This window comes from Vitis vinifera, chromosome 1 (assembly GCF_030704535.1).
Source record: "Vitis vinifera cultivar Pinot Noir 40024 chromosome 1, ASM3070453v1".
Taxonomy (NCBI): Eukaryota; Viridiplantae; Streptophyta; class Magnoliopsida; order Vitales; family Vitaceae; genus Vitis; species Vitis vinifera.
In genome coordinates this window covers 13285015-13357103 of record NC_081805.1, presented here as the reverse complement: position 1 = coordinate 13357103, position 72089 = coordinate 13285015, and the positions used below count along the sequence as shown (strand labels likewise).

The 72089-nt window shown below is 35.5% G+C and overlaps 1 protein-coding gene and 1 long non-coding RNA gene across 3 annotated transcripts; both read left to right on the top strand.

The window, feature by feature from the left end:
• The first annotated feature begins 38875 nt into the window (after window positions 1-38875).
• Window positions 38876-46847, top strand: LOC109123039 (uncharacterized). 2 transcript variants are annotated; one of them, XR_002030700.2, is made up of 6 exons: window positions 38876-39135; window positions 39268-39311; window positions 45300-45447; window positions 45934-46137; window positions 46297-46398; window positions 46684-46847. It is a non-coding gene; the product is annotated as an uncharacterized LOC109123039 (long non-coding RNA). The 2 variants fall into 2 exon arrangements; XR_002030701.2 differs by lacking the exon at window positions 46297-46398.
• A 4348-nt stretch (window positions 46848-51195) lies between these two features.
• LOC100255708 (phosphate transporter PHO1 homolog 3) lies at window positions 51196-56496 on the top strand. The gene is made up of 13 exons (XM_059740813.1): window positions 51196-51948; window positions 52137-52503; window positions 52599-52647; window positions 52922-52993; window positions 53678-53807; window positions 53924-54053; window positions 54316-54574; window positions 54661-54765; window positions 54865-54909; window positions 55003-55152; window positions 55515-55793; window positions 55879-56015; window positions 56175-56496. The coding sequence occupies exons 1-13, from the start codon at window positions 51366-51368 to the stop codon at window positions 56275-56277; spliced, it is 2409 nt and encodes an 802-aa protein (XP_059596796.1). The 5' UTR covers window positions 51196-51365; the 3' UTR covers window positions 56278-56496.
• Window positions 56497-72089: the final 15593 nt, after the last annotated feature.

Here is a 72089-nt window from a genome sequence, read left to right as displayed (position 1 = left end):
CCCTCAGAGCAGATACCATACGAGGAGAGCATCTACCACGTCTGTGGCCCCTCCACAAATTCCACCTCGGAGTCCTCCTACAAAGAAAGCCAAGACTTCAGAGTCAGGAGAGTCCTCCAGAGCACCTCGGAATTCACAGTCTCAACTTTCTTCCGCCAGGCGCCCTAGACCCAGCTTGCCCATTGAGGGCAACTCCGATTGCCGATCGAGAAACTTTCATGTCGAGGCATATTTCGATCACTCTCTTATGCGACAGCAGCCTGAGTTGCGGGATTCATACCGCCTACTTGAGAGGTACCATCTTATACCCTTTATGACTCTGCCCTAGTTCTTTTATCCTCGAGTAGCTTTAGACTTTTACCAGTCTATGACTACTCGTGGCATCCCGGTACCAGCCTCGATCCTTTTTACCATTGATGGACGCCAGGGTATTTTGGGGGCTAGACAGATTGTCGATGCCTTCCATATCCCTTTTGCACCAGCAGATCCAACTACATTTAGACGCTGGGCCCCACTTTCTGAGTGGGACATGGTTCGTATCCTATCTCGAGGGACATCTTCCTAGAGGACCATTTTAAGGAGAGAGCTTTCCCCAGAGATGCTCCTAGTTGATGTGGTGCTTCGCGCCAATCTTTTTCCTCTTCAGCATAAAGTGCAGAGACGAGGGGCCATTATGGAGGCATTATTCCGTATCTCTGAGGGCTACTATTTTGGCCCCCATCATTTGATTATGGCCACTCTCCTCCATTTTGAGGAGAAAGTGCATACGCGGCGTCTTGCGAGGGCAGACTCCATGCCTTTACTTTTCCCTCGGCTGCTATGCCATGTTTTGGCGCATATGGGTTTTCCTGCAAACCCTCGTTCAGAGCCCCGCCGCCATTGTCGAGAGAGCTTCTCTCTTGACCAATGGACTCAGATATGGCTCCATCGCCAGTCCCCAGAACTTCCCGAGCCAAGGGAAGTCCCTCCTGCTCCGTCCACTTCAGACCCTCCACAGCCAGTATCGGAGGCAGCATCATCTGATACCCCACCTGTTGTTCCTCCTACATTAGAGCCGCCCATTACTATCCCTGATCCAGAGTATCGTGCCTTGCTCGCTTCTTTTTAGACTTTGTCCACTACTCAAACGGCCATTATGGAGCGGATGGACCACTTCCAGCTTCAGCAGGACCAGCAAACTCTCATTCTCCGTGAGATTCAGCACCACCTCGGTCTTTCACCACCAGCTCCACCTGTAGCGGTTCCTTCCACAGTTGCAGCGGAGGACCCCTCCTATTCACCAGAGGAGCCTACTACTTGATCATACGATCACTCCTCTCCCTTTTTTGTATCTATATGCTACGTTTTTGGATGTCTTATATATTTTGGACCACTTTTATACTAGGATTGGATGTATTTCATGTTTATCTTGTATATTGTACTCTCTCAGTTTATATAGACATCTTTTTTTTTGTGTATTTTAGCTATTCCATTTTATTTCCTCTATTCATCAATCTTATGATTTTTATTTTCTTATGCAACATGTGGTTTCTCCTGTTCATTCAGACTCCCTTACTATCAGGAGGTATCACTTCCTCCCTTTTATTATCTCTTGCTTTTGGAACATTGGGGACAATGTTCATCCTAGTTGGGGAGAGAGTTGAGGAAGTAATTTGTTGAATTTTTGGTTAAGTTATTTTGCTAACAAATTTTTTTTTTTTTTTGCAAACTTTCTTTGTTTTCTCAAAGATAAATTCTCAAAAGTAAATGGGAGAAATTAAATTCTTATCTTATTGACATAGTCTTAGAGTTTGTATTATGCTTATTAAAGTTGATAAATTGTTGAAGATCCTTTTGATTTCAATCTTAAATCTTCCACTCTAATCTTTTCACATACTGAACACATTAGATTCCAGTTATAAGATGGAAAACTTTCTCACCCCCCTAAACTTAGGAAATTTTCGACTTGGTGCCATTGACTTCATTCTATTAGTGTTGGGACACCTTATAAAAGGCCAATGTGTCTTATGAATAATTTTTGCTTCACTTGCTTTGAAACCCGAGCAAGGTCCGAGGGGTATATGGTGAAAATCTTTAAAGCCTAGTGTCCTAAGCCTTTACTGGTTGGGAGTCACCGACCTCACTGCTCGTTACATGGGTGGATGGGTGGAGTCCCTTTAAAAAAAACAAAAAAAACAAAAAAAAAAATGGTGCGTTCTTAGCCTTTTATATATGAGTTAGTGTTGCTAAAGTTAGAGAAAAACCTTAGTTGGGGGGGAGAATATAGTTTGACATACTATAACTGGAAACTAAGCACCTTAACACTTAGATTTTTGTGGAAGATTAAGAATTGATCCGTTGGGAGTGGAAATTATTTTGATACTCAAATTTGCATAATGCCCGCTCTTAGCAAGTTGTGATAGGTAAGTTATTTGATAACTCTTGTTGATGATTGAGTTTTATATCCTTGACTTGCCATGTGAGAGTTTGATCCAATCATGCCACTTGATTATTTTTTGGAGTGATCAGCATGATTTTGTAAATTATTTTATTATCTATTTTTCTTTCTTTTTCTCTCCTTCATTACTCAGGGACTAGCAATGTGTCAGTTGGGGGGAGTGATTACTACCCAAAAAGTGTTATTTTACACCTTTAAGTCATTATGTTTTAAGCACTTTTGTGTAGTAATTCTTCATCTTTATTCCAATTGGCATGTTAAGGACCTAGCAATGACTCCTAATCATATTTGTGTCTAGTTTTAGTGTTTTTGACATCTTTTTAGATCATTAAGACAAGCCATCCAAAGGAGAAAAGCAAAGAAAACCAAAGAGAAGCAAAGAGAAGCAAGGAGGAAAATAGAGGACAGCAGCTGCAGTCTTCTTTGGCACTTTTGGAGCACTTCCCGAAGTCTATTTTTTACATGCTATATACCATTTCAAAACTCAGGAAGTCAAGAATCCAACGCTTCAAACCGTGTACGATTTGGAGCTGAAACGAGGAAGATATGGCCTTCGGAAGACAACTGCTCCAGGTGTGCGAATGGTGTGCGAAATTTGCACACCCCCTTAGCTGTGCGAATGGTGTGCGAAACTCGCACACCCCCCTCAAGTGTGCGAAACTCGCACACCCCCCTCAGGTGTGCGAAAATTCGCACACCCCATGTGTGGTGCGAATTTTCCTCTGTTTTTGCCGACTCCACTTTAGATATTTTCTTTTATATTTTTTGATGTAATTTCCTTTCTTCTCCTTGTAACAAGCCAATCACAAGCTTTGCTTTTGTAAAAACTATATAAGGGGTGGAAATCACCTCTTGGAGGTATCACGCGTGTTATGTTTTACACTTAGAAAAATATACAGAGCTATCTCGTTTTCCCTTTTCTCTTTACTATTTTCTTTTTCTTGGAAGCCAAACAACCTTTGAGGATGTTTTCTCAGAGGATGAGAGGCTAAACTTTTGGTTTCTTGGAGTGATGGAAGCTAGGTGAAAAGTCCAGATGCAAGGTGGAAAATGCTCGTGCCTTAAATACAGGTAGTTGAAGTTCATAAATGGCTTTTAAATCCAAAGTTTTGCTTTAAATCCCTTAGAATCACTTTGAATGGCCAATACATGGTAAGCTTCAGGTCTCTGTGGATGCTTATTGCTAGATCCATATCAGTCCATTAGTTATCATGTACGAGCCATTGGAAAGTGGTTCAAGGTGAAGACCCATAGTGTCTAAAGCCATTAATGGACCTTGACTACCATTTCTATTGATTTTTATGGATTAAATCTTCATTGTTAAACCTATACCGGTTCGGGAAATAACTATAGGTTAAATCCCCAATGCGAGGAGAAAAATCCGGAATTTTCCACTTTGCATTCTAAACTTGATCCTAGCAATCCTGAGCTCCGGGAGACTTTCTTTATTCCATTTTTAATTAGTTTATGTTAATTTAGTTTCAAACACTTTCAAAACAAATTTTATTTTCTTTTAAACTCTAAATTTTTGATAAAGGAAATCATTAAATTCAATTCCTAATCATGAGTATATCACTGGTAGAATGAAAACCCATCCCAGAGTTCGACCCTAGAGCCACTATACTATAGTAGCTTTGCTACACTAGTATGAGGTCATAGGTTGTATAAATGTTTTTTATTAAATGACCCGACTGGATTTACATACGCGAATCATTATGGGACCCCCATTTGAACATGGATGGTCCATGATTTCATTTTGGAACCCATAAGGATTTTTTTGGGGGCCGATCCCCACCTCGAAACGCACTTTGGAACCCTTGGTACATCCTTCACAAAATTTGGTACATCCTTCATTAAATTTGGTACATCCGATCTTATCGCTTTCGGGACCCCCATCTAAATATGGATGATCCATAATTTCATTTAGAAACCCATAAGGAAGTGTTTGGGAGCCGATCCCCACCTCAGAATGCACTTTGGAACCCTTGGTACATCCTTCACAAAATTTTGTACATCCTTCATTAAATTTGGTACATCCGACCTTATTGTTTCGGGGACCCCCATCCGAACATGGATGGTCCATGATTTCATTTTGGAACCCATAGGGAAGTGATTTGGGGTCGATCCCTACCTTGGAATGCTTGGTACATCCTTCACAAAATTTGGTACATCCTTCATCAAATTTTGTATATCCGATCCTATTGTTTTCAGGTCCCCCATCTGAGCATGGATGGTTCATGATTTCATTTTGGAACCCATAAAGAAGTGATTGGGGGTCGATCCCCACCTTGGAACACACTTTGGAACCCTTGGTGCATCTTTCACAAAATTTGGTATATTCTTTATTAAATTCTGTACATCCGATCCTATTGCTTTCGGGACCCCCATCTGAACATGGATGGTTAATGATTTCATTTTGGAACCCATAAGGAAGTGATTGGGGGCCGAGCCGCACCTCGAAATGCACTTTGGAACCCTTGGTACATCCTTCATTAAATTTGGAACATCCAATCCTATTGCTTCCGGGTTCCCCATTTGAACATGGGTGGTCCATGATTTCATTTTGAAACCCATAAGGAAGTGATTAGGGGCCGATCCCCACATTTGAACGCACTTTGGAACCCTTGGTACATCTTTCACAAAATTTGGTACATCCTTCATTAAATTTGGTACATCAGATCCTATTGTTTTCGGGACCCCCATCTGAACATGGATGGTCCATGATTTCATTTTGGAACCCATAAGGAAGTAATTGGGGGCCGATCCCCACCTCGGAACGAACTTGGGAATATTTGGTACATTCTTCATTAAATTTGGTACATCCGATCCTATTGTTTTCGGGTCCCCCATTTGAACATGGATGGTACATGATTTCTTTTTGGAACCCATAAGGAAGTGATTGGGGGCTGATCCCCACCTTGGAATGCACTTTGGAACCCTTGGTACATCATTAAAAAAATTTGGTACATCCTTCATAATGTACCAAATTTTTTAAAGGATGTACCAATGTTGCCAAAGCCTGTTATGAGGTGGGGAATGACCTTTAATAACTTCCTGAGGGTCTCCAAATGAAGAAATGGACTATGGAAATGAAGGTAAGTGTTGCGTTAGCTCAAGGATTGGATGTATCAAATTTTCTCAATGATGTACCTAGGGTTCCAAAGTCCATTTCGGAGTAGGGAACGATCTCCAATCACTTCCCAAAGATCCCTAAAGGAATAAATGGACCATGGGTAATAAGATAGAGGTTTCAATAGCCTAAGTACATAACAAACATTTTTAAGGATGTACCAAATTTTGGGATGTTCCAAGAGTGCCAAAGTTTGTTCCGATTTGGGGAATGACCTTCAATCACTACCTATGGGTCCTCAAAGGATAATATGTACCATGGGAATATAGATAGGAGTCTGAATAGCCCAAGGATTGGATGTACCAAAATTTCTTAACGATGCACCAAATTTCCTTAAGGATGTACCTAGGGTTCCAAAGTTCGTTTTGAAGTAGGGAACAACATTTGATTACTTCCCAAAGATCCTTAAAGAAATAAACGAACCACAGGTAATAATATGGATGTCCTAGTAGCTCATGGATTGGATGTACAAAATTGTTTTAAGGATGTGCCAAATTTTATGAAATATGTACCAAATTTTATAAATGATGTACAAAATTGTCTTTAGGATGTACCTTGGGTTCCAATGTCCGTTTTAGGGTGAGAAATAACCTCTAATTCTTTCTCAAGGGTCCCCAAAGGAATATATGAACCATGAAAATGAAAATAGGGGTCTTGGTTCCTCTAAGAATGGATATACCTAGGATCCCAAAGTTCTTTTTGGAGCAGGCAAAGACCTCCAATTACTTATCGATGGTCCCAATGGAATATATACACCATGATAAGTATGATAGTGTTTCCGGTTCTCTTAAGTATTAATTTACTTTTTTTTTTTTTAAGAATGTACCTATTTTTTATGAAATTAATTTAAAAGGTTAAATACAATTTTTTATGAAAAATATATTTTCTTTTATTTTTATTTTAATTAAAAATTAAAGATTTTAACTAAAAAAAAAGTTAGATCCACAATCAATTTAAAATCATAAGAAAAATGATAAAAACACCATCACTTATTATGATTTTGATATGATAAATTTAAAATGAAAATTAAAAGAAAAATAATGTAAATAATAAAATAGTATTTACAATGATATTTTTACTTGTACATGTGATAGAATTTACAAAATAAATAAATCTTTTGTTTAGTATTAATGTAAAAAATCTTATATCATAAACTTCTAAATAATAAAATGGAATTTTTAAATTTAAACCTTAATTTATAAAATGTATTATTATAATTAATATTTAAAATCATTATTATTTGTGGGATAATATTTTCATTTTTGTTCACTATATATATTTTTTATATTTAATTTTTTATATTAATTATTTATTATATATTATCATTTTAAGTTCAATATGTCAAAAAAATAATTAAAATCAATAAATATAGACAAATTAGAGAGTAAAAATAAATTAAAATTAAAGAAGTTTCATGAGAAAATACACGAGCATATTAAAAAGAATATAAAGGAAAAAAAAATAACAATAAAAACTATAATAGGTGACAATGGATTATGGTGGTAGGAAAGAAAAAGAAAAAAAGAAAAAAGTGGAAACGTGACAAGTGGTAAGGGAGATATATTGATGTGAGAAAAATAATAAAAATAAATGACATATGTACTTGTTAACAGGTGGTATTAAATTGGTGTTTACTTTGTCCTTTACTTTTGAGGGTAATTGTGGAACAAATTTGAAAACACTATTGGAGTACATGAATAGACCATATTTTTTCTCATTTTACACCAAAATTAAAAAAAAATAAAGTAAAGTTCCAAAATATCATATTTTTTGTAGTTGGTGTATGGTTAGATGATTTTCCCAAATTTTTATAGGTGCAAGATTTTATAAAATATCATGAAATTAGCAAAATGTTGCCAAAATTTTGATCAATTTACTAATTACATCTGTAAGAAGCAGAAATTGTTTATAAACAGATATTTTTACACTATAAAGATTGTTTATATATATATATATATATATATATATATATATAAGATGAAATTATTTAAATATGGATGCGTATAATTTTTAAAATTAATGAAAATTTTTGTTGTTCTAATTAGGTATATATTTATATTTTAAAATTTTAATTTCATATATTATTTGTTTTTACTATATGATGTTAATAATGGGAAGAAAACACTCATTTTACAAAACAATTCCAAACAAGTTTTTCTTTTTTGTTGTTTTATAAAACTGTTTTTATTGACTCAACCAAACATGTTTTCCTATTTTTAAAAATATAAAATTGTTACTTAGAATTCAGTTTCCAATGTAATTTTATTTATGAAAATAACATAAAATAGTTTTTAAAAACTCTTCTCAAAAATTGTTTTATAGGAATCATTTTTGAGACCATGCCCAAACATTCTCTTAGCATCTTGAAAGGACCTAGAAAAATCACAAGCTATTATGTCACTAAATATAGACATTGCCTATTTATGTATAAACATTTATAGATTAGACTAAATGCCTTGATTAATTTGGTTGTAGGTTTATATTTCCTATCATGTCTATTAGATTATGGATAATGGGTTCCAATTATGTCTATTAGAAGTGTAAAAGAGTAAATTTGGAGAATTCTTTAGCAAAGGCATGTAATGCTTATATGGGCACAACACTATGGACATATGCTCCAAATCCTATCTAGAGCTTGCAACTATCTTGAATCGAAGTTTCTAATTGTTGTCTACTACAATATGTTTACTTTAGGAAAGGTTCACTTTATATGAGATATAGTTAAAAAGCTTAGTTTTTATAAGAACATTCTCACTTTTTATCACCCTCACAAAGGGCTCTCTAGGGCTAAACCACCGCTTTCACCTATTTACAATAGTTTGATTATCTTGTTTTTACATTAAGATGGTGTGCAGTTTTTTCTCACATACTTGAGCTCATTAACTAGTAGAATTTAAAAGAAATTTCTTCAAAGTTGTCAAGCATACAATGTATATGATTTATTGTCTAAAAAATAAGTAGTTCTTGCGGTATATATTGACAACCAACCAACTCTTTAAATGAGAAAATCCACTAGAATTTTGGAGGATAATAAGTGGCAATGATGCCCTCTAATTATACGTTTAGGCAGTAGTATCTCATATTTTTAGGTATTTTCTAAATCATCATTCTCAATCATTCTATGATGTAAGTTAGATAAGGAGATCATATTAGTAAATGAGAAAATCCACTAGAATTTTGGAGGATAATAAGTGGCAATGATGCCCTCTAATTATACGTTTAGGCAGTAGTATCTCATCTTTTTGGGTATTTTCTAAATCATCATTCTCAATCATTCTATGATGTAAGTTAGTTAAGGAGATCATATTAGTAAAGATTAGTTAAGGAGATCATATTAGTAATACTCAAAACTTCAAATATGATATGAGGATCATAAGTGACACCAATACCTTCTTCATTGGAAACCCTCATTCTAACATATTATTTCAAACATTCATCACATGCTTCTTACAATTTTTAAATAATTAATAAAAATATTGACTAATACAAATAGAAATAAAAGCTATTAAATACACTCAAATAGAAGACCACTAGTAATTGAATACAATCATGTCAAACTATTGAAAAAATATATTATTAGGAAACTAAATAGAAGAATTTTAATGAGAGACTTCTATTAGTAGAAATTTCATACTTGATGTTTCTCTTTCAAATATTCAAAATGTCTACTACTTCCTTGATATGTCATAAATAAAATTCCTACATTCTCCATGCAATATAAATATAATTAAAACCATAATTAACCAGATGAAATGAACAACTAAAAGTATTGCATAAACAGTGAGCTCTAATGGCAATCTTCATCCATCTATTCAAGGCTCTAATATATGATAGGAAAATTTATATTCTTACATGACAACTCCAACAATATATAGAAAGACATCTCTAATATCATCTAAGAAAGAGTAAAAAGAAAGAACATATTATTCTAACCCTAGAAATAGAGTAGGACACCTAAAAATAAAAAATAAAAAATTGCTTTGGTGTTTTTGCCCCATAACATCAAACTAAAAATAGAGCTCAAAAGTAGCCATACCCATCAATATTGGATGAATCATATGTTGATATTTTTTAAATGATCTACTCTTCTTCTTGAGCATCATCTCAAAACCTCCCTTATCTATATTAGAATTAACATATTCTGTGATAATTTTTTTAAAACTGAACAAAAATCAAGTGGAAAATAAATTTGAATTAACTTGAATAATAATGAAAGTATCCCATTCCATGAGTTGCACTAAGAGTAAGAAAAAAAAAATGATCAACCCATTGCCAAACAATAATTATGGGGTGCAAAGTACATTCCATACACCATATAGGAGAACCATTGATCACATCAGCCCCCCACACCATCCCAAGAAAAATGGAAAGGAAAAAGAAACAAACTAACTTTCATCAAAAGAATTATCCACTTCTAAATAACCATTGGTGCACTACAAAAAAATAGGTTTTTAATGACGAATCTTTAGTCATGGCCACAAATATAGTGACCAAAGATATTATTTTGTCACGGCCAGGATAAAGTTGTGACTATATGTGTTAATGTGAAAAAAAAAAAAAACATGTTTAGTCACGGTGATTTTATCAACCGTCACCAAAAGGATTAATGAGATGGTATTTTAGTCACGGATTTATTTGAAACTGTGACTATTTGTAAATTTATGGAAGGAAATTTTGGCGCCAATAATTTTAGTCACATTAATTTTATCATCCATGACAAAAAGTGTAACGAAAGGATGTTTTAGTCACGGTTTTTTGTGAAACCGTGACCATATATATTTTGTGACTTTTAGTCACACCATTGATTGACCGTGACTGTACAGGAACCTATAGTCACGAATTTCTCATGACCATGACCAAATGCGTAGAGGTTTATTTTAAATATTTTGAACCTATGGTCACGGGGTTCACACAATCGTGACCAAAAGTCTATTATTTATTTTAAACCATTTTTTCAGTTACCTATTATAATTTTTTAGAAAATTATATATATATTTGTAGACCCCCAAATTGGGATATATCTAAAGCATTTTTTTGCAATTAGTTTTTGGCCAGGTGTCACGCTCTTAGGTAGCCACGTGTCACTCCCAGATTGGCTGTTGAAGATTCAGCTGGGCTTTTGAGGAACCAATAGAAGCTTGACAAAGGGAAAAGAAAATGGATGAAAAGACCGTGAGAAGAAAAACGGCTGGGGGGGGCTCTGAAGCTGCAGGGGAGGCAGAGCTTTGATAACCCGACTCTTGGTAGCTTGGCATGTAAGGGTATCAACAAAATTTATACCTAAGGTCCTTACACTAAAGTAGCAAAGCTACTATAGCATAGTGGCTCTAGGATCGAACACTGGGAAGGGTTTTTACTTTAACTGGTGAAGTTCGGAGGATGGAGTGAACTTTTCTTAATAAAAATTAGGTTAAGATGAAAACATAAAAAGATGAAGGTGTTGTAAACTAAACTAACATGAAAATAGGTTAAAAGATGGAAAAAGAAGTTTCTCAAAGCTTTGGATAGCCATGCTTAACTCACTGTGTAAAAATGGAGATTTTGGGACTTTTCACCTCGAGTTGGGGAAGCAACTAAGGTGATGCTTACTTCCCGAACGGGTATGAGTTTAACAACTGAGTTTTAGTCCTTGAAAACTTACAAAAAGGGTAGCTGAACCTCATAAATGCTCTTTTATTGGTATAGGTCATCTCCTCGACTTGCAATACAATGGCTCGTAGGAGATAACTAATGAACATCAGTGGATCTAACAATAAGAATCCACTGAGACCAAAAGGTTATCAAGTATTGGCCATTCAAAGCAAGTCAGAGGGATTAAAAGCTTTACTTTGAATGAAAACATTTATGACGCTTAGCTACTTACATTTATGGCTTGGAAATCTCCATCCTGACACGGGAGCTTCACATGGCATCCATTACTTCAAGAAACTAAAAGGTTTTAGCCTCTCATCCTTGGGGATTTCATCCTCTAAGGATGTTTGGCTACTAAGAAAATGAGAAAGAAAAGAGAAAAGAAGCCTATGAACAAAAGTGCTCTTATAACTTATAAAGTTACAGGTTACAAGATATCTTTGTCTGAGGCTCTTCACCTCTATTTAAAGACAATAAAAAGCTAAATTACAAGAGCTATTACAAAAGCAACCTATTCATTGGTTGATTACAAGGGTAAAATAGGTATTTACAAAGCTAAAAATCAAGCAAAATATCTTGGAGAACCGGCAGTGGAATGGAAAGATGAAGGATCCAAATTTCGCAAGGTGAAAAGCCACCTTGCGAAATTTCGCAAGGTGGTTCTTCATGGTGCGAAATGGCCAAATTTCGCACCATGAAGAAAATCTCCTTGCGAAATGGTGTTCCCATGGCTTGATGCAGTTGTCTTCCGAAGGCCATATCTTCCTTATTTTAGCTCCAAATCGTACACGGTTTGAAGTGTTGGATTCTTGACTTCCTGAGCTTTGAAATGGTATATAGCATGTAGAAAATGGACTTCAGTAAGTGCTCCAAAAGTGTGAAAGAAGACTGTAACTGCTGTCCTTTGTTTTCTTCACTCTGTTTTCCTCTTCTCCATTGTTCTTTCCTTGCAAAATGGTGTTCCCATGGCTTGTGCTCGTGTTTCCACTTGAAATTCAAGCCTGTAAATGTCCAAAATCCTTGCTTAACTCACCCAAGTAGCTCCTCCATCAATTGGCATGCTTGAATTGGTTCATAAGCTGATGAAAAACATGTAAACTTGCCACAAAATGGTTAAAACCAATTACTAAGGACCTTAATGAATTAATTGGGTTAAATGAATATGATTACTACTCAAAGGTGCTTAAAACCATTATAATTAGGTCTACAAAATAGCACTTTTTGGTATTAATCAAGCTTTCTGGGCTGGCGGCTAGAGAGAGATGATTCAGGAGGAGTAGACAGCTTTTTCTGCCATCAGGAAGAGTGAGCAAAGGGGAGGTGATTTGAGGAGGCTTCCTGGCTGTAAAGAAGGGGACATTTTTCAACTACAGAGGAGGTCTCTTTCTGAGGGGGGGAGGACTTTTTTGGGTAAGCTTGAGTGAGATATTTTCAGAGGAAGGGGCTTCCTAGCCAAAAGGAGGGAGTGGAAAGAGGAGGACGACATAGAACTGAGGGAGGGCATTTGGTGCATCTACAGGTATATTCGTATTCAACCATGCTTTCGGTTATTCTGGGTATCGCTCCCCAGGATGTCTTTGTTGATTTATTTGGTCTTTTCTACTTATGATGTTGGTGCCTTCTCCGTTGCATTAACTTGTCTTGAATAATGGATGAGGATCTTTATTATTTTCATCGTGAGACATCCAAATATTATGCATGGAGTTATTTATTCATTTGTTGTTTTGTTTTGAGTTTTGGAATCCATTTACGTATTTTCTCACCAGCATGGGCATTGAGAACCATGTGAATAAGGCTACATCATACCTATCCTCTACCTCATCACCTTACCACTCATGTCTCCCATCTACTTCCCCCCCATGCTCACTCTTTTCTCAACCACGTTTCTCTCCTTGGACGACCTCTACAAGCTCGCCATCATTCACAAGGTCTTCGGCGCCACTCAATAAACAGCTAGAGAGAGGGAGAGATGGGTCAGAGGCGGGGCTGTGGAATGAGTCACGAACATGGCTCGTTCGTGGTGATTCAGGTTGGGGGATCCCAATCTCTTGCACTAGGCTGCCACTTTCAACAGCCACTTGGCTCATCAAACAGCCGCTGTCGGTGGGAGCCTACCGCTTGTCAGCGTCGCCTTCCTTTCCATCAAGATCTCCGTCCAGCGACGGAGATGGCGGAGAGACCAGCAGCGCTAACCTTGGCAGCAGCGGCGCAAGCGCCAGCAGAAGCAGCAGCCCCATTTCCATTTCCCCGTTTCATTCCCGGCGTCGTCAACATGCTAGCCACAACCTTCACCGCCAGCCTGCTGCATTAGTCATCCCTCAGCTGTTTTAAAAATGAGGTGGCAGCCCCCCCCCCCCCCCCCCTTGGATCCTCATGGTAGACGTTTGGCTAGTGGGTTTTTGTTAGTGGGCTTCCAAAGCCCAAGTTGTAGGTTTAGTTTAGTTCTTATGGGCCTTAAGCCCCATCCTCCAAGTTTGGGCCAAGTATACGGCCCTCTCAAGTCCTTTTCTAATGTTACAAATATCTTTTTCCTATGAAGTTTTTCTTTTTTAAACTCAGCTACACAAAACATCATTTTCGAAATAACTTCCTAAAATTTAATTTTAAATTCGATTTGCAAAATTTTAATTCTTGAAAATTCAATCCCGAAATTTCCCCTATGTAACTATACTCGTTTAAATATTAGGATTGTTAATTATCATTATTTCATATGTATCGATTTATCATCTTTTAAAAATCTCATTCATTAAAGTCTAATCCTTCAAAAATTCCATGTTTTAATTTAAATTTTCAATTCTAAAAATTTCGTAATTCGTTTAAATCCCATTTTCATCAACTAGAATTATCCTCCTATATTTATCTATTTAAATTCTAATCCTAAAAAAAATTCCATGTTTTGATTTAATCTTTTAATCCAAAAAATTCTACAATTAATTTAAAACCTTATTTTCATCAATTGGAATTACCCTCCCATATTTACTTAGTTATTTAAGGTCTAATCTTTCAACAATCCCATGTTTTAATTTAATTCTTCAAATATTCGTTTAAATATCATTTTCATTAAATAGAATCAATATCCCATATTTATCTAGTCTAATATTTCAAAAATCCCATGTTTTAATTTAATTCTTCAAATATTCGTTTAAATATCATTTTCATTAAATAGAATCAATGTCCTATATTTATCTAGTCTAATCCTTCAAAAATCCCATGTCTTAATTTAATTATTCAAATATTCGTTTAAATCTTATCTCCATTAATTAGAATCATTATCCCGTATTCATTTAGCTATTCAAAGTCTAATCCTTCAAAAATCCCTTGTCCTAATTTAATCTCTCAATAATTCGTTTAAATTTTATTTTTATCAATTAGAATCATTCTCCCATGCTTATCTATTTGTTTACAGTCCACTTCTTCAAAAATCCAACGTCCTAATTTAATTTTCGATCTTAAAAATTCCATTATTCATTTTTTTTATCCATTAAAAATGTTATTTCCGTTAATTAGCGTTATCATTCCATATTTATTTGCTTATTCTAATCGTTAAAGTTTAATTCTTAAGAACCTAACGTTTAAAATCTCATTATTATCATTATTATTAATTCACACTTTCAACATCTATTTATTATTATTATTATCATCATTAATCCAAACTTTCAAAAATCTCATTATTATTATTATTATTATTACCTCAACTTTCAAAATCTATTTATTATTATTATTATTATTATTATTATTATTATCATTAATCCAAACTTTCAAAATCCTATTATTATTATTATTATTAACCCAACTCTCAAAATATTATTATTATTATTATCATTAATTCAACTTTTAAAATCTTATTATTATTATTACTATTATTATTATTATTATTATTAATACGATTCTCAAAATCTTATTATTATTATTATTAATTCACATTTTCAAAATATTATTATTATTATTATTATCATTATCATTAATTCAGACTTTCGAAATCTTATTATTATTATTATTATTATTATTATTAATTCAAACTCTCAAGACCTTATTATTATCATTATTATAAATTCAACTTTCAAAAGTTTATGGTCTTGCAGTTCAATTTCCTAAAGTTTGTTTCTCATTTTCTTTAACAAATTTCAATTTAATCACCGGAGCTCTAATCTTCAAAATTTAATTCCAAATACTCCAATTTTCAAATAAGCTCCAATAATTCTGTTTTCACTCGAGTAGTTTTTAATCACATTTCAGTTCCTAAATAATCTTCTGATCTTCTTGATTTTACATAAGCAATAGTGATTCCTTCATAATTCTAAAACATGGGATTTGTGGGATTAGCTCATGAACAATAAATCGGGCTTTGTTGGGGGCCCTATGTTTGACCCCTTTTTGACTGTCAATTATCATGCTTACTGTATTTTGCTTGAGCTTCATTTTGCACTCCGATATGTATGAGCTATGTTTTGTATTCATTAATTGTGCACTAATCCCGTTTCTTGATAGCGCATTGTGGCTCGTGGCCGAGGTACGCATCCACTCCCTTTCTAGTCAATCTCTATTGCGTGTTTTGATTCTCATATTGTGCATGATTTAGGTGAATATCCATTTACTTTCTCGTTGATTGCCACGTCAGTTTCATTGTATTAGTAGAGACCCGACTTTAGGGACTGAGAGGGGTGCTACGGTCTTTACCGTACCTTCCCGATGAGTAACCTGACCCCCGAACCCGATCCGGTTTTTCACAGACCACCTTTTCCAAAACAAGGAGTCACACTTAGGGCTTTTCTTTCTTATTTTGTTTACCCTTTAAAAATAAAACAAAAATAAGTGGCAACTCCAAGTCATTTTCAAATAATCAATAAAAAATCAATTTTTCAAATAAAAATCGAGCTCACCATCGAGTGGGAAACGCATTGAGCCAAAATGCGGGGTCCACAAAATGGTGACTCCGCTGGGGAATTTTTTTTAGAGGGTCAAGCTTGAACTTAGAGTGAAGCAAACGTGGCATTTGATTGGACGATCAGTGGATGCTCATCTTTTGATTGTACATTGAGGATTTCTTGATGCATGCTTAGATGTCGTGTTCATTTGAGATTTTGACATGCTGGATTATTGATGATTGATCTTATAGCATTGCTTAGCGTATTGATTCTGATTTTGGCATGATTGTTCTGATCACTTCACATGCATACAATCACCATTGTATATCGCTCGGCTTGACATGTTGATTCTCTGACTTGTATACTATTTTGATCGTCTTTGAGCATGATGTTTGTATCACTATTTGTCTTGATTGTCGTATTCTCGCTTATCTTGTGCGTACATGAGTGATATATCCTGCTCTGCTTGACTGTTTGATGCATGACTGCCCTCCCTCTGTATGATTGCATGTCACCTGTCTATGTGGGTCGCACTCCTATCCCCTTACTTCCAAATCTCTTGGTCTCGGTCATTCCTTTCATCTCGGTTCTCACTATTGCAAGTGTGAGACCTTCTGTGTGCTTGCTCTTTAACTGAGCCAGAGATTAGGAGTAGGGTCTAGCGACAGGCTATATCGATGCACGGGAGCATTCTGTAGGAGAGCGACACTTCGATGTCGATTGGAGTCCGATCATTGAAGACCTGTATAGCCCCGAGCTAGGTTTCATGGATAGTCGTGCGACCAGTGTGTTTCCTCTTCTGCTCTAGATTCTTAGGGTTTTAGGATGCACCCACACCATTCACTGTGTACTCTAGTTGACCATTGAGCGTTGAGAGTTTGAGAGGTTTCACCATAGGAAAACCTTGGGATGTCGAGGTAGTGCATGTGTGGAGGTGATGCCCACCTTGCATGGAAGCGCCCCGTCTCTTCGGAGGCGTGCAGAGGGTTGCGTACCACCGGAGGGTACGATCGCTTCTGTTAGGGATCTTTTAAAGTCCACCTATCTCATTTTAGAGCCATCTTGACCTTATAGTTTGAGCCTTAGACATTTCAATTAGAATTTTTCTTCCCGAACACGCGGGTGCATCCGTGGGCCTTCAGAGCCGGTTCAGTAGTGATAGGTTTAGTTACCTTCGCAGTAGTCTCTTATATATCTGCTCAGGATTGGATATCAGTTTGTTCGCTTCCGAACTACCTTTCGACACATTTGATAGACATGCTTTGTGAGGTTTCCCTTACCCTGTATCTTATCTAGTATTTCCACTGTTGTAGGAGTATCGATACGTTCAATCTGGGTTTGACTTCTTGGATCAGAGTTGAGGGTAGATTGATCAGGGTATCGGACCAGTCAGACCAGATATCAGATCAGAGAGATATGGATTCACAGATAGTTACCATCGATCAGTTTGCTGAGGTCATGGCTTCGATTCAGGAGGCTATAGCTAGCCTTGGTCGGAGGATAGATGGGCAGTAGGCCCAACAGGTCCCGCCCCCGGATGGTGCCCAGTATGACCATACAGTGCCACCACCCCCACCACCCAGTCAGTCAGCACCACAGGCCATGTCGTTCACCCTACATAGTCAGACCGAGGTTGCTCCGCCTCCCGTCACCGTGCCTACCCCGACTTCAGAGGACCCGCATGCTCGCATGGATAGGCTTGAGCAGGGGTTGAGGCAGTTGAGGACTTCAGACAGAGTCATTACTTGGGAGGATTTTGATGGAGCACCAGTGGCCAGTTTACCGGCCAAGTTCAGGATGCTAGAGATCGAGCGATACACGGGGATTGGGTGCCCCCGCATCCATTTGAGGCTTTACAGTACAATCATGAGGGCTCATGGATTGGACGGGGCTCAGATGATTATGCTTTTCCCCATGTCTCTAGGTGGCGCTACATAGCGTTGGTTTGCTTCTTTGGATGTATCACGTCGTCGGACTTGGGATGATCTGGCCCAGGAGTTCTTGAGACAGTATGCATTTAATACTGTCGCTGACGTATCGAGGAGAAAGCTAGAGGCTCTTAGGCAGAGATCGGACGAGTTAGTTTCTTCGTTCATTTCCCGCTGGCGCGGGAAGATTGCAGAGATTATTGACAGACCTTCAGAGCAAGATCAGATACAGATGGTCTTGAGGAGTTTACAGCCCAGGATCACCAGGCATGTGGTCGGGGTATCGTTCGCAGATTTTGGGTCATTGGTTATGGCTTTGTACGATGTCGAGGACGGCATCTCGAGAGGATTATGGACAGATTCTTCCCCTAGTGATATTAAGGGGAAGAAGCCCTTCGTAGGATCGAGGCCAGCAGATGTGAGCACTATCGGTTCTTCCAGTCAAAGGCTTCTCATGCGCCATCAGCCGATCCCACAATTTCCCGAGCCTCATTCGTCCTATGCATCTCATCAGTACAGGCCACAGGCACCTCGTCCAGCTTATGATCAGACATATACTCCGCAGACTTTGGCTTTGCCTTATTATGCCTCCCAGGGCATTGAGAGACCCTCGGTTTCCTACACGGCTACAGGACAGCCATGCTATGCTACTCAGTTCACTGCGAGACCCGCAGCGCCTTTTCCCCGACCCAAAGCTCAACAGACTTCTGCTCCCTTTGCTTTGAGGACACAGAGGCAATTCTCACAGATAGGCATGCCGTTGAGCCAGGCTCTTCGGAAGCTTACAGAGGCTGGGTTATTGACTACTCTCACCCCTCATCCACCGCCTCAGCCGATTCCACCCTAGTTCAGGATGGATCTACACTGTGCATACCATCAAGGGCCTGGACACGAGACCGATCGATGCACCGCTTTGAGGCATGTCGTTCAGGATTTGATCGACCAGGGTTTGGTACACTTGGGTCAGCCCAGTGTGACCACGAACCCGTTGCCTGCTCACACCACACATGCAGTCCCTCCACCAGCCGATGACATTCATTTCTTATAGTTTGATGAGATCGATGACCACATGCACATGTTGAGTGATGATGATTCAGACCCAGAGCCCATCATGCCAGGTGTGATTTACGAGATGAGTGGGGTGACTCTGGGTCCTCGGACGCCTGCTCCATTCCGATTAGTTCCCGAGGCGGCGTTAGTGCAGGCTGCCACTGTTGAGCCATTGATTTTTCTGCATTACAGTGTCCGGACGCCTTTCATCTTGATCCCGGATGTTGAGGAGGTTCAGGCTCCATGCGTTGATGATTCTCAGACTCTGGACATTCAGTATGTTCTCCGAGGGGGTAGAGTGATGCAACAGCCACCTCCTGCGGCAGTTAGGCCAGTTGAGGGTACGTCCGCTCCCGAGGATGTCAGAGCCGAGGACGATGAGATCTTGAGACAGTTGCGGAGCACTCAGGCTTGTATTTCAATTTGGAGCCTATTGGCGTCCTCGAGCACTCATCGTGATGCACTAATTTGGGCTTTGAGCCAGATCCGAGTTGAGACTACCACCTCCCCCGAGGGATTGATTCATATGATGACGGCCGGCCGAGCCACATGCATCGTATTCTCGGACGATGATTTGCCACCGGAGGGCTCAGATCACACGTGTCCACTCTACATATCTGTTGGTTGTTCAGGCCGCCGAGTCCCATCTGTCCTTCTGGACAATGGCTCGGCCCTAAACGTATGTCCTCTCGCCACTGCCATTGCCATCGGATACGCTCTTTCTGACTTCGGTCCCTCCACTCAGACTGTTCGCGCGTATGATAGCACTCGGAGGGAGGTCATGGGTACACTAGAGATTGAGCTACTGATTGGTCCAGCCACTTTTGTCGCCGTGTTTCAGGTTTTGAGGATTCCTACATCCTTTAACCTGCTTCTAGGCCAACCATGGATCCATAGAGCCGGAGCTATTCCTTCTTCCCTTCATCAGAAGGTGAAGTTTATTCATGATGGTCGGGTCATCGTGGTGTAGGCTGCGGGTGATAGGTTCATCTCTGCCGAGCCTGTACTCGAGATTAGTCACGCTAATGATGATATTTTTCTGACCGGATTTACCTTTGACGAGGTGCAGACTCTGGAGATGGAGGATTTCTGCCGAGACTTTGTAGCCATGTCCTTCGACCAGCACAGCAGCACGGTGGTGCTCGATATTATGCGGAGCATGTCTTATCTTCCCGGTATGGGCCTGGGGCGGCGTCAGCACGAGCTTAGTGAGTTCATGACCTTCCCGGACCGCGACGTACCATTCGGGCTCGAATTCATTCCCACTGAGGCCGACTATCGTCATATGGCGCGGCTGAGCAGGGAGAGGGTGAAGGCTCACTTGACTCATACGCCCTTTTATTATCCTGTCCGCCCATACACCATGAGCCTAGCCGATTACTTCGTGAGGGCATCAGAGCCACGTGCACCATCTGATGGGATCGTCGGAGGACTCAGCACCACCCAGGAGGTCGAGCTTCAGCACCTCGTCCAACAGTTACAATTGAGTGACGAAGCCCCTAGCCCTTCGACTTCTGTGTTGATTGCTCCTACCTCCCCAGATCGCACGAGCCTTATGACACTTTGCTTCCCAGATGAGATTGATGATCACGGGACTTTTGCCGAGATTGGAGACGTAGTGGATGGAGCCGTGCCACGTGACGAGTACGTTGATGAGATGCTCGCGATGAGCTTGAGCCAGACCGAGGAGATAGCCCCGCCGGAGCTCGCTTCACCATTTGATCTCTTCGGGGTGTCCGTCCTCGAGATCGCCGAGGAGATCCAGGTTGCCCCCACTCCAGAGGTCGTTGAGGATGTTATAGTTGCTGTTGATTTGTTTGATGGCCCTGTTGGCCTAGTTGAGGGAGCGTCCGACCTTGTGGACCCACCTCTCTCCTTTGATGCTTTATCGGGATTTGTCTCCCGTCATGACTATGTTTCTGACTTTTCATCTATGGATTTGAGCATGTTTAAGTATTTGCCTGCGTCTCGTGATATTGCTTTACTTATACCATCTTCACCCGCATCACAGATATTTGACATAGATGATGATATTGCACAACATGATTCAGATGATGACTCATCTCCCGATTCCGATTCAGACCCCGTTGATCAGAGAGTTTCACCTGCTGTAGGGGACACCGAGATTGTTGACTTTGGCACGGCAGATCAGCCTAGGGAGTTGAGGATCGGATCGAATTTGTTTGCAGATGAGAGAGATAGCCTCATCCAGCTGCTCAGATCCTACTTGGATGTTTTCGCATGGTCCTATGAGGACATGCCAGGCCTTGATCCATCTATCATCTAGCATCGTTTGCCACTTCTGCCCCATGCCAGACCGGTTAAGCAGAAGTTGAGACGATTGCACCCTCGTTGGAGCCTGCAGGTCAAGAAGGAGATTCAAAAGCAGCTCAGTGTAGGATTCTTATCAGTGGTCGAGTACCCGGAGTGGCTGGCCAATGTCGTCCCTGTTCCCAAAAAGGACGGCAAGGTGAGAGTCTGCGTTGATTTTCGAGATCTCAACAAGGCCAGTCCTAAGGATGATTTTCCTCTTCCACACATCGACATGCTAGTTGATAGTATGGCGGGTCATTCGATGTTGTCCTTTATGGACGGATTTTCCGGGTACAGTCAGATCTTGATGGCTCCAGAGGACATGGAGAAGATGTCCTTCATTACCGAGTGGGGTACTTATTGCTATAGAGTTATGCCATTCGGATTGAAGAACACAAGGGCCACATGTCAGAGAGCAGCGACCACACTCTTCCATGACATGATGCATCGGGATGTCGAGGTTTACGTAGACGACTTGATAGTGAAATCCCGAGATAGATCAGATCACTTGGCAGCTCTTGAGAGGTTCTTTGAGAGGATCAGACAGTTCATATTGAGACTGAATCCCGAGAAGTGCACTTTCGGAGTGACTTCTGGGAAACTCTTGGGATACATGGTCAGTGAGCGAGGCATAAAGGTAGATCCGAACAAGATTAGAGCCATTCTTGACATGCCTGCACCGAGGACAGAGAGAAAGGTCAGAGGCTTCTTGGGTAGACTTCAGTACATCAGTAGATTCATAGCCAGATTGACAGACATCTGCGAGCCCATATTTCGACTCTTGAGGAAGAGTCAACCTACTCTTTGGGATGACCAGTGCCAGCGTGCCTTCGAGAGGATCAGAGAGTACTTGTTGTCACCTCCTGTTCTGGCACCTCCTACACCAGGTCGTCCTCTACTCTTATACTTGTCCGTATCAGACGTGGCCTTGGGTTGCTGATTACTACCCAAAAAGTACTATTTTACACCTTTAATGCATTATGTTTTAAGCACTTTTGTGTAGTAGTTCTCCATCTTTAGTCCAATTGGCATGTTAAGGACCTAGCAATGTCTTTTAATCATATTTGTGGCTAGTTTTAATGTTTTGACAGCTTTTTGGATCGTTAAAACAAGTCAAGCAAAGGAGAAAACCAAAGAGAAGCAAAGTGAAGAAAAATCAAAATGTAGCAGCTGCAGTCTTCTTTTGCACTTTTTGAGCACTTCCCGAAGTCTAATTTTTACATGCTATATACCATTTTAAAGCTTTTGAAGTCAAAAATCCAACGCTTCAAACCATGCATGATTTGGAGCTAAAACGAGGAAGATATGGCCTTCGGAAGACAACTGCTCCAGGTGTGCGAGAATTTCGCACACCCCCCTTTAGCTGTGCGAATGGTGTGCGAAGTTCGCACACCTCCTTCAGGTGTGCGAAAATTTCGCACACCCCATGCGTGCTCTGTTTTTGCCGACTCCACTTTAGATATTTTCCTATGTAATTTTTGATGTAATTTCCTTTCCTATCCTTGTAACTAACCAATCACAAGCTTTTGCTTTTGTAAAGACTATATAAGGGGTGGAAATTACCTCTGATGAAATATACGTATTAGGTTTGACACTTAGAATATTTTTTTACAGAGCTCTCTCGTTTTCCATTTTCTCTTTACTATTTTCTTTTTCTTGGAAGCCAAACAACCTCTGAGGATGTTTTCTCAGAGGATGAGAGGCTAAACTTTCGGTTTCTTGGAGTAAAGGAAGCCAGGTGAAAAGTCCAGATGAAAAGGTGGAAAGCTCCCGTGCATTAAATTCAGGTAGTTGGAATTCATAAATGGCTTCTAAATCCAAAGTTTTGCTTTAAACCCCTTAGAATCACTTTGAATGACCAATACATGGTAAGCTTCAGGTCTTTATGGATGCTTATTGCTAGATTCATATTAGTCCATTAGTTATCATGTACGAGTCATTGGAAAGTGATTCAAGGTTGAGACCCATAGTGTCTTAAGCCATTAATGGACCTTGACTACCATTTCTATTGACCTATTATGGATTAAATCTTCATTGTTAAACCCATACCGGTTCGGGAAATAACTATAGGTTAAATCCCCAATGCGAGGAGAAAAATCCGGAACTTTCCACTTTCTATTCTGAACTTGATCCTAGCAACCCTTAGCTCCGAGAGACTTTCTTTCTTCCATTTTTAATTAGTTTATGTTAGTTTAGTTTCAAACACTTTCAAAACAAATTTTATTTTCTTTTAAACTTTAAGTTTTTTATTAAGGAAATCATTAAATACAATTTCTAATTTTGAATACATCACTGGTAGAATGAAAACCCATCCCAGAGTTCGACCCTAGAGCCACTATACTATAGTAGCTTTACTACATTAGTATGAGGTCATAGGTTTTATAAATGTTTTTGATTAAATGACCCATTTGGAGTTACACATGCGAATCAGTTGCATGTTAGCTCAGCTCGATGATTCGGGCAAGGATCGAGCCATTTACTATTTGAGTAAGAGGATGTTAGACTACGAGACGAGGTATGTCATGATTGAGCGTTATTGCTTGGCATTGGTTTGGGCCACTCGCCTATTGAGACATTACATGACCGAGTATTCCGTGCATTTGATATCTCGTTTGGATCCTCTGAGATATTTGTTTGACAGACCCGCTCTGGTTGGTCGCCTCATGAGATGGTTGGTACTTCTGACTGAGTTTGACATCCATTATGTCACTCAAAAGTCCATCAGAGGGAGCATCGTAGCAGACCACCTAGCCTCATTACCAGTTTCTGATGCCAGAGCTATTGACGATGATTTTCTAGACGAGGATGTTGCTGCTGCGACTAGTCTGTCGGGTTGGCGCATGTACTTTGATGGTGCAGCCAACCATTCCGGATACGAGATAGGCGTCCTATTGATATCCCCTCATGGTGATCACATTCCCAGATCTGTTCGTTTGGCATTCTCGGATCGACATCCTACCACGAACAACATTGTTGAGTATGAGGCTTGCATCTTGGGATTAAAGACAGCCCTCGAGCTCGGGATTAGACAGATGGAGGTGTTTGGTGACTCCAATCCAGTATTGAGACAGATTCAGGGCGAGTAGAAGACTAGAGATGTGAAGCTTAGGCCTTACCACGCGTATTTAGAGCTATTGGTCGGGAGATTCGATGATTTGAGATATACCCATCTGCCTAGAGCGCAGAACCAGTTTGCTGATGCCTTAGCTACTTTGGCTTCCATGATTGACATTCCTGTTGATGCCACTATTCGCCCATTGTTGATCGAGTCGAGGTCTGCTCCTGCATATTGTTGCCTGATTGATGATACAGAGATAGACGATGGTCTGCCCTGGTATCATGACATACATCACTTCTTGAGGCTTGGCGTGTATCCTAAGGCAGCCACGACCAAGGATAGGAGAGCATTGAGACAGTTAGCCGCCCGATTCGTGATTTGTGGTGAGACATTATATAGACGATCAGCTGATGGGATGCTATTATTGTGCTTGGACCGTGCCTCCGCCGATCGAGTGATGAGAGAGGTTCATGCGGGAGTTTGTGGACCACATATGGGAGGACATATGTTGGCCCGTAAGATCATGAGGACCAGTTACTTCTGGTTGACCATGGAGACGGATTGCTGCCAGTTTGTTCAAAGATGTCCCGAGTGTCAGATACATGGGGACCTCATTCACGTGCCACCTTCAGAGTTGCACGCACTGACTTCACCTTAGCCGTTTTCAGTATGGGGTATCGACATCATCAGGAAGATTTCGCCGAAATCTTTCAGTGGTCATAAGTTCATCTTGGTCGCCATCGACTACTTCACCAAGTGGGTGGAGGCCGCTTCGTATGCGAGATTGACATCGTCTGGAGTTGCTAGTTTCATCAGATCACACATTATTTGTCGCTACGAGTCCCTCATGAGCTGATTTCGGATAGAGGGGTACATTTCAGGGCAGAGGTTGACACCTTGGTACAGCAATATAGCATCCGACATCATAGGTCGTCTGCGTACAGGCCGGAGACGAACGGGGCAGTAGAAGCCGCGAATAAGAATATCAAGAGGATATTACGGAGGATGGTCGAGACTTCTCGGGATTGGTCAGAGAAGCTCCCATTTGCATTGTGGGCTTATCGGACCTCTTTTCGCACCTCTACAGGCGCTACACCCTACTCATTGGTATATGGCATGGAGGCGGTGCTACCCGTTGAGATTGAGATGGGTTCGTTGAGGGTAGCACTAGAGCAGCAGATTCCCGAGGCAGATTGGGCTCAGGCTCAATTTGATCATCTCAATCTCCTAGATGAGAGGAGATTGAGAGCAGTAGACCATGTTCGTGCATATCAGAGGAAGATGGCCCGCGCTTTCAAAAAGCAGGTCAGGCCCAGGTCATTACGGATAGGTGACTTGGTTCTGAAAGTCGTCAGGGGATTGATCAGAGATCCTAGAGGGAAGTTCAGACCCAACTGGAGCGGACCTTATTTCATCAGGGTGTTGACCCTAGAGGGCGCTGCATGGTTGGTGGATTTAGATGGAAACCGATTCTCAGAGCCAACCAATGTGGATCAGCTAAAGAGGTACTATGTTTGAGACCATGGTCGCAGGATGGGTGGCCATCATTTCGGTTAGCCATTACCTTGTTATTCCCTTTTGATACATAGTCCGTTGCTAGCCCATTGAGCCTCGCATGCGCATTGTAGCCTTTCTTTCTTATCGCCTTGCTCACATTTTCACACCGGGATAGGGGCCCTTTAATGTATGCATGCATTGTTTGGTAGTTTCATGAGCTTTGGACCTAGGGGCATGTTTTTCTCATTATCTTTTCCTATCACTGCACCTCTGCATTTTCATCTCATCTTATTGGTTATGTTATTCATCTCTTCTTCCTTATCCTATCTACTATTTGTTTGTTTCATATTTCTCTTCACCCTGGGGGGTGATCCTCCTCAGTTCATCACATGGAGGGTAGTCGCATCATTTCCACCATCTATCTCGTGGACACTGATTTAGAGATCCTTAGTTTGAGAAGGTCATCTTATCAGAGAGAGTTTGTTTGTTACCTTAGCACTTGGGGACGTGTCCATTTGTTATCGATATCATCTTTAGGGTTCATTTGTTCACGTTCAGGGTACGCGTATTTGTATATATGTAAAAAAAATAAAAATAAAAATAAAAAAATAAAATAAAATAAAATAAAATTATTATTATTATTATTATTATTAGCACATGTGTGTATGTGCATAGTGTTCTCGATCATTGGGTATGTATATTGATGTCTGGGGGTCATTTTTATCGAGTATGTTCGTTATTGGGAATTCGTATGTGAGCTCTCTGAGATTCCATGTTATTTGTATTGCTTCGTCATATCTATTTGTGAGAGAGATGAGTGACCTTCTCCTAAGGACTCCGAGTCATTGTCCTTTCCATCATTACATTCATTATTGATGTGACTTCACTTCATGTTTGATTTGAGTCGATCACCACCTTTCTTCACATATCCATTGTTTCGCTGTTGTTTTTATCGTTGCTTGTGATTCATCTCATTCCCTTCACATCTTATTCTCTTCTTACAGCGACCCATCTCGGGTTCGATACTTACTTCGCATCATCATTACACATATCACTATCAGTTCATGTTGCTTCATTTGTCTCCTTATCGACATCATATTCACGTTAGGCATCCTTAGGTCCATGGCTCATAGGGTTCACTATACATGTTGCATTTCATATATGAGGGCATAAGTTTTGATCATTGGGTATTTGAGCCTAGTTTTCTTTCGTTTCTATTACCCTATCACCTTGGCCTACGTTACGTCCCGTGTCTTAAGACCACCCTGAGGTCATGAGATCAGATGTCGTCTTCGGCAGCCTCTACTTGGACAGGTGATTGAGATCTGGTTGATATTTAGATATCGTCATGCTTCTTCTTCTGGGAGTCGCCTCTTTAATGTGTAGGTCTAATTCAGTTGTGTTCGGATTACCAGGATCGTGAGTTTGATGATGATTGATTTGGTGTCACCTGATTTTTGACCTATCATACCTCTGGTGCCACACTGCGGCATATCCCATTTCATTTGGAGGTTTATGGATCCTCACAGATTTGCACGATCATTATCACTTACTGGATGCTCATTGAGACGTGGACATGGTCGTTACCTTACGGAGCCCCCGAGATCCATCCAGCTAGTTCCTCACTTCTCGACGCTTGGATGTCATCATGTCTCTCCATCTGGGAGGTCATCTTGGATATATGTGCATGATTTAGTTATGGATTCGGATGACCAGTATTACAGGTTCGACGATAGATGACTTCATGTCGTGTTGTTCTTCGGGCCTGTCGACCACCCGATGCCATACTGGGGCATATTTTCCGTTTCAGATGAGACTTATAGATCCTCACTTATGTCGCATGATCGATGATAGATGATTTCATGTCGCTCGATTTTTGACCTGTCGTACATCCGATGCCCATACTGGGGCATATTTTCCGTTTCGGACGAGATTTACAAACTTTCATGGAGGTCACATGTGCGACGATGGATGATTTCATGACATTTGTTCTTCGGACCTGTCGCACACCTGATGCCATACTGGGGCATATTCCTTTTCGGAGGATCTTTATGGATCTTCGTAGAGGTCACATGTTCGAGGATAGATGATTCCATGCTATCTGATCTCCGACCTATCACACATTTCGATGCCATACAGGGGCATATTTCAGTTCGGATGAGATTTACAGATCACGAGGGAGTCGCGTGCTTATCCTTATTGGCGAGATGTATGCAGAGATGATATATTCACTATCATCACGATGATTCCTTAATGGAGCCTATCGAGAGCCATCTAGCCAGGTCCGCGCTTTTAGATGCTTGGATGTCGTCATGCTTCCTTCAGAGGGACGCCTCTTTGATATGTGGGTTTGACTCTGTTGCAGGAATGGATGACTTGAGCTCATCTGATTTTTCGACATGTTACATTCTCGATGCCACACTGGGGCATATTCCCCATCTTGATTGAGATTTGTAGATTCCCCACTGATTTGCATGACCACCCTCAGTTATGAGATACACGTCAGGTTGATGATTCGATTCCATTTTGTCCTGATACTCCGAGGAGCCTCTTTTGAGGCTTTCAGCCAAATCTTACTCTCTGATGTAGTCGTGGTTCTTGGACGGAGTTATGTCGAGTGCCTGGATTCCCACGTCACCATCTCAGTGGGGTACATATCAGATCTTTTACGCATCCCCATGGTGTTATTTAGTGGTTATCAGGACGGATCGGGTACATTTGATGCCATACTAAGGCATATTTCCCTCCTTTAGCCATGGAGGCGATCGTTCTCTCACATATCCGTTACAGTTTCCATCACCCGGCCGAGATGTATTGTATTCGCCTCATTGACCATTATTCCTGAGCTTTTCATCGATATGAGCTCTCAGCGGAGCGTCGTTCGAGACTCGTAGAGTCCCCTTCAGCCATTTCCAGCAGATTGAGATTTGCAGCGGCACGCCACACCGGGACATACCCCCATCTTTGAGTTTATCGGATGTTTTGCAGATCTTTCTCACTACTCAATCCATTTCTTGATCTTTGCGAGTCGTCATACTAGGGCATATCCCTTTTAGCGCTTTTCAACTGGGGCATACCCCCTCTCTTTGGGTTTACTGTGTCTTGTGCTGATTTCATGGTTTTCGGGCCCATTTGTCGATCTTTATGAGTTATCGCATGGGGCATCCCCCTATGGCTATTGTATTTTCGTTTGGGGCATCCCCCCACCGTCATTTATGTTTGGGGCATCCCCCCACTGTCATTTTCGTTTGGGGCATCCCCCCACTGTCATTTCGTTTGGGGCATCCCCCCACCGTCATTTATGTTTGGGGCATCCCCCCACTGTCATTTTCGTTTGGGGCATCTCCCACTGTCATTTCGTTTGGGGCATCCCTCCACTGTCATTTTTGTTGGGGCATCCCCCCACTGTCATTTCGTTTAGGGCATCCCCCAACCGTCATTTCGTTTGGGGCATCCCCCCACCGTCATTTATGTTTGGGGCATCCCCCCACCGTCATTTATGTTTGGGGCATCCCCCCACTGTCATTTCGTTTGGGGCATCCCCTCACTGTCATTTTCGTTTGGGGCATCCCCCCACTGTCATTTCGTTTGGGGTATCCCCCCACTGTCATTTTCGTTTGGGGCATCCCCCCACTGTCATTTTCATTTAGGGCATCCCCCATCGTCATTTACGTTTGGGGCATCCCCCCACCGTCATTTATGTTTGGGGCATCCCCCCACTGTCATTTTCGTTTGGGGCATTCCCCCACTGTCATTTACGTTTGGGACATCCCCCCACTGTCATGTTCGTTTGGGGCATCCCCCCACTATCATTTTCGTTTGGGGCATCCCCCCACTGTCATTTCGTTTAAGACATCCCCCTACTGTCATTTTCGTTTGGGGCATTCCCCCACTGTCATTTACTTTTGGGGCATCCCCCCACTGTCATGTTCGTTTGGGGCATCCCCCCACTGTCATTTTCATTTGGGGCATCCCCCCACTGTCATTTCGTTTAGGGCATCCCCCTACTGTCATTTCGTTTAGGGCATCCCCCTATTTTCAGTTCGTTTAGGGCATCCCCCTTTATTTCAGTTATTTCACCACCATGGATTTTCATCCTTGGGCTTTCGGGTTTTTCACCACCATAGATTTTCATCTATGGGCTTTGATAAGTTTTTTTCACCACCATAGATCAGACATCTATGGGCTTTGATCAGTTTTTCACCATCATAGATTTTCATCTATGAGCATTTATTTCAGTTGTTTCACCACCATAGATCAGACATCTATGGGCTTTGTTTCAGTTATATCACCACCATAGATCAAACATCTATGAGCTTTGATCAGTTTTTCACCATCATAGATTTTCATCTATGAGCATTTATTTCAGTTATTTCACCACCATGGATTTTCATCCTTGGGCTTTTGAGATTATCACCACTATGGATCAGCTATTTATGGGCAATTTAGTTATTTCACCACCAGGGATTTTCATCCTTGGGTTTTCGAGGTTATCACCACCATAGATTTTTATCTGTGGGCTTTTGAGAGTTTCACCACCATAGATTGGCATCTATGGGCATTTTTATTGTATCACCACCGTAGGTCTTCACCTATGGGCCTTCTAGTTTAGTGTTTAGGTTTAGTTTTTTTTGTTTGGCTTTCAGAGCCATTATTTTTCTTAGTTTAGTGTTTAGAGTCAGTCTTGTCACTCAGAGTCACAGCTCCTGGCGTTCATATTGATGCGACTCATGGTAGCTTAGCTTTAAAGGCGTATCAACAAAATTTATACCTTGAATACTATTACTAAAGTAGCCAAGCTACTATAGCATAGTGGTTCTAGGATCATTCACTGGGAAGGGTTTTCGCAAACACTAGTGATATTCGAATTAGGAAAATAGGTGATTTTCTTATGGATGTTAGCTTTAAAAGAAAATGCAAATGTTTTAGAAAGATTTAAACTAATCTAAGCTAACATTAAAGACTAAAATGAAAGGGTGTAAAAACAAGTTTCTCAAAGATAGGATAGCTATACTCTGGCTCTTATGCAAATTGGAAATCTCAGGATAGGCTCCTCGCGCTGGGGTTGCAACTATGGTGATGCTTGCTTCCCGAACCGGTATGGATTTAGCAAATCAAGTTTTAATCCTTTAAAATGGCAAAACAGATGGTAGTGAATTTCATCAATGGTTATTCACCTTAGACTTCCTTTGAATGGCTCATAAGAGATAACTAATGGTCTAAAGCCAAAAGCTTACCAAATATTGGCAACTCAAAGTCATTCCAGGTGATAAACTCACCTTTCAATGACCATTGAAATTGGTTCTAACGGATTAATGCAAAACTTGGAATTGAAAACCTCACCTTCCAATAGCTCGTAGGAGATAACTAATGGATAGAAATCCAAAAGCTTATCAAGTATTGGCCATTGGAAGTTGTCCAAAGGAAATAAAAACCAAACTTTGCATTAATGAACCTTTAATGAAAACGTCTACCTTACCTTCCGGGTGCGAGAAATTTCCATGGGATTGCATCCAAGCCATCACATAACATCCATACTTTGAGAAACTAAAAGTTTTAGCCAATCATCCTCTGAGGAAAAGCCCTCAGAGGCTGTTTGGCTTCCAAGAAAATAGAAATGGGGAAGAGAAAAGAGAAATGAGAGAGCTCCGTGTAAAACGTAACATTTTCTATATTCTATATCTTCCAAGAGGTGATTTCCACCCCTTATAAAGTCTTTTCAAAAGCAAAAGCTTGTGATTGGTTAGTTACAAGGATAAGAAAGGAAATTACATCACAAAATACAAAGGAAAATATCTAAAGTGGAGTAGGCAAAAACAGAGCAAAATTCGCAACACGCATAGGTTATGCGAATGTTATGCGAATGTTATGCGAATTTCGCATAACACCTTGTGGAATGCGAAATTTTCGCATAACCTGGAGCAGTTGGCTTCCAAAGGCCATATCTTCCTCATTTCAGCTCCAAATCGTGCATGGTTTAAAGCGTTGGATTCTTGACTTCTAGAGCTTTGAAATGGTATATAGTATGAAAAAAATGGACTTCGGGAAGTGCTCCAAAAGTGCGAAAGAAGACTGCAGCTGCTGTCCTCTTTGCTTCTCTTCACTTTGCTTGCTTTTCCTCTTTTCCATTGTTCTTTCCTTGCATACTTTGAACGACTTTGGCAAAGGGCTATGAAGCTCCAAAGCTTGGTTCTTCATGAATTTGAGCTTCCAAAAGCTTTGCCATAACTTGTCCAAGTAGCTCCTCCATCATTTGGCATGCTTGAATTGATTCATAAGCTGATAAAAACATGTAAACTTGCCACAAAATGGTTAAAACCAATTACTAAGGACCTTAATGAATTAATTGGGTTAAATGAATATGATTACTACTCAAAGGTGCTTAAAACCATTATAATTAGGTCTACAAAATAGCACTTTTTGGTAGTAATCACATATTCACTGGCATTGCACATCTTACCCTCATGGTTTTGCATTCGTCATCGGTTCTTTCTCGCTTTGTTACCCGGTGCTTATCGCATATTCATCTCGTAGTCCACATAGGACGGTCTCCTTTGGACGTGTTCTTGTCCGTGCTCCAGGGTGGTTTAACTGTTACTCACCTTTGGCATCGATTTTCGAGTCATTTTTGGAGACATCTTAGAGGGAGCCTAGATCCTCAGTGTGACTTCAGGGACATTTTGTGACATCCTTTTTCTTTTAGGGTTAGAGCTTCTATGTTTGTCTGTTAGTCTGAGTGAGTTCGTGTCTCACTGGTGTCCCTATGGGGGTCTCCTTGGTTCTTCGGTAGAGTTCATTTCATTACATTCACTATAAACACTTGCTTTTCACTCTAGTGTTCATGTTCTTTACACTCATGAACTCTACCGAAGAGGGGCATATTTGTAGACCCCCAAATTGGGATATATCTAAAGCATTTTTTTGCAATTAGTTTTTGGCCAGGTGTCGCGCTCTTAGGCAGCCACGTTTCACTCCCGGATTGGCTGTTGAAGATTCAGCTGGGCTTTTGAGGAACCAATAGAAGCTTGACAGAGGGAAAAGAAAAGGGATGAAAAGACCGTGAGAAGAAAAACGGCTGGGGGGGGGCTCTAAAGCTGTAGGGGAGGTAGAGCTTTCTAGGCTGGCGGCTAGAGAGAGATGATTCAGGAGAAGCAGAGAGCTTTTTCTGCAATCGGGAAGAGTGAGCAAAGGGGAGGTGATTTGAGGAGGCTTCCTGGCCGTAAAGAATGGGACATTTTTCAGTTGCAGAGGAGGTCTCTTTCTGAGGGGGGGAGGACTTTTTTGGGTAAGCTTGAGTGAGATATTTTCAGAGGAGGGGGCTTCCTGGCCAGGAGGAGGGAGTGGAAAGAGGAAGACGACATAGAGCTGAGGGAGGGCATCTGGTGCATCTACAGGTATATTCGTATTCAACCATGCTTTCGGTTATTCTGGGTATCACTCCCCAGGATGTCTTTGTTGATTTATTTGGTCTTTTCTACTTATGTTGTTGGTGCCTTCTCCGTTGCATTAACTTGTCTTGAATAATGGATGAGGATCTTTATTATTTTCATCGTGAGACATCCAGATATTATGCATGGAGTTATTTATTCATTTGTTGTTTTGTTTTGAGTTTTGGAATCCATTTACGTATTTTCTCACCAGCATGGGCATTGAGAACCATGTGAATAAGGTTGCATCATACCTATCCTCTACCTCATCACCTTACCACTCATGTCTCCCATCTACTTCCCCCCCATGCTCACTTTTTTCTCAACCACGTTTCTCTCCTTGGACGACCTCTACAAGCTCGCCATCGTTCACAAGGTCTTCGGCGCCACTCAATAAACAGCTAGAGAGAGGAAGAGATGGGTCAGAGGCGGGGCTGTGGAGTGAGTCACGAACATGGCTCGTTCGTGGTGATTCAGGTTGGGGGATCCCAATCTCTTGCACTAGGCTGCCACTTTCAACAGCCACTTGGCTCATCAAACAACCGCTGTCGGAGGGAGCCTGCCGCTTGTCAGGGTCGCCTTCCTTTCCATCAAGATCTCCGTCCAGCGACGGAGATGGCGGAGAGACCAGCAGCGCTGACCTTGGCAGCAGCGGCGCGAGTGCCAGCAGAAGCAGCAGCCCCATCTCCATTTCCCCGTTTCATCCCCGGCGTCATCAACATGCTAGCCATAACCTTCACTGCCAGCCTGCTGCATTAGTCATCCCTCAGCTGTTTTAAAAATGAGGTGGCAGCCCCCCCCTTGGATCCTCATGGTAGACGTTTGGCTAGTGGGTTTTTGTTAGTGGGCTTCCAAAGCCCAAGTTGTAGGTTTAGTTTAGTTCTTATGGGCCTTAAGCCCCATCCTCCAAGTTTGGGCCAAGTATACAGCCCTCTCAAGTCCTTTTCTAATGTTACAAATATCTTTTTCCTATGAAGTTTTTCTTTTTTAAAATCAGCTACACAAAACATCATTTTCGAAATAACTTCCTAAAATTTAATTTTAAATTCGATTTGCAAAATTTTAATTCTTGAAAATTCAATCCCGAAATTTCCCCTATGTAACTATACTCGTTTAAATACTAGGATTGTTAATTATCATTATTTCATATGTATCGATTTATCATCTTTTAAAAATCTCATTCATTAAAGTCTAATCCTTCAAAAATTCCATGTTTTAATTTAAATTTTCAATTCTAAAAATTCCGTAATTCGTTTAAATCCCATTTTCATCAACTAGAATTATCCTCCTATATTTATCTATTTAAATTCTAATCCTAAAAAAAAATTCCATGTTTTGATTTAATCTTTTAATCCAAAAAATTCTACAATTAATTTAAAACCTTATTTTCATCAATTGGAATTACCCTCCCATATTTACTTAGTTATTTAAGGTCTAATCTTTCAACAATCCCATGTTTTAATTTAATTCTTCAAATATTCGTTTAAATATCATTTTCATTAAATAGAATCAATATCCCATATTTATCTAGTCTAATATTTCAAAAATCCCATGTTTTAATTTAATTCTTCAAATATTCGTTTAAATATCATTTTCATTAAATAGAATCAATGTCCTATATTTATCTAGTCTAATCCTTCAAAAATCACATGTCTTAATTTAATTATTCAAATATTCGTTTAAATCTTATCTCCATTAATTAGAATCATTATCCCGTATTTATTTAGCTATTCAAAGTCTAATCCTTCAAAAATCCCTTGTCCTAATTTAATCTCTATAATTCGTTTAAATTTTATTTTTATCAATTAGAATCATTCTCCCATGCTTATCTATTTGTTTACAGTCCACTTCTTCAAAAATCCAACGTCCTAATTTAATTTTCGATCTTAAAAATTCCATTATTCATTTTTTTTTATCCGTTAAAAATGTTATTTCCGTTAATTAGCGTTATCATTCCATATTTATTTGCTTATTCTAATCGTTAAAGTTTAATTCTTAAGAACCCAACTTTTAAAATCTCATTATTATCATTATTATTAATTCACACTTTCAACATCTATTTATTATTATTATTATCATCATTAATCCAAACTTTCAAAAATCTCATTATTATTATTATTATTATTACCTCAACTTTCAAAATCTATTTATTATTATTATTATTATTATTATTATCATTAATTCAAACTTTCAAAATCCTATTATTATTATTATTAACCCAACTCTCAAAATATTATTATTATTATTATCATTAATTCAACTTTTAAAATCTTATTATTATTATTACTATTATTATTAATACGATTCTCAAAATCTTATTATTATTATTATTAATTCACATTTTTAAAATATTATTATTATTATTATTATCATTATCATTAATTCAGACTTTCGAAATCTTATTATTATTATTATTATTATTATTATTAATTCAAACTCTCAAGACCTTATTATTATCATTATTATAAATTCAACTTTCAAAAGTCTATGGTCTCGCAGTTCAATTTCCTAAAGTCCGTTTCTCATTTTCTTTAACAAATTTCAATTTAATCACCGGAACTCTAATCTTCAAAATTTAATTCCAAATACTCCAATTTTCAAATAAGCTCCAATAATTCTGTTTTCACTCGAATAGTTTTTAATCACATTTCAGTTCCTAAATAATCTTCTGATCTTCTTGATTTTACATAAGCAATAGTGATTCCTTCATAATTCTAAAACACGAGATTTGTGGGATTAGCTCATGAACAATAAATCGGGCTTTGTTGGGGGCCCTATGTTTGACCCCTTTTTGACTGTCAATTATCGTGCTTACTGTATTTTGCTTGAGCTTCGTTTTGCACTCCGATATGTATGAGCTATGTTTTGTATTCATTAATTGTGCATTAATCCCGTTTCTTGATAACGCATTGTGGCTCGTGGCCGAGGTACGCATCCACTCCCTTTCTAGTCAATCTCTATTGCGTGTTTTGATTCTCATATTGTGCATGATTTAGGTGAATATCCATTGACTTTCTCGTTGATTGCCACATCAGTTTCATTGTATTAGTAGAGACCCGACTTTAGGGACTTAGAGGGGTGCTACGGTCTTTACCGTACCTTCCCGATGAGTAACCTGACCCCCGAACCCGATTCGGTTTTTCACAGACCACCTTTTCCAAAACAAGGAGTCACACTTAGGGTTTTTCTTTCTTATTTTGTTTACCCTTTAAAAATAAAACAAAAATAAGTGGCGACTCCAAAGTCATTTTCAAATAATCAATAAAAAATCAATTTTTCAAATAAAAATCGAGCTCACCATCAAGTGGGAAACGCATTGAGCCAAAATGCGGGGTCCACAATATCATAAATAGAAATTATCATTAATAGTAATAATAATAGTTTTTATTAATTTTAAAAAGTTTAAAGTTATATTACTATTTTTTTTTTAAGTTAAGAAACAAATTAGTGTGTTACCTATTTTTCTTTAGTTAAAATTATTTAATTTCCTTGTTATGATTAATGTTTTAATAAGAAGCAAAATAAAGTTTAATATGTTAGTTTAAAAATATGATGGTTCAATTTGATATTATTTGATAAAAAGTTTAAATGCAAGTGAGTTAGCAAATTAAAAAACAATTTTGATTTTATATATGATAAATAATTCTTATTATATTTAAAGTATCAATAGTCGTGATAACTAAATTTTACTATGAACAATTACTAGCAAAATTGTTTATAGTTTTCTTTAATTTTCAATCATAAAATATTTTTTAATCTTTATGATTTTTGCAATACAGAAACAGTTTATAACTACAAAAATAACATTCTTTGTTTATGATTAAAAATAAAAGTTCTAAACTTTTATAATTCTTAAATTTGTAAAATTAACAAATTTATAAAGTTAAAATTCATGGAAAAATATTCTTAAACGCACCATTCTCTGTTTATGTTTATTATATTTACTACCAAATGGAAGTCTGAAATTCTGTTGTCCAAATATATGATGAAATTAAGCTACAAGCATATGGGATAAGGTAGAAATTAATATCATCAAATATGAAAAAATGATACCATATGATAAAATAATAATAGATTGGTATAAGATATAAAGGGACACGTGACTGAAAATAATGAAGACAGAGTAGGAGTAGGATGCACATATAATATTTCCTAGCACCTAAGGCCCACAGAAATACTAATAAATTATAGTTTTATTTGTGAAGTATTTTGACATTTTCATAAACAGTTATACAAAAATGGTTTTTTAAAACATTTTTAAAAATTTGTTTGCTGATGTATTTTAAAATAAAAGTCGATTTAGAAACCTATAATATTCTTAATATATTTTTTTATGTTTTTAAATATGTTTTAAAAATAACTTTTATATGTTATATTTTATTTTTAATTATTCTTTGTATTTATATAATTATTTTTGAAAATATCTTTTACTCTAATAAGTGAAAACAATTTAAGATAACTAAAAATATCTTATTTTTTGTTTTTAAGAACAAAAAATTGTTTCCCTTCTATGGTTTACTTATTTATTTATTTATTTATTATTAAGAATAAAAAACTCTTATAATTATAAGCTCGTTAGCAAACACTAGCTATACCTTTGAATTATTTTAGAAAAAGAACATTTTATATATGATAAATAATAGGTTTTATAATAAGATAAGTTATTATTAGAAGATTTTATTAAATTTTATCATCATTAATATTAACATCATTAAGACCAGTTATTTTTTTTAGTAAACTTAAATTTACTAAACATGTTTAACTATTAAAATTTTAAAATATAGAACTTGATAAATTTCTAATATAAAATTTTAAAATTTTAAAACTTGATAAGCATGATAAAACTTTGAAAATAACAATTTTAAAATATAAAACTTGATAATTTTCTCATATATAATTATAAAATTTAAAATTTTAAAACTTGATAAAAAATTTAAAATATAAAACTTGAAAATTTTCTAATATAAAATTTTTAAATTTTAAACTTGATAATTTTAAAACTTGAAAAACTTGATAAAACTTAATAAAAATTTTAAAACAACACTTTGAGTAAAACATTGAACTTTCAAAATTAATTTTAATTTTTAAAATAATTGTAAATTTTAAAAACTTGATAATTTTAAATCTTTAAAAACTTTTAACATTAATAGTTCTGAACACAAAACAATAACAGTAAAATTAAATAATTTTTTTTCCTTTTTGTGTGATTAAATATGCATGTGATAATTATAAAATATTCAATAGATAAATTGGATAAAATAAAAAGACAAAGCAAAAAAAATCAAGACATCAAATTTTTTTTTAAAAAAAAAAAAAAAAACTCTACTATGAAAAAAAGCCATTAGACTTAATCCGATTCAAATCTTTCACTATGAAAAATAATGAAATAATGAACCATGTGGATATATAGAAACTCTACCATGAAAAAAAGCCATGAGATTTGATAATAACCCATGACCAACATTTTAACCATATATAAAGGCATGAATATAAAGCCTCACATCACTTTCCAATATAAAGTACACAGCCAACATTTTAACCCACAAAACCCTTCTCCTGCAATCATTTCCAATATAAAGCCTTTCTCTCTCCTGCCAACAAAACCCATTTTCTTTCCTCTCCAAAACCCACGGCCATAAAACCCACAAAACCTACCCACATCCCCCATTGCTTGGAGGAAGCCATTTCCGGAAAAAACTTATGGAAGCCATGCCGAAGAAGCCCCATGGAAGCTATGGTCCATAAAGCCAAAGCCACCTCCAAGAAATTCCCGTAAAAATCGTTTCTCTCTAGGTTTTGGTGAGTTTTGGGATTTTATTTTTTTTTGGGGTTTTGTTAGTTGGTATTTTGGAAATGTTTGTGATTAGGTTTGAGATTCCATTGTTATTGGGTTTATTTTCATTGTTATTGGGTTTATTTCCATTGTTATAGGGTTTTGGTGCTTTTGGAAAAACCACACTTAATTACTTCCCAAGGTATAATTTCTCTCTAGTTTCTCTCTATTTTTTCTATGATTTAATTCTGATTTCATTGTTATTGGGTTTATTTCCGTTGTTATTGTGTAATGAAAGAATTTTTCTTTTATGTGTGTTGCATTCTCTTCAATTGTCTATTTCCATTGGGTTTAATTACTGTGTTGCATTCCTAATTTGATTAGTTTTCAACAAAGTTTCAATAATTCATGTTTTTTCTTTGTCTATTTCTACGTGTTGCTTTTTCTTTGTTTCTGTAGCTTTGAGATTGATTTTGCTTTGAGTTTCTGTAGCTTTGGGAACTCATATTACCAACTATCTAAAATTCATGATATTTTAAGTAGATAAAAAAATTATAATTTAAGAACTATTAATTATATAATAAGAGATACAAATAATTATGGAAAAGTTTGTATACAAATAACTGTTTTAAAAAGTAATTATATAAATATATAAAATAAAATATTATAATAAAATTTATTTTAAAAATATTTTAAATTTTTAATTATTCTTTTGTTTTATTAAACATAATTATTAAAACTCTTTTTAAAAATAATTATCAAACATGCTATTAAAAATTTTGAATCATAATTCTTTCTAAATAAATTCATTATACAATTAATAATATAGGATGAAACTTAAGTGTGTAATAGCTCCCACCGCAAGTCCCCTAAAATTTAATGATTTTTCACGTGACATGACATCATGTCCTAGTCAAATCATTTTCATCCTAAAATAAATAAAGAAATTTACAATGGTGGTGCAAACTGGATAGCAATGGCGGATTAATTAAAGTTAAAGTAAATCCCTCAATGCATCCAAACTTACATGATTAAAGAAATTTTATAAATTAGAATTATGAAATGAATAAAATAATAAAGGATGGATTATTGATTAGCTTAATTGGCAACTATTTTATAGGCGTCGAGATACAAATAAGAGATACAAGTAGATATTTTATTTTATATATACAAATATTTATTTTTTATTTTTTATATATTTTTAAAAATAAGTGAGTCAAAACTCACTTTTCTTTAAAAAAAGAAAAAAAAGAAAAAAACAAGAGTTTGATTTGAATTTAAGTAATAAATTAGATTATATAAAACTTCCTATACGTGATTTATTAAAATTTTGACAGAATACATTTAATTTTCATTGATTCCAAATTCCTTTAATATATACATATATATATTTTTTTGGATAGAGTTTGAGTTGGCAATCAACCAGACCCCAATCCACATGAGCTACACGTTACAACCACTAATTCTGAGTTAGATATTGGCCTTGAATCTGCATGTATATTATAATCTAAAATTCATGATATTTTAAGGAAATAATTATATGACTTATGAAAAAAATGCATTTCAAAATATTTATAAAAATTGGGTTCATTTTATATATATATATATATATATATATATATATATATATATATATATATATATATATATATATATATATATATATTTTTAAAAATAAGTGAGTCAAAACCCACTTTTCTTTAAAAAAAAAAAAAGTTTGAATTGAATTTAGGTAATAAATTAGATTAGATAAGACTTCCTATACGTGATTTATTAAAATTTTGACCGAATACATTTAATTTTCATTGATTCCAAATTCCTTTAACATATACATATATATAATTTTTTTTTTGGATAGAGTTTGAGTTGGCAATCAAACCCCCAATCCACATGAGCTGCACGTTACACCCACTAATGATGAGTTGGATATAGGCCTTGAATCTGCATATATATTATAATCTAAAATTCATGATATTTTAAGTAGATAAAAAAATAGAAAGTAGATAAAAAAAATTATAATTTAAGAACTATTAATTATATTGTATGTACCTTCATGAAAAATAGATGGAGAAAATAATTTTTTTTATCTTTGAATTCCCAAATATAATTTAAGAACTATTAATTAAACCATGCTTGACTTTAGTGAAATATTTACATTTTTAATTATTGTCAAAAGTAAAAAATAAAAAATAAAAATTTTAAAAGTGATACAAGTAAAATCTATTCTCAAATTTATATCTTTCTTTTTATGATTTAATTTATAAGTTGTGTCTTTTTTTTTATTTAAAATAAAGTAATTAGTTTTTAAAGTTTAAAAATAGTAAACTTATATAATATTTTTAATTAAATATACTCTCAAATAATATCCTACTTCCAAAACAACTTGTTAAATAATTAGTTTCTAGAATAGGTTTGATGTTGTTTTTTTTTTTTTTAATAAAAAATAGTAAGTAATGAATATCATAAAGGAGTTTTTGAGTTCTTAGATTTTGCCTTTACCAATGCACCTGGAAAAGAAATGCTCCCATGTCCTTGCATTCGTTGCAATAATTGTGTTGTGCAAAAACGAGAAATCATGTAAGACCATTTGTTGGATAATGGGATAGCTAGAAATTATGTGCGATGGTTGCATGGGGAATATGAGTTTTGTGAACCTACGAATACTAGCACTAATGAGTCTGATATGCATGATGAGATGGAAGAAATGTTAAATGATGCATTTGGAATGTCAATGCCAAATGAGGAATATGAACGAAGTCCACATGTGCATGAAGAGTTTGAAAAACCAAATAAGGATGCAAACAAATTTTATAATTTGTTAACAGAAGCAGATCATGAACTATATCCTGGGTGTAAAAAATTCACAAAGTTGTCTTTTATCATAAAATTATTTCATATGAAGTGTCTTAATGGATGGAGCAATAAGTCCTTTACAATGTTGCTTGAATTGTTGAAGGAGGCACTTCCTGAGGGTGAGACATTGCCAAGCAACTATTATGAAGCAAAAAAAAATACTTCATGACCTTGGCCTTCATTATGTCAAAATTGATGCATGCCCCTTAGATTGCATGTTGTATTCAAAAGAGCATGCAAATGCAAATAAGTGTGTTGATTTGTGGTGTCTCTGGATGGAAATCAAGTGATGATCATTCTATAGATGAGTTCACTAAGTTAATAAAGAAAAAGAAAATTCCTGCTAAGGTCTTGCGTTATTTTCCCTTAAAACCAAGGCTTCAAAGGTTATATATGTCATCTAAGACAGCTTCTCACATGAAATGACATGTTGATGGTCGCATGGAAGGTGAGATGATGAGGCATCCAGTGGACTCTTTGGCTTGGAAAAACTTCGATAACGTACACCCTTCATTTGCGCTAGAACCTCGAAACGTTAGGCTCAGTTTAGCAAGTGATGGGTTCAATCCTTTTGGGAATATGTCAATTTCATACAGTATGTGGCTGGTGGTTCTTATTCCATATAACTTACCACCTTGGATGTGTATGAAACAAACATTCTTCATGTTGTCACTACTTATTCCTGGTCCAACTGCACCTGGGAATGACATTGACATATACTTACAACCATTGATAGATGAGTTGAATGACTTATGGGAGGTTGGAGTTGAAACATATGATGCTTCAACAAAACAAAATTTTTGTATGTGTGGAGCTATATTATGGACCATCAATGATTTTCCTGCATATGCAAATCTTTCAGGTTGGAGTACTAAAGGGAAATTTGCTTGTCCTATTTGTAATAAGGATTGTTCTTCATATCGAGTACAAAACGGACGGAAATGGTGTTACATGGGTCATCGTCGATTTTTGCCGATAGATTTCGACGTGATAAAAAGTCATTTAATGGAAATGAAGGGCATAGAGCAGCACCTAAAAAGTCTGGGGAAGATGTTCTACATTAATTAGATAGAATGGAACATATTACTTTAGGGAAGACATAAAAAAATAAAATGTCAGCAAAAAGAAAAGGAGAACATGTTGAACTTGAGCACAATTGGAAAAAAAAAAACATTTTTTTCCAATTGCCATATTGGAAAACCCTCATTTTGCGTCACAATTTGGATGTAATGCATATTGAAAAGAATATATGTGACAGTATAGTTGGCACCTTGTTGAGTATCGATGGTAAATCGAAGGATAACTTCAATAGTCGTCTTGACTTGCAAGCTATGGGTATCAGAGATCAACTTCATCCCATACAAAGAGGGAATAGGGTTATATTGCCTACTGCATGCTATTCACTAACTTCAAATGAAAAAAAGGAATTTTGTAAATTTTTGAAAGAAGTAAAGGTTCCAGATGGTTATGCTTCTAACATCTCTCGGTGTGTACAAGTGAATGAAAGAAATATATTTAGGTTGAAGTCTCATGATTGTCATGTTCTCATGCAACAACTCCTTCCACTTGCAATTCGAGGAGTTCTACATAAGAATGTTTGTGCTGTTATAGTTGAACTATGTAGTTTCTTCAAACAGTTGTGTTCTAAAGTGTTAAAGAGTGATCAATTAGAGCACCTTGAGAATGACATAATAGTCACACTTTGCAAATTAGAAAGAATATTTCCTCCATCATTCTTTGATGTTATGGTGCATTTACCTATTCATCTTGCAAGTGAGGCAAAGATCGTTGGACCAGTGCAATATCGATGGATGTATCCTATTGAGCGGTATGTTCTCATTCAATTAATCTTATGTATATTAGGTTTCGTATAGTTCATGAACAAATCTATCATGTTGTGGAATGACAGGTATTTACGTACATTAAAGTCTTATGTCCGTAATAAGAGTCGTCCAGAAGGTTCTATTGTAGAGGGGTACATAGCAGAAGAATGTATAACCTTTTGTTCAAGATATTTGCATGATGTTGAAACGAAGCATGACCGTGAAGAAAAAAATTATGTCATTGAAAATAACATAACAAATGATGGAGGGTTAACCATTTTCAAATGCATGAGACGTACAATAGGAAAGTTAATATCTCGTGTTCTTAGCACAGAAGAATGGTCTCAAGCACATTTATATGTGTTGACTAATTGTGAGGAAGTGACGTCATTTATTGAGTAAGACACTTATTTGAATAACTTTATATTAATTCTCATATAAAAATTTAATTTTGGTCTTTGTGAACATTATAATTAATTTTTTCATTTTTATCAGAGAGCATAAGCAATCTATAAAGGTTAAGCCTCGTATTCATGCACGAGATGTAGATTTGATTCACATAAGAGAATTCATTAGTTGGTTTGAAGAACGTGTAAGTTCATTCACTACATAAATTTTTCTATTATCTAATATACATGTATGTATTAACATCTTATATTTGAATCTATAGATTATACAAATGCGACATGAAGGTCCAATTTCTGAACACATACTATCATTGTCTCGTGGACCAAGTACATCAGTTACATGTTATAGGGGATACATCATTAATGGGTTCAGATTTCACACAAGAGAACGAGAAAAATGGAAAAAAAAAACTCAAAACAGTGGAGTTGTTGTGACCATAGAGGTATCAAGCTTTGTAAGTGCAAGAGATCAAAACCCAACTCCTAGTCATGTTTCTTACTATGGTGTGCTAACTGATGTAATTGAGTTACATTACCTTGGTAGAAATAGAGTTATTTTATTCAAGTGTGACTGGTGGGATGTAATCAATAGTGGAAGGGGAATAAAGAAGGATGAATATGGGTTCACGTGTTTGAATTTTGAACATATCATATGCACAGATGAACCATTTGTGCTTGCATCTCAAGCAAAACAAGTCTTCTATGTTCAAAATTCAAATGAGGAAAATTGGCACGTAGAGATGCAAACTCGAGGGGTTTATGATATGAATAAAAAAGTATCTACTAATGATCCAGAGCCATATCAATAGCTTATAACACTTCATAGTCAACGTGATGTGCATGAGTTGATCGAGAATGATTTAATCAATTGGGATAGAAATGATATTGTAGGAGAAACTATCCAAACGGATGTTCTACTATCACAACAAGAAAACATTGTTGAAAAATATAATGAATTCATTGATGATGATGATATAGATGATGTGTAGCTAATAATATTAGTAAGTACATAAATATATACTTACCAGATATACAAATTGTAATTTATTTCATATTATTTATGTAACTTATTTTGTATTACTTTTTCTAATTTACTTTATTATGTAGGAAATGTCACATCGAAGAGGAAGAGTACAAATAGTGTCTCCGGAAGATGAGTTGGACAATCTACAACAACTCTTAGACATACAACCTGCTGCAACTACTACTCCTAGTAGTTCTGATCCTTCTGATTCTTCAGATCCTTCTGCTGTTGGTATGATTCAGAAGATTATGTTTAACTTTACATATGATAAATGTGTTTACATATATTTAATTTCTTGAATGATAGGTTTTTAATGTTTAATTTTAAATAAGATAAGTAAATTATATTTCTTTTAATTTCATTATTACTCTTAATAGGTTCATCCTCTAGAAAAAAGAGGACACGTGGCCCAACACGTAACTTAGATTTACTTAGTATGAAACCCGAGGGAAAAAAAAACTACACAATTCAATACCAAAGGGCAAGTTGTTTATGATGGAAAATGGGAAAGATTGTCAAGCTATATGGGAACATTGGTGCGATTTCAACACAATGTACCCATCCAAGTTCAAGATTGGAATCATGTCAGTGAAGATGTGAAGGAAAAGATTTGGGCCTTAGTATTAGTATATGCTAGTTACTATTCAATCTAAATTGTAATGTTATTGTTTAAAAATGATACCTCTTATTTATACATGACATTTTAATGCAATACAGGAAAAATATGAACTAGAAGAAACATGTAAGAGCTACATTCTTCAATGTTGTGGAAATTTGTTTAGAAGCTATAGAAATAAAATGAAGGCCAAGTATTATAACCCTTATAATACAGATGAGAAGAGATTGTGCCATCGACCTCCACACTTATCGGATGATGATTGGAGGTGGCTCATCCACTTTTGGGGTACACCTGAGGCCAAGGTAAAGATAATGATCTTTTCTTGATAATGTGTCTTATGATACTCATATTCACATAAAATGACATTTATTAGTTATATCTAACCCAATACTTCATGTATATAACTTTTATTATGTTTTTATTACCTATATAGGTGACTTGCTATTTTTTAATTGATGTAGGATATCTCAGGAAAAAAAAAAAAAAACAAGGCAAATAGGGCAAAACAAGTGATAAAGCATACATCGGGATCAAAAAGTTATGCTCAAATTCGATATGAACGGGTTAGAAATTTATTATTAATATGATTTGTTTGTACATAAATAATTCATCATAAATAACTCAATTGGGCACAAAAGAAGGAGGATCGAAGTGAGCCCAATAGAATTAAGATGTTTGCCCTAACACACATAAGAAAATATGGGACACCTGTTGATGATCATTCTAAGGAGATTATGGCAATGAAGTAAATAAATTTTATATACTTGTATTTCAATCATAGCCTCATACTAAATTATTTTAAAAGTCTAACAATTTTTTTTTTTTTATAATTCCATGATCAATTTCAGCAATTACTATCCCAAATTGAGGAGACATCTTCTTCTACTTCTGCATCATCTGGAGCATCTACATCTGTATCATCTAACTTTTTTTGCTTTCTATGACTATTATGTGATGTTTGGTTGGTTGATTTGTTATATTATGTTAGAATGTGAAACTAAATTTGAATCTCTTTGTTTTTTGTTTGTTTGGTTTTTTTTTTTTTTTTGTTATATTATGTTTTTTATATTTAATGACTTATATTGATATATAAGTTTTTAACTAGCTTGGAATAATTAATTGTAATATATTGAAATTGGTTTAATTGCTTAATTGCATATATAGGTCTAAAATGGGTTTGTTTGGGTTTATAACAGGTTTGGGAAATTTTAATTTATAAAAAATAATGTCTAAAACATAACAAATTTAGTCACGGCCACTAAAAAATTGTGACCATAAGTGTACTTTTAGTCACGCTCAATAATGAACCGTCACCAAAATTTGGGGATAACGGCCATCATATGATTAATTTCAATCACAGTCATTAATAGTCGTGACCATAAGTGGACATTTTGTCATAATAGACTTAATGATTAGTCACGGTCACTTAATTACCATGACCATATACCTATATTTAGTAATGATTAATGAATTGACCGTGACCATACGATCAATTTAGTCACAATTAGGGCATTGACCGTGACTATAGACATACATTTAGTCACGGCTAGGGAATTGAGCGTGACCATAAGTTTACATTTAGTCAATGTCATTTTATTAATCGTGACTATAGACATACATTTAGTTGCGATTAGTGCACTAACCGTGACCATAAGTTTACATTTAGTCACAGTCATTTTATTAACCATGACTATAGACATACATTTAGTCACGGTTTAGAGCATTAACCATGACCATAAGTTTACATTTAGGCATGGTAACTTACTTGACCACATATAGTCATGGTCGATAATTTTACCCATGACTATAAGTGTACATTTAATCACGTTCATTATTTGATCGTGACTAAAGGTTAAACATATAGTCACGATTATATTTATTACCTGACCATGACTAAATTAACTTAATAAATAGCAAAGTATTCTGAACTTTTTCATCACAGTTTTTGTATGGCCGTCACAAAAAAGGAAATCATATGGTGTCGATCACTTAGGAAACTGTGACCAATACCTTTAGCTACGCCTCATACTGTGATGCTCGGTCACGGTTTCATAAGACCGCGACAATAGGTTTTGGTCATAGATATATAAGATTTGGTGACGGTTGGCGACTGTCACCAAAAATCCTATTTCTTGTAGTGGTGGTCAATAAACAACTAAAAATGATATTCACAAATGATCAATACAAAAAAAAACCCTCCTAAAACAAAGAAAACAACTCCTACAAAGAGGATCAACACATTAAAGAAAAATGATCAAATTTGGTCTTTCTTGCTTAACATCATTATTTGAAAAGCAAATAATAATGATAAAATTTAAAAACAAGGAAACTTAGAAATAAATAAAAAAGACTGAAAACAAATTTTTTTCTGATACTAAATCAAACCCAAAATGCAAAAATAAAAGATAGATAACCAAACTCTTTGAGACAGGAACTCTTCAAAAATTCTACTAAAGGGATATCTCTTGTAATAACAATTTTTTTTACCTTACTACTCCCTAATCTAGGTTTCCAAGTTGCTGAATAGTTAAACCTCTATTGAAATCTAAAATCCCCCTCATCTAAACTTGCATCTCTCCATGTTCCCCTTCATTCATTTGCTACAATGACCTTTTGTTTTAAACATTCCTATATAAATAATATCTATGGTTAGACATAATAGGATACACCTTCAAAATACCATAAAATTTAAGTTGTGAATCTTATTCTTCAAAATACCTATAAAATTCACAAATACACAAAAAATAACCCTTATTAAACCATGAAAATTGAAAAGCAATGGGTTAAGAAGAGACTTACTAGAGACATACATCAATGGTATTAATCGATATTGGGCTTTTTGGCGATGCCTTCTACATGTCTGTTAAGGCTCTTATAATTAATGGTAAAGGGGATTTTAGTTATAGAACATATAAATGATTAATGGATTTCAGGAATGAGAAAGGGATTAAGACAACTCATAAATGGATTTCAGGGTGAGGAAATGGTTTTTCGCCATGAAGGTTGTTGTTGTCTTTTGCTTTACAGTGTGGGGTTTTTCTAAGTTTCAAGAAAAATAGATATTTATTGCAACCTAGCACATTGTAGCTCACCAGAAGGATGTCAGACCCGACGGGTATAGGTGCATGTCCAAGATTTATGGAGGGTTTTAAGGTCATTGGGCTCGTTAGTATGTCTCCAATAGTGTATCAGTATTTCATTGTTCCATGAATGTTGTGGGTATGAGCTCCTACACTTTAGAGGTCTGTTGGATTTTGTGAAATTGGAGGGAATGTGTGGCGAGATAGATTGGGAAATTTGGGAGAATTATATATTTATATATATATTTTATTTTAATGACACTTGTATAAAGCACCATGCTTTAAAAAAAAAAAAAATTAATATCGCTTCTACAAATCGCTAATATTGATTTTTTCTATGCTTTTTTCTTTTGAAGTGCCCCTTGTATAAGCTCAATAATCCACGCTTTTTACAAGTTTCATGGATTGGAGAATCATTATTTTATATTTTTGTAGTAGTATTACCATCAACTATATTGAAAATGTTAAGATACACGTTGGAATGCTAAAATTAAGAGATCTGCCAATTGGTATGGATATGTTGCACCTTTTCTTTTTCATTTTTTTTTTCCTTTACCTAGGTTTTGTCCTATTAAATTTAATTTAAGTGGCAGGGTTTTTAGCAAAGCAGTTTTAATAGTAAAATAATTGAAATAATATTATTCTTTTTTTTATTCACTAAGTTTTTCTTACAGGGTTTTTCCTATTAAGATTTTAATTTAAATCATTTTCTAAATCTTTACAAAAAGAGGAGACTTCCTACTGAAATAACATTATATTTTTCTTTGAGAATTCTCATTTATCTTCTTCAGATTTCTTCTTCTAATTCTTTTATGCAACAAAATTTCATTTTTTTAATACAATAATATTATTATAAAATAATAATTATAAATAGTAAGTATTGTTTTCAAAAGATGGTTGAGGATTTGGTGACGAAAAATATTCATCATCGAAACTTAAAAATTAGTGATAAATAATTTCATCACAAATAATTTATTTGAGAAAAGTGGATTTTGACTCATTAATATAAAAATATATAGAAAAAAAACCCAAAACTTTTTTAATTAGTATTATCTTCATATTAAATACATTACTTTTTAATGAATCATCCAATTATTTTTTAAAATGTCTATTTTATTTGTCATGTCATCAACATCAATTAACAATTAGACTCCTTCACGTAAATATTTCCTTTCTTTTTAGATTTCATTATTATTATTATTATTATTTGAGATTTTTTCCCCTTTAGAAATAAACACCTCTTAGGAAAAATTTGAGACTTATTTTTTTTTCCATGAACAAACATTCTATAGTAAAAGTGAGGTAGTTTGAAGAGTGTGGATATTAGAAATAGTGAAAAAAAATCTCAAATAATAAAATAATAATAATAACAATAATAATAAATTTAAAAGAAACGTAAATATTTACATAGAGGAGTTTTGTTATTAATTAATGTTGATAACATGACAAGTAAAAATAATATTTTAGGGAATAATAAGAGGTAAATTGCTTTTTTCATATATTTTTATATTAGTGAATCAAAGCCTACTTTTTCCAATTTATTTTCTAATATATCCCAAATTAGTTAATGGGTCAATCTTTGATATTTATAGCGTTTTTCAAAATATTAAATGTGTTTGCCTAATCTCACTTGAGCGAATATGATAATTGTACCAAGAATGTAATGATCATGCTACGCAAAAAAACAAAATTAAAAAAAAAAATATGAGAAGGGGGCAGAAAAATATAATCATGGTTTGAGACCTCCATATCTTTTCCATATTGTAGAATTTTTCTTACCAAATTTATGGTAGAATTTTTCTTTGTTAATTCATAGAAATATTTTTTATTTGGATCTATTGAAAGCGAATGAGTAAAATATCATAATTTTTCAAAATGAAACCATAAAAGCACTCAAAAGACCTTTCATTAGAGTTTGGCATAATCTTTAGACCTCAACCGCCTTCAAGCTATGCGGTGATAGTTATCCAAAAAATATCCCAGCTCGTCATGTCGGCTCCAATTGTTATTTTGGGGTGGAGGTGTTCCATTCTCAGCCAGTTCAACTCTCAAAAAATCTAAAATATTAATCAGAAATGTCACATATGGACCCCTTTGTACATTTAGGGCGCACAACGGAGATTTAATGTTTATCTCCACTACTCACTGAAGTGAGAGGTCAAGTGGGTTCATGATTCGTTAGAAGTCTCCATCTCCAGTTGTCTTCCTCTCTCTGCATTTAATTCCATCGCCAACTTCGTATTTACAAGCATAGTAAAGGCTTCACCAACCCTAGGTGCACCGCTTCTGCCAGCTTCGTTTTATTACTATTGTGTTTCACTGTTTTTCGGACTCGATTGCTTCGTTTGAGAGCAGACATGGTCTTAAATATTATTAGGGTCTTTTCTTCATCTTTTTAAGCACTTCATACAACTCGAACACTAGTGCTTGATCCATGCTGCAACTTGAATATGAAGTTCGGAAAGGAGTTCAAGGCACAAATGGTGACGGAATGGCAAGAAGCATATATGGATTATCATTATCTCAAGAACCTTCTAAAAGAATTGCAACGCTTCAAGGGAAAAAATGAAAGGTCACCAACCACCTCAGCTCGGCTGCAGCGAAAGTTGACACTGGTCCGAGCTTTCAGTGGCCTAACACAAAGACACAACCATCCCACAACCCCATCACCAACCGACGTGGAATGCCAAGATAATCTGGTGAATTCAGTGGAGCAAGGAGGCTCGGGGGTCTATGAGATTATGTCGCCCATATTGAAAGCCGAGGAAGGAGAAATAGAGCTTGTCTACTTCAAAAGGCTTGACGAGGAGTTCAATAAAGTTGTCCAGTTCTACAGATCTAAGGTGGAAGAGGTGATGAATGAGGCAGCATTATTGAATAAGCAAATGGATGCTTTAATCGCTTTTCGAGTAAAAGTGAGGAATCCACAAGGTTTCATGGATAGTTCAGTGGAGATGGCTCGCCTTTCTGTGGATGTTGCAACTTCAACTGCAGCGCTGTCCGCCACTACTCCATCTGCAGCTAGATCAAGCCGTAAGCTTTTCTAATCAATTAAGTCTCATGTGATTATTATGGTTTATATGCTCAGTACGTGTCCTTCTGCTGTCATTTTTTTTTAGTTTTAGTGTTCTCACTATATTAACAGTACTTCTTGGAATTGAATTAATATGGATGATCACAATTCGCAAGCCCAAGCTCTCAGTTTAAGTTTTGATACACAGGAAGAATTTTTGATATTGGTACAATAGAAGAAGTTGAGGAGGAGATCAGCAAGATTGAGCAATCTGATGATGTTGAATTTAGTGTAGCCAAAGATGTGGAGAAGCCCAAAACTACCAAGCAAAGTAGTCAAGAAGGGAAGCCAAATAGCATCAGGGCCAGTACTAGACCAGCTCCATTACAAGTACTTAGAAGTGTGAAAATGAACAACACCTTGGAGACACCTCGTTCCACCATCAAAGGCTGCCTCAACGTTCCTCAGTGCAGAGAGATGAATTTCACCAGGGAAAATTTAGAGAAAGTTCAAAATCAACTTAAGCGGGCTTTTGTTGAATTCTACCACAAGCTTCGCCTTCTAAAAAGCTACAGGTAATTGTCACTACGTACATTTGTTAATTTGCTCTTACATCCTTTAAAAGATGCCATAAATTGACACTTAATTTAATCATATATCTACAAAACAGCTTCATGAATACGTTGGCGTTTTCCAAGATCATGAAGAAATATGACAAGGTACTTTTCTCAAAACACGGAGATTAATTTTTCTTTACGTACGTTTCCATTCAGAGGCTCACGAAGTGATGATGATAGGTAAATTTAATTTAATGAAAATAATGGCATTTGTTTTATCAAAAATTTCAAAGGGATGGGGCCCTCCTCCCTCTCCTCTCCTTTTTCTTTCTTTGGGCTGGGGTTTAGATGGGCCTCTTTATTATTCTCTCATTTATATAGGTTAAATTGAATAATAGATTTCAGTCTGAGCCAGGTCTTTGCCTCACTGTTGCAGATAACATCCAAACATGCATCAAAGGCTTTCCTCAAAAAGGTGGATGATTCTTATCTTGGCAGCTCTGATAAGGTGAGACGACCGAAGTAATTTGATTAATTGAAAAAAACAAGCAGACAAACAAACAAGTACTTGGTTAGCTATTAAATACACTGAAAACCCTGCAATCTCTGACTTTGGATTTTTAATAGTCCAAAATTGTTGTTAGATTTCAATCAGAGAGGCTGGAGTTTTGCTTTTGAGCAAGTCCAACTGGCTACGCTATCCTCATTTATTCAAAGCAACATTTAAAGCATCTTTGTGCTAAAGCCAGCAGCAAGTTTAAAATCACTGCAATTTTTTTATTAAAAAAATCGCTTTTAGGCATGTTTTTAAAGAAAAATAAAATAAAATCAGGGTGTGACAAGAAAGCTTTGAATGAGAAAGGAAAAAAAAAAGTTCAATAAAAGAAGCCCTAAAAAGAAATGATTTGAAGAAGGAAGACACTATACCATGATTCTTGAAAAACTAGTCCTAAATTAGATAAGATTATTCCAAGAATGTTGCTCTTAGGATCAATATGAGGCAAGCCCAGGGATCTATGAGAATTGAGAAGAGAAGAGTTGCTCTTGAGTGGGAATGTAGCTTTAACAAGAGGGTTTCCCTCCTAGGTTGTTTGTAAACTAGGATGAAATTCATACACTTGTAATTGCAATGTAATTTAGAATTTTAACTAAGGGGAACTCTGGTAATCTGATATGGAATATGCGTATATAGGTTACCAAGCTTATGGAGAGGGTGGAATCTACATTCATCAAGCATTTCTCCAACTCAAACCGTGGAAAAGGGATGAAGATCTTGAGACAAAAAGCTAAGAAAGAAAAGCATAAAGTGACTTTTACGCTAGGTCAGATTTCTGCTACAATGTATAATTTGATTTACGTGAAATTCATGCAACATTTCAATTTAATATTTCCAAATACTTTGTCGCTGAAATTTTTTATTGTATTGGAAAACTTTCAGGCTTCTTTGCTGGTTGTTCAGTATCTCTTTTAGTGTCCCTCATAATGGTCATCCATACCCGGGATCTCCTAATAATGGAATTTAAGCAAGAAAGAACGCAATACATGCAAAACATGTTTCCTCTTTATAGGTAAAAATCCATCTCCTGCTTATTCTCTGATTACCACCTCTGTGCTTTCTTCTGCCCATCTTAATTCTCGAAGCTTCATCCCAAGATTCCCAACAACTGAAGTTATTAGCTATGAAAATGCTCTGCAATATCTGAGAATGTACCTGGCTTATTAAATGCTGAGACATTGCCCCAGGAAAAGCAATCCCACTTGCTTCAATTTTTATTATATGACGCTAGTAATTAACTTCTATTTGTTCAATGACTTATTTTGAACTTGCAGCTTCTTCGGCTTCATTGTTCTCCACATGCTTATGTATGCTGGGAATATATACTTTTGGCAGCAATACAGAGTCAATTATTCATTTATATTTGGTTTTAAGCAAGGAACACAGTTGGGTTATCGCGAAGTTTTCTTCCTTAGTTTTGGGCTTTCAGTATTAGCACAGGCCAGTGTGCTCTCAAACCTTGACTTAGAGATGGACCCCAAAACAAAGTCCCACCAAGCAATCACTGAACTTGTCCCTCTGGCTTTACTTGTCGTAAGATCATTTTATTCATCCTATTTCTAGGCCATCCAACTTCCAGAATATGCATCTTAATAGCCTTTTTTCTTTCTTTTCTGCAGCTTGTGATTGCCATATTGTTCTGCCCATTCAACATCATATATCGCTCAAGTCGATTCTTCTTCCTCACATGTTTGTTTCACTGTATCTGTGCACCTCTCTACAAGGTAATAAGATGGTGGTGGTAGAAATATAGCAAAAAAGGATAGTGAAACTGGAAAAACGATGGCTTTATTTATTTAGAATTTTATTCATGTCCTCTACAGGTCACACTCCCAGACTTTTTCTTGGCAGACCAGCTAACTAGCCAGGTTAATTTGAATGACAGCTTATCCTAGAACATGACAGATTCCTTCTTTCTGTTTAGATCATTAAAAGTTCCGTTGATTATAATTCTGTTGCAGGTGCAAGCATTTAGAAGTTTTGAGTTCTTTTTGTGCTACTATGGTATGGGAGATTACAGACTTAGACAGAATACCTGTAAACGCAATGATGCGTACAATGCTTTCCTCTTTATAGTTGCTGCGGTTCCATACTGGTGTCGCTTCCTTCAGGTATGTTGTAAGACATTGTCTATTGGGCCTCAGAATCACATGGGGGTTGGGGCTTTGATCTGATACATGTTCAATAGGTCCTCATGGATTTAAAACGCATTTATCTAATTAAAAGGAACTCACTGAATATATATTATCAAAAACTTTTTCTCTTATTGGATGATGCCGGATGTCACAAATGTCCAATGTTCTTTCCTTTAAAAGGTAACTTGATTTGTGTTTGAAAGGAGTTAAAAACGAGAACTAGAATGATGTAAATTGCCTATTCCAAAAGTTTCCACTATTAAATTGCTTACAATTATTAAACTGACACATTGTCCGTAAACTTAATTTGTTGGCACTTCCCCTTTCTTCCTTTCTAGTGCCTTAGACGACTGTTTGAAGAGAAAGATCCGATGCAAGGATATAATGGGCTCAAATATTTCTCAACCGTTGTAGCAGTTAGTGTGAGAACAGCTTACAGTCTTAACAGGGGATTGGCGTGGAGGATTGTAGCCTTCATTTCCTCAGCATTTGCAGCAGTCTTTAGTACATATTGGGACCTCGTTTTTGATTGGGGCCTGCTGCAAAAGCACTCTAAGAATCCTTGGTTGAGAGATAAACTCCTTATTCCTTACAAGAGTGTATATTTTGGAGCTATGGTAAGGAAGAAAACATAATGTCTGGTACTCTTAGTGTATTTAACTGACTCTCAAGATTAACTAATCATGTGCATGAAATATTCAGGTTCTGAATGTCCTGCTGAGACTTGCCTGGTTACAAACTGTGTTGAATTTCAAGTTGCCTTTCCTACACACTGAAGCCTTAGTTACAATTGTTGCCTGCCTGGAGATTATTCGTCGTGGCATATGGAATTTCTTCAGGTATTTTCATCCATTTAGGCATCAAAGTTTCTAAAATCTCTTACCAATTACAACCAAACCTGGCTCTATAAACACATTACTTCCGTGGGTCTACACGACGCTAAGAGTTAACTTCTTCTGCTTCTAATGATTTGCTATATATGTTGTTATGTTTATCAGAATAGAGAATGAGCATTTGAACAATGTCGGCAAGTATCGTGCATTCAAGTCAGTACCTCTACCTTTCAACTACGATGAAGAAGACGAAGAAAAGGACGAGTAGTTGTTCCGGCGTCGGCAATAGTTTACAAACAGGGAAATGAAACATTTTGAATGAAGAATTTAAGAAGCAAAGAAAATGTCATCCGCAATATTAATTATTTGTGAAAAGTTGTATAATGTATAAGGGAATTGGACATGAAGAAGTGCAATCACCAAGTGATCAATTTTTGTAGGCTTATGAAACCGGTTGGGTATTGTTACAATTTCAATGTTGTTTTAAGTTTACTGTCAAAAACACATGTAAGTTAAAGAAAAGAGAATGGATAAGTAGATAAAATTCCATAAAATTCAATTTTATTTTAAATTAAATTAGTTAAAAACAAATGAAAATAATTCTCTATTTTATTTGAAATCCTTATCTTTGATCAATAAACTTACCTATAAATAGTATGATTATTATTAAGTCTATTAATTCTTTTCCGTAAGGTTGGAGTTTCTTTACAACTATACTATTTCTTCGCATCAAGTTTTACACCTAGAATCTCGAGGGTGGAGTAATGAGAAACTCTAGTAGTTTCTTTAAAGAAGGAAGCTACCAATTATAATAAAAGATTATAATTTTATTTTTATCCTACATTGGTATTAGAGCTAGATTAGGCTTGCTTTTGTCTCTAATTTATATTTATTTATTAAAATAAATAAATATTTATTTCAATTAAATGTAAAAATCCAAAAGTTCATAACCAACATGCAAGCACAGAAGTAATTAAAAAATACAGGCTTAGGCATGCAAGCACAAAAAGGGATTGCTTGGATGCACAGGTCCAATTCAAAATTATTGGGTTTGATGTGCAAACACAAAAATAATCCAAAAATGCAAACCCAAGCATGTAAGCACAAAAAGGGGCTACCTAGAAATGTAGGACGTCCAATCCAAAACTGCCAGCATTGGCCTAGATGTGCAGGCACAAAAGTGCAGCTTAGCCGAAGAGGCTACTCTATTTATTAAAAAAAGGAAAATTGGTACAGACTTACTGAATTTATGGATTTCTTTTGTACTGAATTTTTTTTTTTTTTTTTTTTGTGTGCATATCAATTGTTTATGTGGGTTGCTTTGTCCAATATTGTTTGAATTAGACTTTGCTTTATGGATGAATGTGATTTTTTTTTTTACTCTCCTTACTATGATAGTGGATTTTTTTTCTTTTTTCTTTTAAAGTGATATTGGTATCATCTTTAAAAAAATTAAATTTTAAAGCAGTTGTAATGTTCTAGTAGCTCACATTTAATGAGAGATGAGTATGGGTATTGCAAATTTTCATAATATTTATTTTTCAATTGGAAACTCTAGTGTAATAATAATGAATAAAAAACTTCTAACTTATGAGATTTTGAAAATTTGAGGACACTTTATCCAATTTATAAAAGATTTAATTCTTAATTATTCTCAAAAATACATTTAAGGAAAATATTTTAAATCCTTAAGAATAAATTTAGAAAGAAACTTTAGCTCTCATATTCAAAATTACTTTTAATATTTACTTTTCTTAGTCATACACACTTCCAATTTAATAAATATTATTAAATATGAAATCTTATTTTCATGATAATTTAATCTATTAAAATTTAAAAAAATATACAAATTTTAATAATTCCCTTTATGATAAATTATCAATCTTGAAAATTTTCAAAAGTTATTTATTCTCCAATATAGGAATTAGTGTAATAAGAAAATATACAAAAACATTATAAATGAAAATCTAAAGAGCACTTCATCCAAAAAGGAAAACTTTTATTCTAGAAGGATTCTCATAAAATAATTTAAATCTTTTGCAATAATTTTCAAAATGAAACTCTGCTTTCTTGTTTTATTTTCACAACATTTATTTCCATCATTTATACTCTTACAAAATTTAATAAATAATATTTTTTGGAACCAATTTTCAAGAAAATTTATTTTTATTAAGATTACTAAAAATTCTAATTTTATGCAACACATACCATATATAAAATTTGTTAGAAAAATTGGGCTAATTTAACTTGATGTAATCACCCTAGATAGAGAAAGATGGGGGTAAATAGGATGATGGTCTCTTTTTACAAATTTAAATTATGTGAATGTAAAGGACAATTATATACAAATATATAATAAAACGATATAAAAATAATTGTATATAAAGTAAAAGAGTAGGAAAGAGAGAATGCAAACACAAAGTTTTCATAATGGTTCGATGCAACCTGACCTATGTCCACTATCTTCTAGCTTCAATCATAAGCTTGAGGTTCCATTAATTCAAAACTTCCAAACTAGGCCTTTAAGCGATACAATTAGATTATGGTTTCAATCCATCATCTTGGACTTTTGGCTCCAATCACCCTTTACAATCTTCAAAAGATACATCACTTTTGAATAACCCCTCAAGTAATACCCCACACTTGAGAATCCCTAAGTGATATTTCACATTTAGATTCTTCCTCTCAAAGATTTACAAATGAAGAAAAGAAATAATTTCACAATATCCTAGTATAAAACTTTAGGATCAAATGTACAAGAAAAACTAGGATTGAAAGATGCACTAATGATATGCAAGTTTTAGAACAATGGTGCATTAAAAAAACACTCTCTTAAGGCTCAAATATATTCAAGAAAGGTTTAGGAAAGTTAAGCTCTTGAAACAATGAAAATTGGAGTCTTTCTATAGAGGAAAAATGTCAGACTAGTTGTTGGGGGTTCATCCAGTCGAGCTCTAATTTGATCGGTTCACTAGTCGTTAACATTTAATGCATGACAAGTGACCGTTGGACCTCCACCACCCCTTGACCACCCCTTGACCGGTTGAGGTTCAATATCAACCGGTTAAACAAGTGTTCTAGAAGAAAGAAAATGTTTTTGTACCCTTCAATTAGTTGAGCTAAATAGGTAAATCGATTCCTCATCTGGTTCAATTGGTTAAGTCGTTTTTAGCTCAATAACCATCTTTTTCAACTTAAAACCTTTTAAACAAGTTTGGAAAGTATTTGATACAAGGTTTTAGTTGAAAACATGAAATCATCCAATTTTAAAATATTTAAAACAAAACAACTCTTTGATGATTTTGGTACATAAATAAATAATATAATGCATGAAAAATCTAGTGCACCAACAACCTTACAAAAAGATCCTATGAAGCTTAAGTCTTGAAAAACACTTCTCTTTGAGGTCTTTTTTTTCTTATTAATTTTCTTTTGACTTGATTTTGTCTTTGTGATTGTCACTTTGGAAATCTTCTTGCCTAATTACACTTGAAATAAAATCATTAGTTTCAAACCTTATTTTATTATCATTAAAATCGAAATTAACTAAACCTTGGTTTCACAAAATTTATATATAAAGCAAAAAACATAAACATGAAAATTAAAACAAAAACAAGTCCCATGGCTAAGGGATCATAATGTGAATTATTTTGGTAGTTTACTTTTTGGAATCAAACATCCAAACCATGGGAAAAAAAAAACATCAAAGCTTGCTTCCAAAAATTGACCCCGACAAGAGGCCTAAAACCAAACCCAAACCACCAAAAAAAATTGGCTCGAACTCAATTTTGAAGTAGCATTGCCCTTTGAGTAACCTTGCTTCAATTGATCATATATCCCTTATTTCAACTTTGATTTATGAATTTCTTAAGGCATCGGATTCCTAACTTCTTAAGCTTCAAATTCATATACAGTTTGTCTTGTGTGACTTATGGGAGACTACCCCAATTTTGAGTCAAAGTTGGAGTTAATGTGCTACCATGGTTTTTACTCGTTTTTTCTTTGAATTTTCTTAGAAAAGAACCATATTTTCATGGTTGGATTGCTTCTAGATCTTTTGAATATCAATCATTATCTTGATTGGGATCCCACAATGGGATTTAATATCATATTGCAACTATAAAATAACAAGATTTACATTGAAGCCAATCCTACGCTCCAACCATGAAGGTTATAACCATTCCATGAAAGAAAATATATATATATATATATATATATATATATATATATATATATATATATATATATATATATATATATATATATATATTACAAGAGATTAAAAGCCTATGGTCTTCAAACAAAGGTTACAAACCCAATTTAAGGGAATAAAAAGGAAAACATATCGTCTATCCAAATTCATACACATAAACATACATTCATCCTTAAGGATCATGGGATGAAAAACATGTTGGGATTTAACCCCTAAAAGCAATACATAATGTAACAAAGTTAGACTCCACTATTCCCTTACTATCCCTTTTATGAATGGATATTGATTTGATCATTCAACCTATATCACTTGCATTGTACATGACTTGAGTGCATTAAGATTTACATAAAAGATACAAATCATGGGCTCCTTGTAAGATGTTTAATTGTTTACAATTTGTTCATGGATTTGGGTAATCTAGTAGAGATTGTAGTGTACAACCTCTTAATTGGAGGGATGAATTGTATTGGCCATCGGGATGGGGTTCCTATGGTGAGTATACTAGTATGCATGGTTACACATTAGACATATAGTGAATCATGTCATAAGGTTATTAGATTGTCATAATTCACCAAGTTACTATGTTGTATATATATAGACTCTCAACCTTGAAAGGATATTGAGCATGTGCAAAAATTAATATGAGACTTTGACCTATGTGTGAAACCTTAAAGTGGTCATATATCTCTATAGATTGGGTTACTATCGATGGAGGATAGTGATAACAAGTATTCTCAATAAAGGCAACATGATATCTCATGTGATTGAGACAATGTGTCCCTTTGGGTGATAAAAAAAAGGTGATCATGAAATATATGGTTATAGTAATTCCTTAGGTGGAATTTGACATATACTCCTTGGAGTTAGAATATGTCAATTGATCACATAATAGGAGGATTTATAACTCAAGAATTTGAGATGTAATCTTGATAGGTTGATAGTACTACCTTGTTAGATTACAGACACTAGTTCTTGGGGAGTTTGCATACAATAAATAGTATATCGTGGACCTAAACTTTGTAATTTTAGAGGATATTGGAGTACATTTGACTCTCTTTAGTGAAGTGTTAAGTTAACTTCAGAAGTGGATTCTAAAGGAGCTAGTGTTTTCCTATGGGTCCCAATGCTCTCCACTCAAGCTCTTAATTAATGGGAGCACACATTTTGAGGGTATTTTGAGTATGTAATTCATAAGTCTGCATAAGCGTGTTTTTGGTAAAAATGCAAGATTACACTAGATTTTATGTGAATTGACTTTCTAAAATGGGTTAATTAATAATTGAAACCCATTAGGGCTAATTAATTAATTAGAACCCAAGTGGGTTGGATTAGGTGACCCAAGCCCAATTTGGGCTCAAGTCATTTCAATCCACAAGGAAACCTAAAAAACCCCCTTATAAGTTAGAACTTTAATCTTGTAGTTTAGTTTTTTTGAAATTCTAAAGAAAGAAACCTTAGTCATCCTCAAGAGGGGGGAGAGAGAGAGAGAGAGAGAGAGAGAGAGAGAATTCCACTATTCTTTTGTGCCTAGCATCCATGGAAAGAGAGATCGAGTAAAAGATCATCAAGTAGACGAGTTCTATGACGACCACGATGTCCTCATTAAATGGGATTGATATAAGAAAAGTCAAATCATAGGTTTGAGCTTTCTCTCTTTAGATCTAGTATTTTTATGGTTTTTAATAGCCATGGGTTTTTGCTGCTTTAGTTTTAGAGAAGCTTATAATAGATGCATGTACCTTATGCGATCCAAAGCTAGGAAATAGAGCAATTTGGAATTCTCTGCAAAACAAACCCTGTAAAAACAAGTAAGCATACCCTAAAAGGGTTCTAACATACTTTTCCGTAATCTATGGCTCTAATACCAATTGTTGGAATATTTGGATTGCTCCATTCCAAACCTTAGATTGATAGGGTGTATTCAAAACCATCCTAAGGATCCCTAGATCTACACAATAAAAGCATTCAAAATATTGAATTATATAAGACTGTAAATTTATTGAATTGTATAAGACTGTAAATCTATGTGCTCATAAAAACATACTTGCAATTTGGATGTTCCTAGATCAATCTAAGTTGGTTAAGAAGTCAATGTAAATCTTGAAAACCAAGAGATCTTGTACTTAATAACTCTCTTTTCTAGATCTAGGCATTTGAGAATAGTAGAATCCTCTTAGAGGGATAAAGGCTAGAGTTCTTCCATCTAGATTCTAAAAAACTAGAAGAGTAAGAGTAAAGCCTTAACCCTTAAGGGGGTTTATGTAATTTCCTTGTAAGCATATGTGACTTGAGCCTATCATGTAGGTCACTTAATCTAGCTCATTAGGATCCTAATTAATTAATTAACCTTATTGAGCTCCAACTAGTTAATTAACCTAATTTAGAAAAACCATTCATAAGATTTAGTGCAACCTTATATTTTTACCAAAATGCCCTTATGTACACATAAGAATGTATAACTTGTATATCCCTTAAGTAATATGCCACTTAGAAATATACGGGGACTTAAAGTAAAATATTGGTTCTTTCACAATTAATTTAATTTTGAATTTGACTCAACATCCCATTACAAAGAGTCAACTACACTCTAGTATCTTATGATATTAGATTGAGACAAAATGCTTAGGTTCGTGACCTACTAATGACTTCATGTAAGCTCCTTATGAATTGGTGTCCTTATGAGTCGAACAATGTTAACATCTCAAGATTACCACTACCATCTTTGAGTCACAAATTCTCTTATGGTTTGATCAACTAACATAATTTAACTCATAAAGAACACATGTCAAATTCTACTAAAGGAATTATTGTGTCCATAAATTTTACGATTACATATCCTTAGGATCACTATAGGGGTCACACTCTCAATCTCATGAGATATCATGATATTTATCTTGAGAATACTTATTCCCACCTATCATAATCAATAGTAATTCAATCCATATGGAATACATGACCATCTTAAGGTCTCACATGTAGGTCAAAACAACCAAAGAGCTCAACATTAGTTCAATATCACTCAAGTTTGAAAGTCCATGAAACATACTCACTAATTAATGAATCATGATTACTTAATAATCAATGTCACTACTACAAAAATAGAAAATTATGATGTTTTTATCCTTGGCGTTTTCATAAAGTATCATTATATTGGGATATACAATGGCGTTTTTCCAAAATGGTCATTTTTTATAGTAGTTTTTTTTTATTTATTTCATGGCGCTTTATTTAAAGTATCATTGCCTGATGTGGCATTTATAAGAATAACTAGTTATGCCATGACACTTAATAGCAGTGCCATAGTTGTGATATTTCATGGCGCTTATATCAGGTGACATTAAATAATAGTATATATATATATATTAATTAAAAGCTTTTCCCTTTCTACGAGTACCCACTAAACATTCTCTCCACCATTTCAGAACTGAAGAAACCTCGAAACCCTATAGCTCTCACTAAGTCCACCACTAAAATGCCCTAATCCATTCCCCTTGCAAAGCCCACCACTAAAATGCCCTAATCCGTTGGAATGGCCATGTCTAACTTCCATGCATGGGAGGTTACCATTGTCAAAATTTACTACAGAGCATCATAGTTATAGGTAAATCTCTTTCTCAACTAATGTTGTTTTCCTCATACTTGAATAGATTAGTACAAATGAAGACAAATGGAAGGGTTCTCATTGTTCCAAATATATGATATTGTTGTTTCATAGATGGGGAAATTATTTTGGGAGGACAAAATCAAGGAAATGGTATCCCAAATAAATACAATGCATTTTTGTTCTTGTTGTTGTATATTAGTGTAAATAACCAAATGGTTGGTGTAAATAACATCTATAGAAGCAGTATGCGTGGTGCGCTGCAAGTTGTAGTAGGTGGTTCTAGCTTCTTCTTTCAATTGTGGTGGGAAGTGCCACCCTGTTTTTGCCTAGTGTAGTGCCAAGGAGATATAGCAGCAAACATGGTGATCGAGATGGAGGTTAGGGCTAATGTGGTGGGTGGCTCACACACCAGCACAAGGGTGGGAAAGGAGGTACAGCCTCTGCCATCTGTGGGTATGGACGTGCCATGTCGTACACCAATGAGAAGATAGGTGAGGCTGCAGTAGTTGAGAAAGCTGCAGAATGGGGGATTTTTTAAATGGTATTGAAAGGAGAACAACTGGCAAATGAATGACGTGTTTTAAAATTTTCTTTGGTGGGTTTGGGTTTGAATCTTAGTTGTTGGGCAGTCAAGGGTTGGGGGAGGCACCAGGTCCAAAAGATATGGGCTTGGCTTTGTTGGAATCAGGTTGCAGACTTTCCACAACAAGTTTTCTCAAAAATAAAATCCATTCAAAGAAGAAACTTCTACAGAATATGTAAATAATAATAATAATTTAAATTTTATTTTAGGAGGTAGGAATTTGGACTAGGTCTAGTATGTTCTTTTGGATGTGGCTGGATTTGGGCCCATCCGAAGGTAACTATGGCTCAATGCAAGCTTACGAGCTAACCTAGTTTGGTCCACCTCGTCCCTTCTACAGAGTCATGAATGATGACTGATGACTGGAGAGGCAAGACTTGTACAATCTGGACGTATCGATATAGTATTGCCTACAAAACATCTAATCCTTAGAGAATCGAACTCAAATTCGCAAGAAACACCTACATGTACATATAAAATGCAGAGTCTAAGACTTTAATTTCTTGAGATGTCTAGGATGATTGCTCTTTCTTAAGTTCTCCGTCACCATCATCAGTTCTTTGTTTTCCATTTCAAGAGTTTGGTTCCTCCTATTATCATTGGTTAACCTATTTTTTTCATTGTAAAATTTGGAATCTTTCAACTGCCACTTGACAACTAGCCAATGGGCTCAGAGTTTGCAGTATGGAGTAAGACTATAAGTTGTTCATAGGCCCCTTGATACAAGAAAAAAAATAATTGATGACGAAGCATGGCTCACTCATCTCATCTAAATATACAAATGCATCAATACATGCTGAAAGCGAAGTTAATTAACGAAGACTTGTAGCCAAGACGACCTTATATGCAACCTAGGTACAAGATATCACCTCAAGGCCTAATAAATTTCAGAAAGAGGTCGTCTGTGTGTTTAAAACCCACCCCATAAGCACCATGATGTTCTTTGCTAGCTTACTAGCGTTTGTTTTGACATTTGGAACTAAGTTAACCTTTCATTCTTCTCATCTCTCTCCTACTTGTGTTACTTTCCTCCGCACTGCCATGATGTTTTCTAGTTCCCTCTCCTTGGCTTCATTGGCATCAGTATTGCTGCCCGATGCATTGCGGCCCCTTCTATATGCCTTTTATGCCTTGCTCTCACTTGCCAACTTGCATAACCTAGTCCGAAAATGGTATTATTGGGTTCACCGTACAATTTTATGATATAAATACTTATTATGTGCCTAGAAAATTAGTAAATTGAGGGCTTACACTTTGACTAATATCTGCATCAATAAAAATGGGTAATGTTGACCAAACTATGATTCCACAACTGCCTTTTAATCTTAAAATAATAATAATGATAGTATAACGTAGGAGGACAACAGTTTTAGGACTCACTAAATTTTAAAAGAATATAGATGAGGTCAAGAAACGGTTCAACTGTAAGTTTTCTGGACATGGTCTTTGATTCCAGTTGAATTAGTTGCAAAGTTGCTTATCCAAGCTATAAGTCCATACCCAATGGATGGTCTGCCTAAATGGACCAGGGCCAATAATTGGTGACTGTACTAGGCCCATTTTTCACTTCATGTGGGGCTTCTTGGCCCATGGCTATTGTCCAAAACTAGCAAACCAAGGTCTAGATGCTTATTCATCCATTCATACTGGTCTTCTACCTTTACAGCTTCACCAAACAGTGCTCTGTTGGGTTGGGTTTTGTGGGATTGCCGACTAACTTAAATGTGGGTTCATTTGTTGCACTTTTATTTATTTTTAAATATATATATATATATATATATATATATAGAAAACAAATTATTTAAAAAAAATATGAAGGAAAATCAAAGATAATAAAAATGAGTTAGAAATTATTCTATTTTTAAATCATTTAATCTTTAAAAGAAGGAAAAATAAGTGGAATGAGTTTGAAGAATGATAAAAAAATAATTTATTAATTTTAATTTTTTTTCTCTTTATTTATTTTTGGGTTATATTGGGTTCTTGAAATGTTTGATGAATAAAGAAAAAGAAAAAATATTAAGGAAAATAAAAAATTAATTTTAAATTTAAAAACTATTTTTATATGTTACTTCTCAGTATTCTATATAAATATGATTTAATTTAATAAATATATAAATTTTTATTTAATTTTAATTCTTTTTTATTTTTTATTTTTTATTTTTTTATAAGAAAATTAAATATAAAAAAATTATCGTCCTTAATTATATTTTTCTAATTATTTTCTTTCTCTTGAATTTTCTTTCAAAATTTTGAAGAATCAAATATTGGATTAAAGCCAAAATGTTCTTTAATTAGTTAGAAACAAAGTTATACTAAAGCTAATGACTTTATTTAAGGCAAGAATTCCTTTGAGTTTGATGACTACTGATACATATATTTGGGTAACTTTGTTTAATGAGTTTGTAAATTAATATAAATAATTGAATAAAATTTAAAATAATTTTAAAAATTAAATAAAATTATCCTTCTTAAAATGCCCTTTCCCACAAACTTCTCTTGTACCCTGTAATGTTGAGGCCAAGTACAAGGGAAATTTTAGAAGGTTTCAAGGAAGGATTCAAACAAAGAAAAATTAAAAACTTGAATGGGCTTCTTTTAGATGCTTCTTTCATAAAAGTAGAGGGGCAAGTCAGAGAAACACACATGGTCAAAGTAAAGAGGACTAAGTAGGTGGTCAATGGGCAAAATAGGTAATAAAGGTAGCAAAAAGGTTAGAGATTAATGTTGACTCAAGAAATTTCATTGGTATGGGTGACAACTTACTAGGAACTTCTAATTATAGACTTGAAGAGTCTATAGACTTATTCAAATTTCATATTATTGGGTGCCATTATATTTAGTCAAATCTTGAGGGGAAATGAATAAAATTAACCCTTTAAAAATATTACTCAAAATATGGTAATGGAATATTTCCAAACTTGTATCATTTGTGTGGATTGAAATAGAATATTGCTTTTAAAATACAATTTCTAACTTTCTATTTTAAAAACAAAAAATAGTAAAATATTTTGTATAAGAGTTGTTACTATTTTCTATTTTAAAAACAAAAAATAAGAAGTGAAAAAAAATGAATATTAGCCTAATTTTAAAATTTACACTCATTACCTTTTAGAGAAAAAAATAACTTTAATGTAGTGTAACTATATATACTTTGTATACATAAGGAATCAAAACTAAGGTATAGGATCATAGGTATTATTATTAGAATATGATACAACCTAGCCAAGATGATTACAATATTGTTAAGTCACCTTAATTTAGACCAGACTTTTCTATCTCATTCATTTAAGTTCTACCCATCTTGCAGTCATCTTTCTTGCCCTAAGGACTTGACCCGGGTCAGAAAGTGTGGTTCACAGTTCACCCACCATTAGGTCATCACCAAAGGTCAGAATCTCAAATGAAAAGGGGCATAAGGAAGAATCTTCTTAGCTTTCTCACCATGCATATATTTTATTTTATATGAGTATTAATTACCATTTAAAAATAATAATAACTAAAATAGTTTGATTTTAATAATTTTATAAATTTTTAAAAATATCTAACCATTGTTGCACGTGTGAAAATCCTTTTTTTCTTACTTATATGTCTTTTCTTCTTAGTTTATTTTCTTATTTTAATTTATTTTGTATTTCTTTGTTAATATCTACTAATGGATTTATTTTATTTCTTTATTTATTATTTGTTTTGCATATGCATATTTTAAGGGACAGTGACCTACATTGGACTGCGAGAGGTGTGTGACGCAAGACTTGAGACAAAGATAGACTGAGGAAGGTACACTATTTTTCCTTATACAAACCAACATATTTTAATTATAATGCCATTTTTACTTTGGGTGGTTAGAAGAATATAATGGAGGCGTTATTTTAAATTTTTTTAAATCTTATTGTGTACCTGAATTCTACAAGTTATTCCCCAGCTTAGTTTGATACCAAGGCCCAAATTTTGACCCAAGGCTATGACATAGGCTGGTGTGACTTGATTCGCAAATCATGGGCCATACGTATGCTTTCTTATAATAATCTTGTTTAATGGGTAATGGATAACATGAAATATACCAATAATAATGGAACATCTTTAGGTGTTTTATAATTATTAGATTATTCAATAAGTAATTGTGTTTTAATTTTAATCAAACATGCATGCATGAAACCTTAGAGTTCCCATTCAACTATCATTGTAAGATAAAAGTTTCTCTTATTACATACTAAAGACATTTAAGTTGTCAAAGGTAAAAGGTTTTATCCAAGCTACTTTCAAGTTGACAACTTTTAAATTGTCTAGAATGTGATAAAGATATATATTTTTTTTTTGCAATGATGCTTGAATTGTCCGATTGGACAGTGTAGGAAAACATAATATCTATGAAGTTAATTGTTTGTGCTTAATTCACTTTTTAGAAAATTTGGTAGTCTTTCCTCTTGTTCTCTGGGTGCATATTTGAACAAGGTCACATATTATACCTTGTTCATTTTGTATACTTGGAGAACTATGGGGAAATGCTGTCGAAATTTCTTTAAAATGAAATTGAGTATATTGGCAGTTAACACATAGGGATTACGTATTCCTACATGGGATAGGAACTACTACCCGATTTTGGATGTTGGACATGTTAAAAGGCATAAAAACATGCATCAAAAGGTTCTATTGTCATATTGTTATTCCTTTTTTTATTATTATTGAGGATGAGGTTCAAATTTTTTATCACATCTGAATCCTAATTGTTTGTCCATAGAAAATTAAAAAGAAATTTTGGATGTCACAAATGAGAAACTGAAAGTTTTGAGTGTTTTCTAAAGGTAACGTGTCTAAGTCTTTTCCATTTCCATTGTTTGTTTATGTTTGCTATATAGGAATTGAGTTCACCTATTATAGGCAAATGAATCGTTCCTGGATGTCAAAAGATAGAAGATCAAAAGACTATGAGGATGGGGTTGAAAATTTTATTTCATTTGTAGTTCAAAATTCTGCAAATCAAAACTCCATCAAATGCCCATGTCTACAATGTGGAAATTTGATCTTCAATACTCCTCAAAAGATTAGAGAACACCTATTCTTTAATGGAATTGACCAAAGTTACCATAATTGGTTTTGGCATGGGGAGGCAGCTCTAAGTAGTGGACCCCAACTACAAAGGCTGAATGTTTTGATAGAATTCATATTGGTAATGTGGATCATACAATAGAAATGGTTGAAGCTGCACAAGATGATTGTAAGTCTAATCCAAAATTATTTGAAAGGTTGCTTGAAGATGCTGAAAAACCTTTGTATCCCAATTGTAAAAACTTCACCAAATTATCTACTTTAGTTAAATTATACAATCTGAAAGGAAGATATGGGTGGTCTGATAAAAGCTTCTCTGAGCTATTAAGCTTACTTGGTGATATGTTGCCTGTCAACAATAAGTTGTCATTATCTATGTATGAAGCAAAAAAAACATTGAATGCATTGGGAATGAAATATGAAAAAATACATGCATATCCCAATGATTGCATTCTTTTTAGGAATGAGTTAAAAGATGCATCTTCATGTCCCACATGTGGAGCTTCAAGGTGGAAGGTGAATAGAAGAGGAACCAAAAAGAGTAAAGGAGTTCCTGCTAAAGTGATGTGGTATTTCCCACCTATCCCACGATTTAAAAGAATGTTTCAATCCTCAAAAATCGTAAAAGATCTCATATGGCATGCACAAGGTCGAGAATTTGATGGAAAAATGCGTCATCCATCCGACTCACCATCATGGAAGGTAATTGACCATAGATGGCCTGATTTTGCAGCAAAACCTAGAAACCTTAGACTTGCCATTTCAGCATATGACATAAATCCCCATAGTTCCTTGAGCAGCAAGTATAGTTGTTAGCCAGTTGTCATGATCACTTATAACCTTCCACCATGGTTGTGCATGAAGAGAAAATTTATGATGTTATCTTTGTTAATATGAGGTCCACAACAACCTGGAAATGACATAGATATCTATTTAGCACCATTGATTGAGGACCTTAAAACCTTGTGGGAGATAGGAGTAGAAGCTTATGATGCATATCAAAGAGAGGTCTTTACATTAAGGGTTGTTCTATTATGGACAATAAATGACTTTTCTGCATATGGAAACTTATCTGGTTGCACAATCAAAGGATATTTTGCTTGTCCAATATGTGGATCGAAAACCTATTCACATAGGTTGAAGCATGGGAGAAAGAGCTCATTTACAGGCCACAGACATTTTCTTCCATGCAATCATCCTTTTAGAAAGCATAAAAAGGCATTCAATGGTGAGCAGGAGTTTCGATCACCTCCACAACCATTAAGTGGAGAGGAAATACTATTGAAAATGAATGCCATTTGTAATTCATGGGGGAAAAAAGGGGGAAGACATGATAAATCCAATGTGACTTATACCAATTGTTGGAAGAAAAAGTCCATATTCTTTGAACTTGAGTATTGGAGATATTTGCATGTTCGTCATAATTTGGATGTAATGCACATTGAGAAAAATGTTTGTGAAAGTATCATTGGTACATTACTTAACATCCCAGGGAAGACAAAAGATGGACTCAATTCTCGCCTAAACCTTATGGACATGGGCTTAAGGTGTGAATTGGCACCAAGGTTTGAATCGAATCGAACTTACCTTCCGCTTGCATGTTATACATTGTCTTTATGGGAGAAAAAAGTATTTTGTCAAACTTTAGCTGAGTTAAAGGTTCCTGAAGGGTATTGCTCAAACTTTAGAAATCTTGTGTCAATGGAAGATTTGAAACTTTATGGCCTAAAGTCCCATGATTATCATACACTGATGCAACAATTGTTACCAGTGGCATTGCGATCAATTTTGCCAAAGCATGTACGACATGCTATTACTAGATTGAGCTTTTTTTTCAATGCTTTATGTAAGAAGGTGGTTGATGTGTCTACATTGGATAAGTTACAAAATGAACTTGTTGTGACATTGTGCTTGCTTGAAAAGTACTTTCCGCCATCCTTCTTTGATATCATGATTCATTTAACGGTTCATCTTGTTAGAGAGGTGAGACTTTGTGGACCGGTTTATTATAGATGGATGTACCCATTTGAAAGGTTCATGAAAGTATTAAAGGGTTATGTGCAAAACCGTAACCACCCTAAAGGTTGCATTGTTGAATGCTACATTGCAGAGGAAACTATTGAATTTTGTATAGAGTACTTATCAAATGTGGATGCAATTGGGGTTTTTAGTAGCACTAATGTTGACCATAAGGTTGGGGTGCCTATTCCTAGAGGTCATCACCGAAGTTGATTCTAATTTGCTGTTGCAAGCACATCATTATGTGTTAGAAAATACAACTATCATCCAACCTTATATCGAGTAAGGGTCAACTATTTTGATTTTATGTGTAGATTACTTAAACTAAATTTGGAAACTTATTGTTACTTTCTTATACATATCTTATAGTGAACACATGAAATGGTTGAAATTGAACAATCCTTGTCAATCTAAGAGACGAAAGTGGCTACAAGAAGAACACATGCGAACATTCACTCATTAGTTGCGAAAAAAGGTATTGATTTTATTGTAAAAATTGTACCATTCTTAGCACTAATCATAAAAAATATTAATAACTATGGCCCATTCAAACAGGTAAAAGTTGCCATTGCTGACAAAGAACCTATATCTGAAACCCTAAGATGGATAGCA

Bases quoted from the DNA above. Each gene is read 5' to 3' on its own strand.
- LOC100255708 (XM_059740813.1), top strand. From the start codon at position 51,366: ATGAAGTTCGGAAAGGAGTTCAAGGCACAAATGGTGACGGAATGGCAA. The intron at 52,994-53,677 runs GTGAGACGACCG...ATGCGTATATAG, and splicing joins ATCTTGGCAGCTCTGATAAG to GTTACCAAGCTTATGGAGAG. The intron at 55,153-55,514 runs GTATGTTGTAAG...CTTCCTTTCTAG, and splicing joins ACTGGTGTCGCTTCCTTCAG to TGCCTTAGACGACTGTTTGA.